Here is a 72,089-nt window from a genome sequence, read left to right on the forward strand (position 1 = left end):
CAGTAATTTTTTCTCCTTCTTAGTAGCTGGTGTGCGCTGTGGTTTTGACTTTCAGACTGGGAACAGCGCTGATAACACTGATGTTTTCAGTTACTGCTCAAATGTCTGACCAAGGACTTTCTGAGTTTCATGCTCTGCCAGGGAGGAGGAGAAGGCGGGAGGAAGCAGAGACAGGACACCTGACCCAAAGTAGCCAAAGAGGTATTTCATACCACAGCACATCATGCCCAGGATGTAACTGGGAGTTACCCGGAAGGGCACTCAATGCTCAGTCGGGCTCGGTCGACGGGTGGTATCGTATTCTCTTCCCTTGTTATTTACCTTAGCATTATTATTATTGGTGGTAGCATTAGTGATTTGTGTTATACCTTAGTTACTGGACTGTTCTTATCTCAACCCGTGGGAGTTACATTTTTTCGATTCTCCTTCCCATCCCTCTGGGAGAGGGGGGGGAGGGAAGAACGGGGGGAGTGAGAGAACGAGACTGCGTGGCTGACAGAATTTAAACCACAACAGTTCTTTTTGGCACCCAACGTAGAGCATAAAGGGTTGAGATAACAACAGATCTGTCCAGAGTGTGTCTAACCATATTTGTGATAAGCATTCATTGTTTTGGATTAATAGTCACTTGTCACAATGCCGATTTATTGGCTCTCAAGGTTGTTTCTCTTGATCTCAAAGTTTCAGCATATCGTACCTTACTTACAGCTGGTATTTGCTGTGTTAGTGTTTATCAGCTCGGGGTCTTGGGCTAAGGTTCTTGTTTCATTGTACTTTATGGTAATGACTTGTAATTCAATAGACTAATTGATCATGAAACTGATCTGGCTTGGGTTCCCAGTGTGGTCACCACCTCTATAATTTGGGAACTATATAATAGAAGTGTTTAACAATTACACATCTTTTTTCTCCTTCTCAGGTGCTCAACCTGTGAAGGAGACGTTCCCTTATGCTCCCAGCCCCCCCACCAGACTATTTACAGCATCATTTGAGAGTTCTGAAGGTTTTGAATGGCCTTTAGGTACCCTTGAGACCTGCCTGCTGATTGTGATGGGGATCACCATGTTGTCACACATACGGAGTGTGTTTTGCCTGCGACCATTTCGCCTGATTGCAAGCGTTAAGCAGAGTCAGGTTTGGGTCTTGTCTGGGGTTAAACGACGATGTAGGAGGACCAAGATATTTTCCCCGAGGCTGGACAGTCATGAGTGGCAGGGTGTGTGGGATAGTATGGGCAAGTATCTAGGTCAGTGGGCCCCACCAGTACTTTGGAATTTCACCACCAAACAAGTGCAAAATACAGAAAAATTAGTAAAACAAATGAGGTGTGTTGTCATTCTGGCCATACAGGAGACGGAAAAATCATGTCAACATGCTGGGGCTTGGCCTATGCTCACAGGGCCTTGTTCAACACTATCCAGCACCTTCAAAAGGAAGAAAATGTCCCTGGATCTGATGGCAAAGCAACAGTCAGCGCAGCTACTCCAGCGGCAAGTACAGCAGCTGCTCAAACTTCAACTGCAACAGACAGCGTGGCTACCCCAGCTCCAAGCACAGCAGCTACACCACCCCCAGCAACAAGTACAGTTGCTACGCAAACCACAGTGATAATCACTGCAGCTAAACCAGAGGACCAATTCGTGCCAATATGGGTTGCCCCTGTACGCAAGAGGAAAAGCAAAAAAGAGGCAAGAAGGGTGAAGCAAGATGAAGGAACAATGTACTCACTACCCTGGCCAGCATGTGATCAGGAGTCATCATCACATGACGAAGAAGAAGAAGAAGAGGTGACTACTTGACCTCGGACCTCAACCGAGCTACGGAATACGCAAAAAGATTTTACCCGTCAACCAGGGGAGCACATCATCACCTGGTTGCTCTGATGCTGGGACCATGGGGCCAATGGTCACGAACTTGAAGGTCCAGAAGCCAAGCAGCTGGGATCACTTGCTAGAGAAGGGGGAATTGACAAAGCAATTGCAAGAGAGATAAAGTCCCTCAGTCTTTGGAGGCGGCTCTTGGCAGCTGTGAAAGAAAGGTTTCCATACAAGGATGATGTTATGAGTCATTCGGCCAAGTGGACTACTATAGACAAAGGCATCCAGTCTCTGAGGGAATCAGCCATCGTAGAGATGATCTATCACATCAAGCTGAATAATGGGGATATACCCATATGAAACAAGGGGGCACAAAATCATAAAATGGAATATAGAAACCTTTAGAATTAGATTTAAGTAATGTTAAGTTTGACGGCTTTGTAACAGTAGCAATGGAAAATTACTGAGGTGCATGATACATAGAGAAAAAAAAATACAGTACAGCTAGAGAACATACTGAGAATTCTCACAAGATAAATTGTTAATAGTTGTGACATAGTCTAAGAAAAACAGTCTAGAAGAACAGGACACGGGGATAAGGAGTATCTGGGAACCACAGGAGTCCAGGATGAGCTACAGTTAAACTAACTGATAAGTAGGAGGATAGGAGGATTATTATGTCTCTGGTGCTAACGAACCAATTAAACTGGTATGAGCATCTACTGCGCATGCTTCAAAGGCTGCCAGAAGTGATGAAGGTAGTTGGAAGAAGTAAACAACCCTCAGAGACCACCACCACAATTCTGTACGCATGCGGGGAACTTTCTGGAAAGTTATGTAATCCATATGTAGCCTCATGAATATGAATGTATGCCCAGTGGCTATAAAAGGACGGTTTGTGTGGCAATGGGGAGACGCACGTTAGGAAGAGCTATGCCCCGTGTCTCCCGGTGCCGCAATGAAGAATACCTGCTTGTCAGCTTGAAAACTTTGTTGGCAAGTTTGTTCCTGGAGTTTTCTCTGTATCACATAGACCCAGATTAAGTCGAATGTACACGACCCATGTGGCGAAAACTTACGTGGAATGCACCATCATCACATACCCCTTCATTGCCAACAGTAACCTGGAATGACATAGTACCACCAAGAGTGGATGAAATGATTCAGAAACTCTGAGACATCGAACATAGTCTCACCCCTTCTATCATCTCATCTGTGGAAAAACTGTCCCAGGATCTCAAACAATTGAGAGATGATCTATCAGATCTATCCAGCTCCTCACGTGTACAAACACACGTCTCAGCTGTTAACAAAAGGCATCCTATTGTCCAAGAGGAAAGATATAGAAGGTATATGACACGGACCACCCTATAGTTTTACCTATGGGATCACAGAAAAGACATGACAAAGTGGGATGGAACACCTTCTTCAGCATTGGAGGAATGGGTGTGTGAATTGAAGGGTCAAGGCTGATCATCTCATAAAAGCTGCGGCTTCAGTCTCTTTTAAACAGGTTCCCAGATGGAGTGGAAGAGCTGATTTTACTCCAGCTCCTGTAATAAAGAAGAATAATCCCTTTCTACAAGACTTCAGTGTCCAGCGTTGTGATGATTATTAGAGGGGCCCTGCCTCCAGCCAGGTGGAGGTAGGGGACAACTGGATTTAGTGGACTGTGTGGATCAGATGGCCTGGCACATCAATCCCACAGAAGTATAAGGCTCTAGTAGATACAAGTGCACAGTGTACCCTGATGCCATCAAGCGGTCAAGGGGTGAAAGCCATCTATATTTCTGGAGTGAGAGGAGGATCCCAAGAGTAGACTGTACTGGAGGCTGAAATCAGCCTGACTGGGAGGAAATGGCAAAAGCACCCCATTGTGACTGGTCCAGAGGCTCCATGTATCCTCGGCATAGACTACCTTCAGGAGAGGGTACTTCAAAGACCCAAAAGGGTACCGGTGGGCTTTTAGTATCGCTGCTTTGGAGACTGAGGAAATTGAGCAGCTATCCACCTTGCCTGGTCTCTCAGAGGATCCTTCTGTTCTGGGGTTGCTGAAATTCTAAGAAAAAGAAGCGCCAATCACAACCACAGATATATCGCACCAACCGAGACTCCCTGATTCCCATCCATCAGCTGATCCGTAGACTGTACAGTCAGAGAGCGATCAGGAGGACCCGCTAGACCCTTTAATAGCCCCATATGGCCAGTGTTAAAGTCTAACATGCTAAAACTTCAGTATGAATTAGAGTCAAAGGCAGCCAAGTGGTATGCCACGATTGATATTGCCAGTGCATGTTTCTCATTTCCTTTGGCAGCAGAGCGCAGGCCACTGTTTGCTTTTACTTGGAGGGGTGTCCAGTTCACTTGGAACCGACTGCCCCAGGGGTGGAAACACAGCCCTACCATTTGCCATGGACTGATCCAGACTGCACTGGAACAGAGGCAAGCTCCAGAACACCTGCAATATATTGATGACATTATTTTGTGGGGCGATAGAGTGGAAGAAGTCTTTGAGAAAGGGAGGAAAATAATCCAAATCCTGCTGAAAGTCAGTTGTGCCATAAAATGGAGTAAGGTCAAGGAACCTGCACAGGAAATTAAATTTTTGGGAATAAAATGGCAAGACAGATGTGGCCAAATCCCCACAGATGTGATCAACAAGATAACAGCAATGTCTCCACCAACTAATAAGGAAGAAATACAAGCTTTCTTGGGTGCTGTGGGGTTCTGGAGAACGCGCACCCCAAATTACAGTTCGATTGTAAGCCCTCTCTATCATGTGACCCGGAAGAAAAATTATTGTAAATGGGGCCCTGAGCAACAACAAGCCTTTGAGCAAATTAAACGCGAGACAGTTCATGCAGTAGCCCTTGGACCAGTCCGGACCGGGCCAGATGTAAAAAATGTACTGTACACTGCAGCTGGGGAGAACGGTCCTACCTGGAGCCTCTGGCAGAAAGTTCCAGGAGAGATTTGAGGTCGACCCCTCGGCTTTCGGAGTCGGGGATATAAAGGAACTGAGGCCAGCTATACCCCAACTGAGAAAGAGATACTGGCAGCCTATGAAGGGGTTCGAGTCTTCGGACGTGATTGGCATTGAAGCACAGCTCCTCCTGGCACCCCGGTTGCCCGTGCTGGGCTGGATGTTCAAAGGCAGGGTCTCCTCTACACATCATGCAACTGATACTACATGGAGTAAGTGGTCTACACTAATTATACAAGCTCAAATAGGAAATCTCAGTCGTCCAGGCATTCTAGAAGTCATCATGGACTGGCCAGAGGGCAATGATTTCGGAATGTCACCAGAGGAGGAGGTGGTGCGCGCTGAAGAGGCCCCACCATATAATAAACTGTCAGAAAGTGAAAAGCAGTATGCCTTGTTTACTGATGGGTCCTGCCCTATTGTGGGAAAGCATCAGAGATGGAAGGATGCTGTATAGTGTCCCCTATGACAAGTTGCAGAAACTGCTGAAGGAGAGGGTGAATCGAGTCAGTTTGCCGCGGTGAAAGCCATCCAGCTGGCCCTGGACGTTGGTGAAAGTGAAAAGTGGCCCGTACTTTACCTCTATACTGACTCACGGATGGTGGCAAATGCCCTGTGGGGGTGGTTGCAGCAATGGAAGCAGAGCAACTGGCAACGCAAAGGTAAGCCCATCTGGGCTGCTGCACTGTGGAAAGATATCGCTACCCAGGCGCAGACCCTGGTGGTGAAGGTACATCATGTAGATGCTCATGTACCCAAGAGTTGGGCCACTGAGGAATACCAGAGCAACCAACAAGTGGATCAAGGTGCTAAGATTGAAGTGGCTCAGATGGACTTAGGTTGGCAACATAAGGGTGAATTATTTTTGGCTCCGTGGGCCCATGACACTTCAGGCCATCAGGACAGAGATGCAACATATAGATGGGCCTGTGATCGAGTGGTGGACTTAACAATGGACACTATTGCCCAGGTTATTAACGACTGTGAAACATGTACTGCAATTAATTAAGCTAAATGGTTAAAGCCTCTTTTGTATGGAGGACGATGGCTGAAGTACAAATAGGGGGAGGCGTGGCAGACTGATTATATCACACTCCCACCAACATGCCAAGGCAAGCATCATGTGCTGTCCATGGTGGAAGCAACCACCGGATGGCTGAAAATATACGCTGTGCCGCACGCCACAGCCCAGAACACTATCCTGGGCCTTGAGAAACAGATTTTGTGGCGACACGGCACGCCAGAGAGAACCGAGTCAGAGAATGGAACTCATTTCCAGAATAACCTCATAGACATTTGTCGTGGTTTAAACCCTAGCCAGACAGCTCGTTCACTCACTCCCAGTGAGTGGTGCCAGGCTGACAGCAATTGAGGCCCCCTCCCAGGGCTCTCCCCTTCCCCGCTCCCGGAAGAATGGGGAGGAGGATCGACAGAGTGCAACTCCTATGGGTTGAGACAAGAACAGTCCAGCAACCAATGCACAACACAAATCACCACTGCTACTACCAATGACAACAATGATAAGAGAAAATAACAAGGGAAGAGAATACAATACCACTGGCCAAGAAACAAGTCCCACCCGGAAGCCCGTGTCCTTCCCGGTAACTCCCAGTCACCCCCCACCCCGGCCATGACGTGCTGTGGTATGGAATACCTCTTTGGATAGCCTGGGTCAGGCGCCCTGTCTCTGCTTCCTCACGGCTTCCCCTGCTCCCGGGCACAGCATGAGCCTCACAAAGTCCTTGGTCAGGGTAAACATCACTTAGCAACAACCGAAAACATCAATATCACCAGCACTGTTGCCAGGCTGGAAGTCAAAACACAGCACTGCACCAGCTACCACGAAGGAGAAACATGACTGCTACTGCTGAACCCAGGACATTATCCACCCCTTATTCCATACCATTCACGTCATGCTCAGATCCCACATTTTCAATACACCATTGCTCTCCACATACATACAGTATCACAGTATGCTAGAGATTGGAAGGGACCTCAAAAGATCATCCAGTCCAATCCCCCTGCCGGAGCAGGAACACCTAGAGAATGTTACACAGGAATGCGTCCAGGCAAGTTTTGAATGTCTCCAGGGAAGGAGACTCCACAACCTCCCTGGGCAGCCTGTTCCAGTGTTCTGTCAACCTCACTGAGAAGAAGTTTCTTCTCAAGTTTAAGTGGAACCTCTTGTGTTCCAGTTTGTACCCATTACCCCTTGTCCTATCATTGTTTGCCACTGAGTAGAGACTGGCTCCGTCCTCATGACACTCCCCCTTTATATATTTATATACACTAATAAGGTCACCCCTCAGTCTCCTCTTCTCCAAACTATAGAGACCCAGCTCCCTCAGTCTTCCCTCATAAGGGATGATGCTCCACTCCCTTAATCATCTTAGTTGCCCTGTGCTGGACTCTCTCCGGCAGGTCCCTGTCCTTCTTGAACTGAGGGGCCCAGAACTGGACACAATATTCCAGATGCGATCTCACCAGGGCAGAGTAGAGGGGAAGGAGGACCTCTCTCGACCTACTAACCACCCCCCTTCTAATACACCCCAGGATGCCATTGGCTTCTTGGCCACAAGGGCACAGTGGTGGCTCATGGTCATCCTGTCGTCCACTAGGACCCCCAGGTCCCTCTCCCCTACACTGCTCTCTAACAGGTTGTTTCCCAACTTATACTGGAACCTGGGGTTGTTCCTGCCCAGATGCAGGACTCTACACTTTCCCTTGTTATATTTCATCAAGTTATTCCCTGCCCAACTCTCCAGCCTGTCCAGGTCTCGCTGGATGGCAGCACAGCCTTCTGGCGTGTCAGCTACTCCTCCCAGCTTAGTGTCATCAGCAAACTTGCTGATAGTACACTCAATTCCCTCATCTAAATCGTTGATGAATATATTAAATAATACTGGTCCCAGTACTGACCCTTGAGGCACTCCACTAGTTACAGGCCTCCAACTAGACTCAGCCCCATAGACTACAACACTCTGGCTTCTCGCCTTCAGCCAGTTCACAGTCCACCTCACTATCTGATCATCCAGACCACACTTCCTCAATTTAGCTGTGAGGATGCTGTGGGAGACTGTGTCAAATGCTTTGCTGAAGTCAAGGTAGACCACATCCACCGCTCTGCCATCATCCATCCACTGTGTTATTTCCTCATAAAAGGCTAAGAGATTGGTCAAACATGATTTCCCCCTGGTGAAGCCATGTTGACTGCCCCTCATAACCCTCTTATCCTTGATATGCCTTAAGATGGCACCAAGGATAAGGTGTTCCATCACTTTCCCAGGGATGGAGGTGAGGCTGACCAGTCTATAGTTACCCGGGTCCTCCTTCTTGCCCTTTTTGAAGACTGGAGTGACATTTGCTTTCCTCCAGTCCTCAGGCACCTCTCCCGTTTCCCAAGACTTGGTAAAGATGATGGAGAGCGGTCTAGCAATGACTTCCGCCAGTTCCCTCAGCACCCGCTGGTGCATCCCATCTGGACCCATGGATTTATGGATGTCCAGATTGCTCAACTGGTCTCTAACCCATTCCTCATCCACTAAGGCAAACCGCTCCGTTGACCTGACTTCATCTAAGGTCTCAGGGGTACAGGGCTCTTCAGGACTGCCTGCAGCAGAGTAGACAGAGACAAAGAAGGCATTCAGTAACTCTGCCATCTCTGTATCTTCTGTCACCAGGGCACCCATCCCGCTCATCAGTGGGCCTACATTGCCTCTGGTGTTAGTTTTATCTGCCATGTATTTGAAAAAGCTCTTTTTGCTGTCCTTGACCCTTCTCGCCAGGTTTAATTCTAAGGAGGCCTTAGTCATCCTAGCTGCCTTCCTACATCCTCTAGCAGCAGCCTTATATTCTTCCCAAGTGGCCAGCCCCTCCTTCCATGACCCGTAAACTCTCCTCTTCCACTTGAGCATACCCAGCAATTCCCTATTTAGCCACGCAGGTCTCCTGGCCCTCTTCCTTGACTTCCTACGTGTCGGGATGCTCTGATCCTGAGCTCTGAAAAAGCAATCCTTGAATGCCAACCAACTATCTTGGGCCCCTTTACCTTCAAACAGCCTTGCCCATGGGATTTCCCCTAGCAATTGCTTGAAAAGGCCAAAGTTTGCCCTGCTAAAGTCCAGGGTTGCAATTCTACTTGCTATTCTACTGGTCCTACCACACAAGATCCTGAATTCCACCATCTCGTGGTCGCTGCAACCAAGGCAGCCCTCAACCCTTACTGCTTCGACCAGACCCTCCTTGTTAGTGAGGATGAGATTCAGCAGCACTCCTCTCCTGGTTGGCTCATCCACCATTTGCAGGAGGAAGTTATCATCCATACACTGGAGGAACCTCCTGGACTGCGGCTGGGTTGCTGAGTGGTCCTTCCAGCAAACATCAGGGAAGTTAAAATCCCCCACAACAACCACAGCCTGTGACTGTGAGGCCCCTCTCAGCTGCCTGTAGAAGGCCTCGTCAACTTCCTCACCCTGATCAGGTGGTCTGTAACAGACACCTACAACAGTATCCCCTCTGCCAGCCTGCCCCTTAATTCTCACCTACACTCTCAACTCACTTGTCATCTGTCCCTGGACAGAACTCAGTGCATTGTAGTTCCTCCCGCACATAAAGAGCAACCCCACCACCCCTCCTGGCTGGCCTGTCTTTTCTGAAAAGGACATAGCCCTCCATGACTATATTCCAGTCATGTGAGCTTTCCCACCACATCTCTGTAATTGCCACCAGATCATAGTCTCCTGACTTAACACAGGCTTCCAACTCCTCCTGCTTATTTCCCATGCTGCGCACATTGGTGTACAGACATTTCAGGGAGAGAGCTGAGCGCACCGATTTCACCCTAGGATTATAGGGGGCCTCCCAGTCTTCATTAATTCTGGAGTGCCGCCCCACTGGGGCAAGCCCAGCTACAACCCCATCCCCCTTCGAATCTAGTTTAAAGCTCTCCAAATGAGCCCTGCTAATTCATGCCCCAGCATCCTTTTGCCTCTGTGACATAAACCTTTCCCACTTGTCATTGTCCAGACTGGTGCCCTATAAAATCAGCTGTTATCAAGGAATCCAAAGCCCTGCCTGTAGCACCAGTCTCGAAGCCAATCGTTTATGGACTGAATCTTCCCATTCCGTCCCACATCATCAGTGGAAGATGGAAGGAGTGAGGAGAAGATCACCTGAGCCCCAGACTCTTTCACCATCCGCCCCAAGGCCCTGTAGTCTTTCTTCATCCCCCTCAGACTGCAGGAAGCAGCTTCCCCCTCACCTGTCTGGAAGACCAGCAGCGGGTAGTAGTCTGTCGGGTGCACCAGGTCGGGGAGCGCTCTAGTGATATCCCTGATCCGGGCTCCAGGCAGACTACACACTTCCCTATGATGAGGGTCAACTCTGCATATCAGGCCCTGTGCTCCTCTCAGAAGGGAATATACATCCATATACACACAGACCAAGAGAAAGAGATCATTTTCTTAGTGCATGGACCAATCCCTATAATGCTGCCGAGTCCGTTCGGTCCATGATGTCAGGTTCCATCTCTGGTAACAATCTTTCAGGGCAGGAAAGGCTGTGTGCAGTATTGGATCATTGCCTGCTGATTCTGGTTGTTCCTTTACTGTGGAACTCATCTAGTTCTATCAAAGTTCATTCTCTGTTGGGATGATGGTTGGAGCAAAGTCAGGGCTAATCACTGGTGACATGGAGACATCTAGTTAATGAGCTATGAAAGTACTACACAGCAGGTAACAGCATACAATTAAGTTCATTGGTTGTTTTCCCCTAAAATGAAATGCCCTTGAGGTATACATCGGACTTCCCCATCTTTCCGCATTACCCACCAAGTATATCCAGGTCCCTCATGCCACCATCCATGAGTCAGTATACAGGTAAAGTACTGGCCACTTTTCTTGTTCAGCAATGTCCAGGGCCAGCTGGATGGCTTTCACCTCGGCAAACTGACTCAATTCATCCTCTCCTTCAGCAGTTTCTACAACTTGTCGTCCAGGACTCTATACAGCATCCTTCCATCTCCGATGCTTTCCCACAATACGGCAAGAGCCATCAGTAAACAAGGCATACTGCTTTTCACTTTCTGACAGTTTATTATATGGTGGGGCCTCTTCAGCACGCATCACCTCCTCCTCTGGTGACATTCCAAAATCTTTGCCCTTTGGCCAGTCCATGATGACTTCTAGAATGCCTGGACGACTGAGATTTCCTATTCGAGTTCATTGTGTAATTAGTGCAGCCCATTTACTCCATGTAGCATCAGTTGCATAATGTGTAGAGGAGACCCTGCCTTTGAACATCCAGCTCAGCACAGGCAACCGGGGTGCCAGGAAGACCTGTGCTTCAGTGCCTATCACTTCCAAAGAAGATCAAACGCCTTCATAGGCTGCCAGTATCTCTTTCTCAGGTGGGGCATAGCTGGACTCACATCCTTTGTATCCCCGACTCCAAAAGCCGAGGGGTCGACCTCGAGTCCCCCCTGGAGCTTTCTGTCAGAGGCTCCAGGTAGGATCCATCTCCCCAGCTGCAGTGTACAGTACATTTTTTACATCTGGCCCAGTCCAGACAGGTCCAAGGGCTACTGCATGAACTATCTCACGTTTAATTTGCTCAAAGGCTTGTTGCTGCTCAGGGCCCCATTTAAAATCATTCTTCTTCTGGGTCACATGATAGAGAGGGCTTACAATCGAACTGTAATTTGGGATGTGCATTCTCCAGAACCCCACTGCACCCAAGAAAGCTTGCGTTTCTTTCTTATTAGTTGGTGAAGACATTGCTGTTATCTTGTTGATCACATCTGTGGGGATCTGTCTACGTCCATCTTGCCATTTTATTCCCAAAAATTGAATCTCCTGTGCAGGTCCCTTGACCTTACTCCGTTTTATGGCAAAACTGGCTTTCAGCAGGATTTGGATTATTTTCCTCCCTTTCTCAAAGACTTCTTCCGCTGTATCGCCCCACACAATAATGTCATCAGTGTATTGCAGGTGTTCTGGAGCTTGCCCCTGTTCCAGTGCAGTCTGGATCAGTCCATGGCAAATGGTAGGGATGTGTTTCCACCCCTGGGGCAGTCGGTTCCAAGTGAACTAGACACCCCTCCAAGTAAAAGCATACAGTGGCCTGCACTCTGCTGCCAAAGGAATTGAGAAAAATGCATTGGCAATATCAATCGTGGCATACCACTTGGCTGCCTTTGACTCTAATTCATACTGATGTTCTAGCATGTCTGGTAGGGCAGCACTCAATGGTGGTGTGACTTCATTCAGGCCACGATAGTCTACTGTTAGTCTCCACTCTCCATTAGAGTTTCACACTGGCCATATGGGGCTATTAAAGGGTGAGCGGGTCCTGCTGATCACACCCTGACCCTCCAGTCAACGGATCAGCTGATGGATGGGAATCAGGGAGTCTCGGTTGGTGCGATATTGCCGCCGGTGCACTGTTGTGGTCGCAATTGGCACTTGTTGTTCTTCAACTTTCAGCAACCCCACAGCAGAGGGATCTTCTGAGAGACCAGGCAAGGTGGACAGCTGCTCAATTTCCTCAGTCTCCAAAGCAGCAATACCAAAAGCCCACCGGTACCCTTTTGGATCTTTGAAGTACCCTCTCTTGAGGTAGTCTATGCCGAGAATGCATGGAGCCTCTGGACCAGTCACAATAGGGTGCTTTTGCCATTCCCTCCCAGTCAGGCTGATTTCAGCCTCCAGCACAGTCAACTCTTGGGATCCTCCTGTTACTCCAGAAATATAGATGGGTTCCACCCCTTGACAGCTTGATGGCATCAGGGTACACTGTGCACCGGTATCTACTAGAGCCTTATACTTCTGTGGGACTGATGTGCCAGGCCATCTGATCCACACAGTCCAGTAAATCCGATTGTCCCCTACCTCCACCTGGCTGGAGGCAGGGCCCCTCTAATGGTCATCACAGTGTTGGACACTTAAGTCGTGTTGAAAGGGATGATTCTTCATTATCACAGGAGCTGGAGTAAAATCAGCTCCTCCTTTGCATCGGGGAAACTGCTCACCAAAGACTGAAGCCATAGCTATCATGGGACAATCAGTCTTGGCCTTTGCTCCCCTCTTCAGTTCACTCACCCGTTCCTCCAAAGCTGAAGTAGGTTTTCCATCCCACTTTGTCATGTCTTCTCCGTGATCCCACAGGTAAAACCATAGGGTAGCCCGTGGGGTATACCTCTATGAACAGCCTTTCATATATCAGCCTTAATTTTGGAAGATGTAAGCAGACATGTTAAATTCTAGTGCACCCAACTGTTCATAGCAAAAACTGTAAAAGTTTCCCATTGTAGCACTGAAAATCCTTTCTGTAATGTCTCTAATTTATATCTTTACCTCTTAGTCTTCACTCATGCTAGCCAAGAATGCACTAACTCAAAAGGATTTAATTTCGCAGTGAAGTATTATGCCTCCAAACAAGCCCTTGCATGACTTACCTAGAAGAAGAGATAAAACATTAACTGAATTAATTAATTGCATTAACAGAATCATAGTTTTGCACTGGCTTGACATTTTAACACCAATGATGATCTGGCCAATAACTGCTTGTCCACGAGAAAAACCATTCACAAAAGTTTTATAAAATAAAAAAAAATCTAAAAAAAAAAAAATCCCCTTTCACCTCAAATAAGTGAAGCTTAAGCTCTGTACTACTAGGCTATGTTTAGAAAAATGCAAATAAGACAGTAATTTTTGAGGCTACACATTGTAAAATCCTATAAGTCAGCATAACATTGGACTGTGCAAACAAATATAGCAAATATTTCAGATGTCATTTATTTGGTCCATCAGATGTACAGTATAGTAGCAGTATCTGTGTCTACAAAACATCAAATATAAATAACTTGAAACTGTAACAATACACAAAAATTTGATTCTTAAAATTGATATACCAGGCAGTACAAGCTGAAAAACTTGAGTAAATTAACAGTTTTACAGTAATGTACAGTGCCAGCTGAAGTTTAAGAACACCGTTAAAACATGGCACTAATTTCCTTTATTGAGTTTTCTTCTTGTTCAGGGTGTGGAAAAGTTTTTAGGACTAGGCTAAAACTCTTTTTCTTCAAGATATAGAAAAAAAAGTAGTTACATGAAAAGTAGATTCTATGAAATAGTAATCTGTAAGTATTTACTAACTATGTTTCTACTACATTTAATATATGGAATTCACATGGAAAAACTGCTGAGTCTATTGAGATGAGAGCTTTATCATCAAGAGAAACAGACACAAATTATTTAAGCCAGTGGTCTGGTATTTACTTGGGACGACGGCCTTAAAATTAGTCTAGTTCTGGATATTTTTCACATCCCAACATAATACGCTATTACTGTATTACATCATCTAAATCATTTTGTCAAGGGGCATTTGCATGTTCAGTCTAACTGTATAATTTCATCTTGCTCTTCTGTCTGCTCAGTACACACTCTCTTTGTACTGACACACTCTTTATCTTCTAGTTTTCTCTTGCGGGTTTTGTTTTCTATATCATCCTCAACATTGCTCGAAGTACTTTCATCTTCAGAATCAAGAATCAGTAGATCATCTGGAGCTGCAAAATATGTTTTTAATTCAAATGGATACTGTAAAATTTCATACATAAAAATGTCTCTAATACAACAAATCCACCTTAGAGCTTTCTTTATCCATATTCTTTGTCACTTAACTGCAAGAATATTTTGAAAAGTGTAAATCAGAACTAAAAGATATTTAACTTACATCTGTCAACCAGTATTCAGATTCATACACTACCCCTATAAAACAGTAGGTTTCCGGAACATTAGATTTCCGTTCTTAAGCATCCCACATTAAGTTAAACTACTTTGAATATGTCCATATCTTCTACATTAAGAACGTGATGGTACTTCTTCCTGAATAGGAAATACTATTTTCTTACCATGCTTTGCTTGACAGGTAAAAAAGAATTTTTTTGAAGCAGATAAAGATTTCATGTTGTTAATTTAAAAAGATGTGATCAAAGACATCCAAAGTAATTTTTAATCTGCAAGGAGAAAGTCATAAATTTGATTGATTCTTTTTTGTCAAGCAATAGCATGACCATCAGATAGAATGGGTCCAACTATTTAAAACACTGTACAAATTGATGCATTTAAGATAACACCCCACCAAACCCTTGCAAGTTAAATATAATTTCAAGGTGTATTTACTGTAAGTCTTTCAATAATCTTAAATGTGCATTCTTTAACAATTAAAAATGCATTTTTTCTATTTAACATTATATTTATGCACAAAGACAATTTAAATGCCTTTTATTTCATGTTGGCAAAAAGTCATAAAACTGAAGACAGCTATTCTAATTGGACTGCACTACCAAAACTCTCTTTAATTTCATATTTATTATTGTTATTTACCTGTTGATGTTGAGGGCTGTGCTCCATCATCACTACCATTGGTAATGTTCCTGGATGTTGGTTCTGATGGTTTAGGGCCAACTTTTTCAGGGTTATCACCAACAACTTCAAATTCTATCTCTTTTTCTAGGTCTTCACTGCAGAAGAATACATATGCTTTTAAACAACCAGGTAAAAATAAAAAAATCCTGTCTTTTAAAGAAAGAAAATATGTCACTCCAGTGTTAGAGCACCCTGCAACTGTGACAAAATGAGAAAAAACAAAAAAAAAAAAAAGGGAAAATCTGTTCAGTCCTCCTTTAGAATTTATGCTTTGGTTATTTATAAACACTGTTCCACTCAGTGCCATGACTTAAAACCATTACCTGAGCTTACCTTTCTTCCTCAATGTCACATTCCTATTCTCACTCAAAGTGGAGTGTGTCAAATTACTGTATAAAAATGTATATTACTTATCCAGGGTTAAATACACACATCAGTTATTCCAAAGTAACTTCTATTTGCATTGCTGTATCTGAACAAGTAGTCAAACAGAGAAATTACTACCCCAGCAGGCTGGGTGTTTTTTTTTGACTTAAAAAAAAATAAATAAATAAAAAATGTTGTCCTGGGTTCAGCAGTAGCAGTCATGTTTCTCCTCCTTGGTAGCTGCTGCAGTGCAGTGTTTTGACTTTCGGCTCGGGAACAGAGCTGATAGAGATGTTGTGGTTTGGCCAAGGACTTTGTGAGCCTCATGCTCTGCCAGGGAATAGGGGAAGCTGAGAGGAAGCAGAGACAGGACACCTGACCCAAACTGACCAAAGAGGTATTCCATACCACAGCACGTCATGCCCAGGATGTAACTGGGAGTGAGCCGGAAGGGCTGGGAGACTGCAGGGTTGGAGGAGGTATCGGTCGGAGCTTGGTCGGGCTTGGGGGGCGAGTTATCGGTCAGCGGGTGGTGAGGTGTTGTATTCTGTTCCCTTGTTATTTCCTTTATCATTATTATCATTGGTGGTAGCAGTAGTGATTTGTGTTATACCTTAGTTACTAAACTGTTCTTATCTCAACCCGTGGGAATTGCATTCTTTTGATTCTCCTCTCCGTCCCTCCGAGAGCAGGGGGAGGGCAAGAAAGGGGGGGGAAGTGAGCGAACGAATTACCTGACTGGGTTTAAACCACGACAGTTCTTTTTGGCACCCAACGTGGGGCACGAAGGGTTGAGATAACGACAGATTTGACTGGATTAATAGTCATTCGTCACAATGCTGATTTATTGGGTATCAGAGTTGTTCTTCTTGATCTCACAGCTTCAGACCGTTGTAACTTACGTAGAGCCGGTATTTGCTCTGATAGTGTTTATCAAGTGTGGGGCTTGGGCTAAGGTTCTTGCCTCACTGTGCTTTATGGCAATGGCTTGTAATACGGGTGGGCTCCAGCAGCAGGGCGGGACGGACGTGGCCGGGGACTTGTACCTGGCCGTCCGGCTGCTCTTCACCGTCCTGGCCCTCGCCCTACTCTCCATCTTCGTGAGGCTGCAGGGAACTGAGGGGGAGCGGTCCCGGGAGGCGGCGGCTGCTGAAGCGGCCCGGGAGAGCAGCCCCGGGGACCAAGCGGCGGCGGGAGCGGGGCCGGAGGCCGCGAAGGGACGGCTGCCGGTGGAGGAGGCCGGGGCGGTCGAGGAGCAGAAGGAAGCGGCTGCCGAGCAGCGGGATAAGGCGGCGGAGGAGCCGAGCCCCGCGGAAGAGCCGAGCTCGGCGGAGGAGCCGAGTCCGGCGGCCGAGCCGAGCCCCGCGGCCGAGCCCCGCCCTGAGACGGCCGAGAGCATCCCCCGGAAGCCGCCCGCCGAGCCCCAGGAGGATGCCGGAGACCACGCAGCATTTCCCAGCAAGGCAGAGGAGGAAGAGCTGGACTCAGGAAAAGAGAAGCTGGCGGTGGGAGAGCCGGCAAGCACAGCAGCTACACCAGCCCCAGTGACAAGCACAGCAGCATCGTTTGACAGTTCTGAAGGCTCTGAATGGCCTTTGGGTACCCTTGGGACCTGCCTGCTGATTGTGATGGGGATCAGCATGTTGGCACACACACAGACTGTGTTCTACCCACAACCATTTTGTCTGATCTCAAAAGTTAAGCAGAGTCAGGTTTGGGTCTTGTCTGGGGTTAGACAACAATATAGGGGGACCAAGAGATTTTCCCCAAGGCTGGAGAGTCATGAGTGGCAGGGTGTGTGGGACAGTATGGGCAAGTATCTAGTCCACTGGGCCCCTCCAGTGCTTTGGAAGCGTCGGAGATGGAAGGCAGCTGTATGGAGTCCCCAGCAACAAGCTGCAGAAACTGCTGAAGGGGACAGTGAATTATTTTGAGCCTGGTGGGCCCATGGCACTTCAGGCCATCAGAGCAGAGATGCAACACAGAGATGGACTCATGATCGAGGGGTGGACATAACAATGGACACTATTGCCCAGGTTATTCACGCGTGTGAACACTGCACACAGTCTCTCCTGCTCTGGAAGACTGTTACAAGAGATGGAGCCTGACATGGACCAGATGGACGCAGCAGCTTTATAGGGACTGGTCCATGCACTAAGATAAGAGTGCACCGAGATAAGAGTGATGGTATATTGAAAATGTGGGATCTGAGCATGACGTGAATGGTATGGAATAAGGGGTGGATAATGTCCTGGGTTCAGCAGTAGCAGTCATGTTTCTCCTCCTTGGTAGCTGCTGCAGTGCAGTGTTTTGACTTTCGGCTCGGGAACAGAGCTGATAGAGATGTTTTGGTTTGGCCAAGGACTTTGTGAGCCTCATGCTCTGCCAGGGAATAGGGGAAGCTGAGAGGAAGCAGAGACAGGACACCTGACCCAAACTGACCAAAGAGGTATTCCATACCACAGCACGTCATGCCCAGGATGTAACTGGGAGTGAGCCGGAAGGGCTGGGAGACTGCAGGGTTGGAGGAGGTATCGGTCGGAGCTTGGTCGGGCTTGGGGGGCGAGTTATCGGTCAGCGGGTGGTGAGGTGTTGTATTCTGTTCCCTTGTTATTTCCTTTATCATTATTATCATTGGTGGTAGCAGTAGTGATTTGTGTTATACCTTAGTTACTAAACTGTTCTTATCTCAACCCGTGGGAATTGCATTCTTTTGATTCTCCTCTCCGTCCCTCCGAGAGCAGGGGGAGGGCAAGAAAGGGGGGGGAAGTGAGCGAACGAATTACCTGACTGGGTTTAAACCACGACAAATGTTAACAACAATTTCTCACTTGTTGGCTGCCTCAAAAGTAAATTTGTTTTCTGCACTGTATTTTTATGTTGTACAATGATAACTCATTCAAATAAACATTTCCCAGTTACTCTTGGGAAAAAGCCCTCAACAACCTAAACACACTAAACTCCATAAATTCATAAAAAAAAAAAAACCAAACAATTCCTCTTCTACCTCTTTATTTTCTGTCCACAACTTAATCTTTGAGCTTTATTCATCAATTTAAAATTTTGATTTGGAAATTCCCTGTGGAACTGTTCTACATCTATGTACAAAAATAATTATTTCAGAATCCTTACCTATGAAGCACATTGATTAACAGTGTATAGTCCTGAAGGAAATCATCTGCTTGTAGTCGAGTGCCGTTTCGAATTCCGAATTCCGATAACTTCCTGTGGTTATTCGCTACAAAAAAAAGTGAAAGCCTGTAGTGTATACAGCTATTTATGTAAAAATCCATTACACCTGAATAAGTAGGATGAAATGAGTACTTCAGAACTTTTATGTAGAAACCTAAGATTAACATTTATTAGCTATATTTGAAGTAAAAGCTAGCCATCAGGAGTTAAAACTACATTTAAGCCTATCAGGAGTTAAAACTACATGTTTGACTTATTTACCCCTCATGCATCATGTTCAAGCACTTCACTACTATTACATTTAGAAACATTTTGGAGATATTTATATTACAATAGTGCTTACAAGCATCATAAAAAGACCACAGTCTAAGAACAAGAAAAAAAGGGGGCTTGCAAAGTGAGGAAAATGACTGGTGCACTTTCATAGCTGAATACCTACTCTTGAAAGGAATCCTGATGGTCCAGGTGAAAAGTACTTTAAATAGGAAAAACTGAGCTGGACATGCAAGCTTGTAGACAATACCACTAAGCTATTCTCAAGCCACTTAAATACTTGCAAATCCACTTATCTTCCAATACTAGTCTATGGGATGAACATGAACATTTGCTGTACTTCCATTCTTGGTTTCTTCCTAGTTTCTATCTACTCTTATCTAAAAAGCTTCAGTATGCATACCTTCTGTTTCTCCTTCTTCTGAAGAGATAAGGATAGTTCCTTTTCCATCATCTATTTGTACATCTGGTGCTACCATAGCAAATTTTTCTTTCACTATCTGAAAGGATGTAGATGATTAATCAGACTTAAAATAATTCAAGGTTCTTTTTTATAAGTGTTTTTGATTTTCTTATCCTGGCTCATTTTCAGACATCTGCTGAAAGCCTATAAAGCCTATACTTTTTAATTTTATTTTTTTTAATTTCCATGAACAAAAGAATTATATTTTTCACTATCTGAAATCTACAGGTTTAGATATGCTGAAAAAAAATTTGAATACTTCATAAAATGGCAGAAATACAAATCTACTGTGACCATACAGCTGTAATGTGGCTACTGAACAACTGAAATACAAATTTAGTTTTTTGCTGTTAGATATCAACAGGCTTTAAAACCATCAAAAGGTCACAAAATACAAACATTCTTTCACAAGATATAAAAGCGCATATGTGCAAGAAGCATACTGGCTAATCTAGGTCCTCCTGTTGCTCAGAGAAATGCAAAACGTAAAGCAAATATAAACAGTTGGTGTTCAGTCAAAATACATTGAACAAAACCCTAACTTTAATAATTTACAGTATTAGAACAATAATGAAGGCCGTAGCCAATACTTAAGATTTACCTTATCCTGGAGCGTTAACACAGTAACTTTGTGTACATTAAGTTTCACAGTCACTTCTGGCTTACTTGCACATACGTAACAGTTCGGATTTGGTGGATCCAAAGCACAAGGAACCAATAGTTTCTTTCTGGGATTTGGCTGCTTGTTCAGAAAAATCTTGAGGACAAACAAGAACAAAACAAGTTATTCTGTAAATAACAGCACTCATAAAACCTGTTTTCCTACAGATTTATTTTTAATCTCGCAGGTTTTCTTGTTCCCTAATCTTCTTTGACATGCCTGCTTAACAGGAGAAAGTACATATTACAGCCAGTCCTCAATAACACCTGTGCTGACTGACCAGCTGCTGCCAAATTAAGAAGAAACAACCATGTTTCAAGTGATGTCAGTTTGGTTCTCTCCTATCCAGCAACTAATTTTCATTAAATCAGAGGAATTTAATGTTGCTTAAGACTTCCACTTCTCTTTTCATTGTGACTGAAAGTTCCCAGCACATTCAGGATCTACCAAAAATCTACTAAAGCAACAAGTGAGAGACAGTAAAACTACACAATAGCTAAAGGAAGCTAAAATGACTTCTAAACAAATAATAACTAACAAGTAAAAGTATCTCATTCCCACTTACCGTTTTACACTGATCTATTTTTCCTGATAAAATCTTCAAACCCTGCAGCACTATCAGACCAGCTATTACCGCATTAGTAGTAGCTATAGCTGGGATAATATTTCCTGCCATTGCTGCAAAATAAGCAAGAGTATGCAGAGTTTTATCAGTAAATTAAAATGAGATGTTTAAATAATTATTTAAATTAAAAAAATGTTTTAGTTTATCCTTACACTTGATGTCAAATCTGCTCTTCATATTCATACCGAAAACATGCATCCTGAGGTTCGCAGCAGAAGTGACAAAATCCAGTGCAGAAGGATCATCCTTGACAATAAGTTAATATACAAAGTATTTAAAAATCAGATTAGTCACTGGAAAAAGTCTGCAACACACACATAAACCTTAAAGACTAAAAAAAAAAAACAAAAACAACCAAACAAAAACCAAACACCTCTGCAATATTCCATTTCAAAGTCAATATACTTCCTCTTTCAGATGGCATGTTTATAGTCAGAGCAGTAATACTTTAAATATACATGTTTAGAAATTGTATTTAGTACTTTAGTAGTGTATTAGTGTCAATAAAATGCCTTGCATGTTAAAAAAAAAAATACCCAAACCCTAAATCTTAAAACATTTTATTCTCAGTTTCAAAAGTCGGTGTTTCAGAAAGAATTATTTTTACTAATTGTTGTAATATTATTTTATTATTTTGTCCCTCCTATATTTATAGACTCCTTTTTTTTTATTTATTCTAAAAGGACAATGACTGCAGGAGGATTACACTGTGGTGCCTAGAGAAAATTCTTCTTTTTCTTCAGTGAAACTAGTAATATATCACATATCTATCATTTGAGCTAATTTACAAGGTACAACTCGGTAGAACTCTAGCTACAAACCACTGTTTATGAGCATGTTTTAGAGAAAGCTAAAAAGGAAAAAATTAAGTTGCATTAGTAAAATATTTTCAAAAATCAAAATATGACAAGTACTTCTGAATTTATGCTTTTTGAAGTTGGTGAATTATTTTACATCACAATAGTTTACCCTTACACACAGCAAGTTACAAAATATAGCGTTAAAGTATGTATTTGTTTACATATGCAAGGTGCTTTCAGTGAGGTGCCAGACATTATTAGTAGTACTATTTTAGAATGAAACCAAATGAGTCCAATATTTATACTACATATGTAGAGTATAACTGGTTCTTATGTATTTGGTAGACTAACTTTATCCCATATAAGCTCTGCTCCATGACCCTTCTCGGCCAGCTGAAGTCTCAGGGTTTCAACAGTCTTTGAAAATAAGTGTGCATAGCTCTCGACATTGAGAACCTGCTGATCCTTCAAGACTGCAGAGGACTCATTTTGTTTGTCCGATGTGTTTTTCTCTTTGGGAAAAGAAAAAAATAATTAAGATTAGGAAGACCCAAAAAATATCACAAAAGGTCTCTCAAAGAGATATGAATTTTCCAATTCAGCAAAAGTCTTTTCTAAATTGAATAATATCTTTAAACTATAGTAGCCCCAACATTTTACAACAAATCACAAACCTGAATTTAAAACTGCAACTACATTTACACCAATCACCTACATGTGCACAAATTACAGCAAATGTACTTTTACAGCAAAACTCAGCTTTCAGAGATAAAAATGTATCAGTGCTCCTGGAATAAGCCGATATGTAATTTTGTGAAATGTGAATTTTCTGCAGCAAATACCGAGTACCTAAAATAACAATTGCAGAACATTTTTAGATAAAAATGGTTTCTATATAGAGAAAAATTTTAAATCTTCAGGAATCACAAAGAATTAAGACATTCATTATCAGCACTCAACTGTGGCAGTAAGAAAATGTATGTATCACAGAGCTGCCTTAAGAAACAGCAGGTATGGCTTACAAATAAACAGTGAGAGGAGGGACAATTACCTTGATTTTGTACCTCAGTCCAGTCCAGTGGCACTGGAGGCTTTCTTTTCTGCCATAGCTTATCCATTGTCAGCAGATATCTAATGTCATCTTTGAAAAGCTAGGAAACAGTAAAACAAAGAACAAAAAAAACCCCACCAAAACAACAAACAAAGCACATTAAAATGAAAGGTAAAAAAAAAAAGGTATATTTTTAAAGTTGCTGTGAAATTGAAAAATCGGTATTAGGTTTATGAGGTCTTGCTCTTATCCTTGAAAATATTTTCAACCACACAGAATCATAGAATGGTTAGGGTTGGAAAGGACCTTAAGATCACCTAGTTCCAAAGCCCCTGCCATAGGCAGGGACATCTCACACTAGACCATGTCACCCAAGGCTCTGTCCAACCTGGCCTTGAACACTGCCACAGATGAAGCATTTACTACTTCAGGCAACCCGTTCCAGTGCTTCGCCACCCTCACAGTAAAGAAATTTTTCCTTATATCTAACCTGAACTTGCCCTGTTTTAGTTTAAACCCATTACCCTTTGCCCTATTGCTACAGTCCTGATGAAGAGTCCCTCTCCAGCATCCTTGCAGGTCTCCCTCAGATATTGGAAGGCTGTTATAAGGTCTCCATGCAGCCTTCTCTTCTCCAGGCTGAAGAGCCCCAACTTTCTCAGCTTATCTTCATATGGGAGATGCTCCAGCCCCCTTACAATCCTGGTGGCCCTCCTCTGGACTTGTTCCAACAGCTCCATGTCCTTCTTATGTTGAAGACACCAGAATTGCACACAGTACTTTAAGTGGGGTCTCATGAGAGCAGACTAGAGGGGCAGGATTACCTCTTTCCACCTGCTGGTCATGCTCCTTTTGATGCAGCCCAGGATACGGCTGGCTGGCTGGACTGTGAGCACACACTGCCGGCTCATGTTCAGTTTCTCATCTACCAACACCCTGAAGTCCTTCTCCACTGGGCTGATCTGAATCACTTCACCCAACCCATAGCTGTGCCTGGGATTGACCCGACCCAAGTATAGGACCTTGCACTTTGGCTTCGTTGAACTTTATGTTGTTGGCATTGGCCCACCTCTCAAGAATGTTAAGGTCCCTCTGGATGACAGATTTGAAAAACTTCTTATTCCTCATTCTCTAAAACTTACTACATAAAGTACGCTCAGCTCTGCTTAATCTGAGGAGTAAAGTAAAAATCAAGAAACAATAATCCAAACATGTAGTGGGTTCATGTGCCTACTAAAGCCATCACTGTAGCTCTTCACAGCTCCCTGAGATAATTCTTACCTACATGCCAATGTTTCCAAAGCAATTACTCCTATCAACATTACATTCTATACAAATTTCCTCTATTTACCCACTTTCAGCAACTATTTATAGTTTGTATTTTCTCATGCCAGAGCCTGATTATACACAGATAACTGGTAGCTTTTTAGGTCCTTAGATTGATTCTGATTATGCCCAGTGAAACTCCTATAGAATTCAGGTTTACCTTTTCATATTAAAAGAAATGTGAATGAAGTTTTTTCTGTACAGTACAGACAAGCTACTGAAGCCATCTGTACAGATGTAGATGGAATGCTGTAAAACAAACAAGTGTTGTAAAAGACCAAGACTACAGCAATATTAGTGGAAGCTGTAACATAACTACATAATAAATAGCTAGCATTAAGTGTCTAACTAAGGTTTGACAACTTTACAGCACCTCATACACTTCAAATAAAGACATTTATTGCAGATAAAGAAGATACCTTAGTAAAAAGTTTAACTGGATCATATCCAGTTGATTTAGCCCACTCCTTAGTTGAAACACGTTTAATCTCACCATCTTCATTGGATGCTTGTTCTCTGGCTTCTGCTGGCTCCCCTATTAATAAAGTGTTAACCAATATTTTAAGAAAATAAATAAAAAAAAAGCAGCAAGCAAAGTCCCATCCAAACATTTCCCCTGGAGTCAATAACAAAAATTAGGCAGGGACCATAAAATGGCTTTACTGTGCCCAACAACACTGAATTAGACACAGTGTGACTCCTCCTCTTTGCTTCTGTAACTGCAACTCACTAATTGATGTCACCTCCTTCTTTTATTGGCAGAAACAGCAAACAATTGTTCCCTAATACTCTCCACATAATGTTGTGATTTCGTAAATGTTCAGTGATTCCCTTTTAGTATTCTCCTGTCTTAGTCTGGTTTGAACTTCAACACAAAAAAACACAAACCAAACCAAAAAAACACCTTACCTCTGGTTATTTCTATAGAAAAAAGATTCCATGCATACAGATGCTATCCATTTTGTGTTTCTTTCCCAGTCACATCCAGCAATTGCTATCACAATTCCCAATAAGCAGCAGGTTGATGTTTTCATAAAACTATCTATTAACATCTTGACTGAATGAGAAAAATCAGAGACCATCCTTTATATGTAAACCTATGAACATTTCTCCCCCCCACCAACACGATTTGCATCACTTCATATTTATCTGCACCAAATCTACCTAATGTTACATTGCCAAGTCATTCTGCATTGTGCAGCTTTCTACTACTTTTTGCAGTTGGTCCTCATCTTATTATCCTGAATGACTGCCTAATTTTGCATGCTGAACAGCACTGGTCCCATCCCCAAGCTGAGACACTCCTCTAATCACCACTTATCTCTATCATTTAAGTAGTTTATCCACTTCAGGATCTCCATCCTTTTTTCTCCCCATGACTGCTGAGCTCCTTCAGGTTCCTCACAAAAAGTTTGATATTCAGAAGTGTAAACCAAATATGCTTGTCCACAGATTTCCCAACTCCTTTAATGGACCTGTAGAGCCCTGCAAGGCATGAATTCCCTTTGCAAAGGTTGCACTGACTCTCCCCGATACACCATGTATGTCCACTGATTCTCAACAGCATTATCACTATGAACAGTTTGCTCATTAAGATAAGAGGCTACAGCTCAGGCCCTCCTATAATTGCCCTGATATCTTTGTTTAAACTAAGTGGCATTGTGTCTGCTACCTTCCAAGTATTCCAGCAGCCACTGTTTTGAGCAATTTTATACACCACTGTTTTTAAGGCTCAGCTATTTCATTCTGCACATCTTGTAGGAACAACCTGTTGGGTGATCACTACCTGATGTTCAGAGAATCTGAAGAGTTGGAGGATCCTCTAAGCTCCCTCTCCCAAGTCCATTCATCCATCAAAGGATCCAAAAGAAGAAACAATGATGCTTATTCACCTGTACAGTAACTACAGTTACTGTCCTTACAGAAAAATACTGAATAGCTACCAAAAAAAAAAAAAAAAAAATCACTCAATATTTCCTATGCAGATTAACACTGAAGTGTTTCAGGCTAGAAGAGTTCAAATACAATCCTGGTATTTCTTTGCAACCCCTCAGCTAAGAGTGGAAAATGTAAAGTGACTACAAATATCACTCAGTTCTCAGTTCAAAAGACAAGTCTCCCAGCTACAAGGAAGGAAGCGCTCCATCAAATCCAAACATATAAGGGGGGAAAATAGGCACTTCAAACTCACTTTTCACCTCAAGTTTCTGTGCACATGGGGAAGACAGCTTGCTACAGAGGGAACAGGAGTCTCCCAACAGATACAAACCTATTCATCTAAATTACAGAACTTACACCTGGATGTGTTAACTGGAACTTTATGATTAGCATACCGATTGTGTTCCTCACAGCTGTTCTACTCACACTACCGGAGAACAACTAGTAAATACCAGTGACCCATCTTACACTGTATTAAAAAGCCTTCACACCAACTGAAGAACTAAAATAATCAGCCCCACAAGGGCTACAGTTCTGACAGGTGAAACCATTAAACTGTTGTCACTTCGCAGGTTTGTTGTGGTTTTTTTTTTGCACATTCTCCATGCAAAAGCCTCTGGTATGCACTATGCATCAAGTTAACTAAAAACATGGAAACTGGTTCAAATATCTTATAAGTAGCAGTATGAGGGAACTAAATTATACACGGTGTACATGAAGATCTGTTAGGCAAACTACTGTCAACACACCCTGAACTCTTACTGCCCAAGGGCACAGCAAATGGAATCCTCTTAAAAGGAAACTTAGCTGAACTCCCTAACCTTAAGAGTTGTACAGAAACAAGAACAGTTCAGTAACAGGGTAAGCTACCAGCTTATTTCACACTCACAAGCAGCTTCAGGATCAGCTCTGTCAGGAGAAACTTCTTGATCAGCATCTTCTTCTCCAAACAACTGGCTGTATAATAATTAAGAACAACACCACCACACTAGAATTTCATCATATCTTGTTAAAGACTGAAATATTTGCTAATGGATATATATTCACTTTAGAATTCTTGATATCAGAGAACCATTTCATACACTGCTTTTTAAATTATTTGGATTAATCACACACAGTCTTAACACTGACAACATAAAATGTCCAATACAAAAATGAATTCAGCAAACCACTTCCGTATAACTCAATAGTTCACCTAGCATTGTATTTATACGGCAGTACTGAATGCATTGGTTATAACCCTCCAAGATCCCAGCAAACTTTAGATCTGTTAATACATGCATTAAACTGAAGAATGTGTTAACTTCACACACAGGTGAAGAATAAAGTAAACTTAACCTACACTACAGTGTCAAACTGGCAGATTTTCTGCAATATTAAAGCAAGGCCTAAGTACTAACCCACCTTCCACCTTCACATTAAAAAACAACCACCAGCAAAAAAAAAAAGAAAACAAAACCCAAAAAAACCCCACACCACACAAACAAACAAAAACACACACACAAAAAAAAAAACACAAAAAAACCAAAAAAACCCCACCAAACAAAACCCCACAAACCTGCACCCCAAAACCCAGATCAAAGAACTGGATATTTTCCCTATAATCCATATTCATTTGAAAAAGTAACCAAACCAAAAAGTATATGTCCACTTCATTTCTCTGCCTGTAGAATTTAGCAACCAGAAGAGTAAACCACAGTATCCATTTTCTTTTTAAATAAATTACTTACTTGAACAAATACTTAGCCCACACAATGCAGTGGATAGGTTCTGATGGCGTATTTCGGATTGTGCAGCCTGGAAAAGTCTTCTGAGTTGGTTTGGGATGACATTCATAACATTCTGTCACTCCCTGGTAAAAAGTGAAATATTTACTTGTCACACTGTGAAGGCTATTGGTAACATATGCTACTACCAGTTGAACTGTAACTGTATCTCAAAACACCCAATGCCCTGTTGTCTAAAACAGCCAACAGTTTAAACTTAAAGTGACAAGAGTAATAATACACAAACTAACCTTTTTGATAACTGTTACTTGTCCAAGGTAGCCTGCGGTCCCACTCTCTATAAGAGGAACATCAGCAGCCAGACACATCCTGTTCACATGGTTACGGGCAACTACAAAACCAAGAGTTTTTAAAGAAAAACTCGAATAATTAGAAAAAAAATTTTACTACTCCAAATTCAAACTAGCTTCCTATGAAAACATGTATCCTTAATCTGCCTTATTTCATTAGGGAGCACTACACATTTTTCACAATTTTCCAATTAACACAAAAGATATCAACACATATATAGCAAACTCAACTGAATAAAGTTACATACCTACACACAATAATCATCAGTTCACATAAAGCAGCAGCACAGCAGTTAATATTTACTTTCTAAACCCCTGTCAAAGCACTAACTACCCTTTAAGTTTCTCATAAAGCACACAAGCATTAGGAGAAATTAAGAGGATACTTGTTTTTTAACTGACATTGCAGAAGTACTAAAAGGAGAACACATTAAAGGTCTGTTTGTATGAACAAGCAACAGTATTTTTATCTCCAATATAAAATCATGGTGAAAACTTCACCTCTGTTATCCAGAGCATTCATAACCAACGTAAACTGGCGGAAGAACTCCACATTATAGTCAGGGCTACAGGAGAAAAAAAAAACAAAACCAAACAAAAAACCAATACTCAAAATGGTATATCAAAGTTATTATTATTGCCATAACAGAAACAATACACATGGCAAAGTGTGGACTGATGTTTCTGTGATAAATTACACATATTATGAATTTACTGCTAGCCTTTAAATGCCCCATTTGCCTTCTGCCCATTTTAAAGCTGGATGAAAGCCTCTGGAATGAAGCTATTGCAATTAGTACTAATTTGACCAATGAAACAGGCAGACAACTAAGAAGTGATTATACTGTTCTGACCTAATGAGTAAATTGGCTGAGCTGTGGTAACAGACCTTAAAAACCACCAGCTGAGGCTAAAACGTGCACACTGTAATTACCATAGCTCCTCAGACTGTTGATAATTCATTATACTGTGATAGCTCAATTAGTTTTGATTGTGCCTCCATACTTTTAGAAGCCAAGACACAGGATTTTATAATCTCAATGCTTTAGTATGTTTACACTGCATTTTTCTGATTTAAAGAAGGTGACAAGAGAGTACAGAGGAAACAGGATTAACGGCTTTACAGTTTCAGAGGGAAGCAATGAGTCAGTGTTTCAGTGGCTAATAGGAAATTCAGAGTTCAAACCTTAACATGACAGAATATCAGTTTTTAAGAAACCAAAGAAAAGTAAAACATGGGAAACAGCTAATGAAAATCTACATAATCCTGTACTTATTGGTTACGGATCATAAAGACTAAATTTTAACAGTTTTGTACACGTATAAATGACTGTTACCTAAAAGGACTTACTTCATTACAGACTCAACATTGACATTTATTTTAATCTAATTATTGCTCAAAACATCAGGGCAGCCTTACAGTGTAGAAACTTATATAGTAAGTATTGCTAATAAAATAGACGCAAACAAATGACTACAACTTAATACCAGAGCCTAAGAAAACTCATTCAAAATCCACACTCCCACTCTGGTTTGTGGTAGTCTCATATTTACAGCTTTTTCTTCTTACTGTGGTAGCTGTGTAAAACACCTTAAATCACCCCGTCATAGCACTTAAGTAACACAGTCCTTGCAAACGAAAACATGCAATTAGAGCATAAAACCAAACATACTTCATGACGCTATCATGGTAAGCTATAATATTAGCCTCTGGATAAAACTGTAACACGCTTTCCTTGGCAACCTAGAAACAAACAAAAAACAAACAAACAAAACTTATTATTTCTTCCTTCCTTCTAAAGATAGACTTAATACCAGTTGAGTATCAAGTTGACTACCTTAAGAGATTTAAATACTTTTGTAATGAAATTCTGTGGATAGTCATGATCAACCAACCAACATTTCCCTCTTCACAGTAGAAACAAGATTGTGACATATTTCTAACACTCAGTATTATTTTGTGGACAGTAAGACATAACCCTTGACTTTTAACTCACCTGTGATTTTGATCTTCCAACATGTTTCTTTTGAAACAAAAATTGCCTGTTGAGATTGCTGACATCGATAGTATCCAAATCAATCTATAAACACACAAGAGACAGCCATTTCAGTTTTACAGAAACAAAAGGAACAAAACCATTAACAGAGTTTGAAGCAAATGTGACTGACCAAAATGCATAAACTTTAAAGACACTTTTTCAGACCTGCATACAACGGTTACATCTGTACTATAACAACTATGGAAGCACAAGTGATAACCTAATCATGTTCAGGAATCCAGGCATTTTAAATAATTACTAACGATGGAGCCACATGTAAGAAGTTAAGGGTTACACAACAAACTTTCTGAATAAAGAGTCCCTACTAAAACCACAAGTGAATTTTGAGATACATATGCACAGTAGTTAGGACAATCAGTTACTGACCTTCTACTACATACCACAGAATAAAGATTTTGGTGAGAATTTATCAAGAGCACAGTGTACAGACTCAGAAGGGACACTGCAGAAATTGGTCTAGATAAGTCCAGTCAGACTCTACATGTGACTAACCACCCTGAACACTGTCTCTGTTCCACAGTTCCCCAAGGCTGAAAAAAGGCTTCTCAGCAAACTAATTAGTACTTTACATTTGAACATGGCTTTGAGCAACTGAATCAGTACACTGAGAACTGCGCTGTGTTCTAATCCACACACTGCAGAGGAAAAGGTTTTACTGGTTGTCACTAGAACTAACTGCTTAAGTGTATATTAAAAAATTAGGAAGTCTACTCACAGAAAAAAATAATCCAATCACGCAATTAAAACGTCTAAAAACCTATACCACAGAACACCTCTGATGAGCAACCTCAAAGGGTGTCATAACTGTAATCCTCGTAACAGCCAAGACTTTATTTATTAATACGTGCACATGAGCATGAGAATTTCAAATGTGTTTATCTCCTACCACAATAACTAAGACTTAATTAGAACTTTAAGAAGATTTATTCCTACCTCTGGTACCACTATTTTTCCTTTAAACAATTTCTCTGATCAACAACACTTTTAGAAGTCCACTCCTGTCCCTAACATTTTTAACTAGAAATAGAGACAATTTTTCTGAGCCCAAGATATTTCTCCCCAGTTTCCAAAGACAATAGTCCAGGGTTCAGCAGTGCCAATTACTTTTCTCCTTCCTAGTAGCTGGTGCAGTGCTGTGTTTTGACTTTAGTCTGAGAAGAATACTGATAACACACTGATGGTTTAGCTGTTGCTAAGTAATGCCTACTCTGATCAAGGACTTTCTCAGTTTGATGCTCTGCCACGGAGGAGGGGCACAAGAAGCCAGGAGGAAGGAGACAGGACACCTGAACCAAACAAGCCAAAGGAGTATTCCATACCACAGCACATCATGCCCAGTATATAAACCAGGAGGAAAGCACCCAGAAGGGCAGATCGCTGCCCGGTCAGGCTGGGTATAGGTCAGCAGGTGGTAAGCAATTGTATTGTGCATCATGGGTGTTTATTAGTGGGCTTAAACCATAACAGTTCTTTGTGGCACCCAACATGGGCACAAAGTGTTAAGATAATAACATATCTGACCGGAGTGTGTCTAATCATATTTGTGATAAGCATTTATTGTTTTGGATTAATAGTCAATCATCAAATTGTTGATTTCTTCACTCTCAAAGTTGTTGCTCTTGATCTCGGAATTTCAGCATGTCAAACCTTAAAGCCTGTATTTGCTGTATTAGTGTTTATTGGCTGGGGGCTTTGGGCTAAGGTTCTTATTACCATAAAGGACAGTGAAACAACTTGTAATACAATGGACACATGGACCATGAAACTGATCTAGCTTGCAGTACCAGTGTGGTCACCATCTCTATACTTTGGGAGGTATATAATAGAAGTGTTTAGCAAATACATATCTTTTTTCCCCTCCTTGGGTGATAAACCTGTGAAGGAGACATTCCCTTCGCTTCCCAGCCTCCCCCCTCCCCCCAGACTACTTACAGCATCATTTGAAAGCTCTGAAAGTTTTGAATGGCCTTTGGATATCCTTGAAACCTGCCTGCTGATTGTGATGGGGATCACCATGTTGGCACACATACAGAGCATGTTCTACCCACAACCATTTTGTCTGATCTCAAAAGATAAGCAAAGTCGGGTTTCGGTCTTGTCTAGAGTTAGACGACGATATATAAGAAACAAGAAATTTTCCCAAAGGCTGGACAGACAGGAGCAGCAGGGTGTGTGGGATAGTATGGGCAAGTATCTAGGCCAGCGGGCCCCTCCAGTGCATTAGAACTTCACCACTGAAGAAGTACAAAATCCAGAAAAATCTGTAAAACACTTAAATGAGGTGTGTTGTTATCCCAGTCATACCAGAAAGAAACAAATCAAGGCAAGGTTCTGTGGCTTAGCCTATAATTAGAGAACCCTGTACAACACTAACCAGCACCTTCAAATGGAAAAAAAAAGGTCTCTGGATCTGATGGCAAAGCAACTGACAATGCAGCTACTCTATTCCAAACACAGCATCTACACCAACCCTAGTGACAAGTACAGCAGCTACTCAAACTCCAACTGCAACAGATAACGCAGCTACTCCAAGTACAGCAGATAAACCAGCCCCAGCGACAAGTACAGCAGTTACCCAAACCATGACAACAGATATTGCAGCCACTCCAACCATAACCACTGCAGCTAAACCTTAGGACCAATTGATGCCAATATCAGTTGCCCCTGTACACAAGTGGAAAGGCAAAAAAAACCAACCAAACAAAAAAAAACCAACACCACACTCACTATCCGGGACAGCATCTGATCAACAGTCCTTATCACATGAATCAGAGAAAGAAGAAGAAGAAGAGGTGACTTAATCCCAGACCTCAACCGAGCCACAGAATATATGAAAAGATTTTACCTGTCAACCAGGGGAGCACATCATCACCTGGCTGTTCCGATGTTGGGACAATGGAGCCAATGGTCAAAAAGTAGAAGGTACAGAAGCTAAGCAGCTGGGATCACTTGCTAGAGAAGGGGGAATTGACAAAGCAATTGCAAGAGAGAAAAAGTCCCTCAGCATGGATGTGGCTCTTGGCAGCTGTGAAAAAAAGGTTTCCATACAAGGATGATGTTATGAGTCACTTGCCCAAGTGGACCACACTACAGAAAGGCATCCAGTCTCTGAAAGAATCAACCATTGCAGAGATGATCTAACGCAAGCCAGACGCCAGGGAGGAACCCGTAAATCCAAATGAAGTCAAATGTACACAACCCATGTGGCAGAAATTTACACAGAATGCACCGTCATCATACGCCCATTCATTTACAACAGTAACCTGGAATGACATAGTACCACCAAGAATGGAAGAAATTATTTATCTGTTAGCCCAGGAAGCTAGGAATTCGTAACAAAAAAAAAAACAAAAAACAAACCCAACAAAAAAAAAAGGCAGAAGAGGACAATTAAAAACAAGGGGCTTCCTCCTAAATCTGTTGTCCCCAAGCAGAACCGCTTTGCTAATGAGGAAACGCACTCACACCAAAAACAGCCAGCTGGTACACTGCTAAAGAAGATCTCTACTGGTGCTGCCAGGAAAAAGTGGCAAGTCATAGTAGTAGGGGACTCTACTTTCAAAGGGACAGAAGCACTCATCTGTCAGCCTGACCTGGTGTCATGGTTTAAACCCAGCCAGACAGTTAATTCACTCACTCCCCCCCTTCCCCCCCCCAAGGGATGGGGATGAGAATCGAAAGAACGCAGCTCCCACAGGTTGAAACAAGAACAATCCAGTAACTAATGTATAAAACAAATCACTACTGCTACCACCAATGATAAAAATGATAAAGAGAAAATAACAAGGGAAGAGAATACGATAACACTTGCCGAAACAAGTCCAATCCAGAAGCCCGTTTCTTTCCGGGTAACTCCCAGTTACCTCCCCGTGCATGACGTACTGTGGTATGGAATACCTCTTTGGCTAGCTTGGGTCAGGCGCCCTGTCTCTGCTTCCTCCCGGCTTCCCCTCCTCCCTGGCAGACCACGAGACTCACAAAGTCCTTGGTCAGGGTAAACATGACTTATCAACAACTAAAAACATCGGTGCTATCAGCACTGTTCCCAAGCTGAAAGACAAAACACTATGCTGCACCAGCTACCAAGAAGGAAAAGAACTGACTGCTACTACTAAGCCCAGGACACCTGGTCTCAAGGGACATGTGTTGCCTACCTGGGGCACAGATAAGGGATGTGGCAGAGAGGCTGCCTGCTCTAATAAGTCCCACAGACTATTACCCACTTCTAGTGATACATGTGGGTGCTAAGGATTTAGATAGTAGTTGCCTGGGGAACATAAAGAAGGACTACAGAGCCCTGGGAGAGGTGGTTAGGGGCTCTGGAGCTCAGACAGACTTTTCATCAATTCTCCAGGATACAGGGGAAGACGTTAAAAAAAGCTAGGAGGATTGGCCAGGTTAATAAATGGCTAAAAGGGTGGTGTCATAGTCAGGGGTTTGGGTGTCTTGAACATCGGACCCAAGTTTAGAGTCCAGGTCTACTGGGGACTGGAGGAACTGGTCTGATGATAAAGAAGGGGAAGTGTAGTTTTGGTACGAGGCATGCCAGGCTGGTCAAGGAGGCTTTAAACTACATGCATTGGGGGAGGGGGGTATCATTCCATCCCAACACACCCAGTCAGTTGCCAGCACCTATAATAACTACTCGGAGCAATGTAGAGACATTCCAGCTGCTCCAGCCAATAAGCCAGCTTAATTTGGAGCTCAGCTCAGATGCCTCGATACAAACACCCATAGCATGGGGAACAAACAAGAGGAATTAACAGATATGTGCACATGTCGTGGTTTAAACCTTAGCCAAACAGCTTGTTCACTCACGCCCACTGAGTGGTGCTGGGCTGAGAGCAATCAAGGCCTCCCCCCCGCCAGGGCTCTCCCCTTCCCCACTCCCAGAGGAACAGGGAAGAGGATCGAAAGAGTGCAACTCCTATGGGTTGAGACAAGAACAGTCCAGCAACCAATGTACAACACAAATCACCACCGCTACCACCACTGACAACAATGATAAGAGAAAATAACAAGGGAAAAGAATACAATACCACCGGCCAAGAAACAAGTCCCACCCGGAAGCCCGTGTCCATCTGGGTAAATCCCAGTTACCCCCCACCCCGGGCATGACGTGCTGTGGTATGGAATACCTCTTTAGATAGCCTGGGTCAGGCACCCCATCTCTTCTTCCTCACGGCTTCCCCTCCTCCCTGGCAGAGCATGAGCCTCACAAAGTCCTTGGGCAGGGTAAACATCACTTAGCAACAACCGAAAACATCAGTATCACCAACACTGTTCCCAGGCTGGAAGTCAAAACACAGCACTGCACCAGCTACCACGAAGGAGAAACATGACTGCTACTGCTGAACCCAGGACAGCATGTCTACAGGGTTATGATATAATAGGCATCACAGAAACATGGTGGCATGGCTCATAAGACTGGAATGTTGGAATGGAAGGTTATAGGCTCTTTAGAAAAGAAAGGCCCAGCAGATGGGAGTGGGACTTGCCCTTTATGTTAGGGATAGGCTAGAGAGTATGGAACTCTGTCTGGGGACAGGTGATCAGGTAACAGATTTTGTGGGTCAAGGTTAAAGGGAAAACAGCTATGGGAGACATTACTGTGGGGATCTGTTACAGACCAGCTGATCAAGATGAACCTGTGATGAAGCACTCTATAGATAGGAAAAGTCTCATGCTTGTAGGCCCTTGTTCTCATGGGGGCTTTCAACCACCCTGATATCTGTTGGAACAACAGTACAGCCCGACACAAGCAATCCAGGAGGTTCCTCGATTGTGTGGAAGACAACTTCCTTCTGCAAGTAATAAAGGACCCAACAAGGAGAGGTGCCATGCTTGACCTCATGCTCACCAACAGGGAAGGGCTCGTTGGAAATGTGACTCTCCAGGGCAGCCTTGGATACAGCGATCAGGAGATGGTTGAATTTGAGATCCTCAGGACAGTGGGAAGAGTGGGCAGCAATCTCACTGCCCTGGCCTTCAAAAGAGCAGACTTTGGCCTCTTCAGGAACCTGTTTAGTAAGGTTTCATGAGATATAGCCCTAGAGGCTGGGGGGGGGGGGGGGCAAGACTCTTGGTTGATATTCAAGGATCATCTGCTACAAGCTCAGGAGTGTTGCATCCCAACTAGAAGGAAGTGCAGCAGGAGGGCCAGGAGACCTCCTTGGATGGATAAGGAGCTGCTGAAGAAACTTTGAAGGAAAAAAAGAGGTGGAACCAAGGACAGGCAGCCTGGGAAGAGTACAGGGATGTTGACCAGGAAGCTATGGACCAGGTTAGGAAAGCTACGGCTCAGTTAGAATTAAACTTGGCTGAGGTTCTGAATTACTTCTTTGCCTCAGTCTTCACTGGCAAAGGCTCTGACCACATCACCCAAGTCTTGGCAGGCAGACGCAGGGACTGTAAGAATGAAGACCTTGGGCCCACTGTAGGAGAGGATCTGGTTTGAAACCATCTTAAAAACCTGAACGTACACAAGTTCATGGGACCTGATGAAATCTATCCGCGGGTCCTGAAGGAGCTGGCGAATGAAACTACTAAGCCACTGTCAGACATATTTGAAAAATCATGGCAGTCAGGTGAAGTTCCCGATGAGTGGAAAAAGGGAAATATAACCCCCATTTTCAAGAAGGGGAACTGGATGACCTGAGTAATTACAGATAACAAGCCCATCTGTATGTTGCACCTCTGCCCTGATGGCCTGAAGTGTCATGGGCCCACTGGGCCAAAAATAATTCGCCTTTATGTTGCCAAACTAAGTCCATCTGAGCCACTTAGCAGCTTTAGCCACTTCTTGGTTGGGCTGGTGTTCCTCAGTGGCCCAACACCTGGGTACATGAGCATCTACATGGCATACCTTCACCACCAGGTGCTGCACCCAGACAACAATAACTTGCCACAGTTCAGTAGCCCAGATGGATTTACCTCTGCATTGCCAGTTGCTCTGCTTCCATTGCTGCAACCAGTAAAATCAGCTCTTCCGCTCCATCTGGGAAGCTGCTCACCAGAGACAGAAGCCACGGCTTTCATGGGATGATAATCCTTGACCTTTGTTTGCCTTTTCAATTCAAACACCTGTTCCTCCAGAGCTGAGAAACCTTTTCTATCCCACTTCCTCATGTCTTCTCTGTGATCTCACAGGTAAAACAATCAGGAGGCCCGTGGCCTATCCCTCCTATATCTTCTCTCTCGAGCAGTAGGACACCTCTTGGTAATAGCTGAGACATGGGTTGGTACACGTGAGGAACTGAACAGATCAGATAGAGTGTCTCTCAATTGTTTAAACTCCTGGGTCAGCTTTTCCACAGCTGAAATGATGGAAGAGGTGAGACTGTCTTCAAACTGTCAGAGTTTATGAATCATTTCATCCACTCTTGGTGGTACTATGTCATTCCAGGTTACTGTTGCCAATGAATGTGCATATGGTGACAGTGCATTCCGTGTGAATTTCTGCCACATGGGTTATGTACATCCGATTTCCTGTGGATCTACAGGTGCATTCCCAGAATCTGGCCTGCAACAGATCATCTCTACAATAGCTGTTTCCCTCAGAGACTGGATGAATTTCTATAGCATGGTCTACTTGACCTAACAATTCAAAACATGCTCCTTGTACAGAAACATTTCTTTCATAGTGTCATGGTTTAAGCTCAGCCACACAGCTCGTTCACTCACTCCACCTCCCCCAAGCTTCCGGAGGGATGGGGAGGAGAATTGAAAGAACGTAACCCCCACAGGTTGAGATAAGAACAGTCCAGTAACTAAAGCATAACACAGGCCACTGCTGCTACCACCAATAGTAATAATGATAAGTGAAATAACAAGGGAAGAGAATACAAATACTCACAAGCTGCCGAACAATACCCAGCCCAACCAAGCAGTTATCTAGCCCTTCCGGGTAACTGCCCTCAGTTTTAGATCCTGGGCCTTGGTCCTTAGTCAGAGTAAACATGACTTAGCAACAACTAAAAACATTGGTGTTATCAGCTTTGTTCCCAGGCTGAAAGTCAAAACCACAGTACTGCACCAGCTACTAAAAAGGAAAAAAATGACTGCCAATGCTGAACCCTGGACAGTATCCACCCCTTATTCCATACCATTCACGTCATGCTCAGATCCAACATTTTTCAATATACCATCACTCTCATCTCATACATATACATACACATCCACACAGAGAGAGAGATCATTCCTTAGTGCATGGACCAATCTCTATAAAGCTGCTGAGTCCATCTGGTCCATGTCAGGCTCCATCTCTTGTAACAGTCTTTCAGAGCAGGAGAGGCTATATGCAGTGTTCACACTTGTGAATAACCTGCTCAACAGTGTCCATTGCTAAGTCCACCCCTTGATCACGAGTCCATCTATATGCTGCATCTCTGCTCTGATGGCCTGAGGTGGCCTGGGCCCATCAGGCTCAAAATAATTCACCCTCCCCTGCAGCAGTTTCTGCAACTTGTCATTGGGGACTCCATCCAGCTGCCTTCATTCTCCAACACTTCCAAAGCACTGGAGGGGCCCAGTGGACTAGATACTTGCCCATACTGTCCCACACACCCTGCCACTGATGACTGTGCAGCCTTGGAGAAAACCTCTTAGTCCTCCTATATCAGCGTTTAATGCAAGACAAGACCCAAACGCGACTCCGCTTATCTTTCATGATGAGACAAAATGGTCGTGGGTAGAACACACTCTGTATGCATGCCAACATGGTGATCCCCATCACAATCAGCAGGCAGGTCTCAAGGCTATCCAAAGGCCATTCAAAACCTTCAGAACTCTCAAATGATGCTGCTATACTTGTCACTGGGGCTGGTGCAGCTGCTGTGCTTGGAGCTGGTGCAGCTGCGCTACCTGTTACAGTCAGTTTGAGTAGCTGCTGCACTTGTCACTAGGGTGTGTGGCAATGTCTCCCTCACAGGCTGACCACCTGAGGAGGGGAAAAAAGATGTACAATTGCTAAGCACTTCTATTACATACCCCCTAAAGTATAGAGGTGGTGACCACACTAGGAACACAAGCCAGATCAGTTTCCTGATCAATGATTCTATTGCATTTCAAGTCATTACTATAAAGTACAATGAGACAAGAACCTTAGCCCAAGGCCCTCAGCCAATAAACACTAACACTGCAAACACCAGCTGTAAGTAAGGTACAACATGCTGAAAGGGTGAGATCAAGAGCAACAAATTTGAGAGGCAATAAATCAGCATTGTGACAAGTGACTGTTAACCTGAAACAATGAATGCTTATCATAAATACAATTTGACACACTCCAGTCAGATCTGTCATTATCTCAAACCTTTGTGCCCCACACTGGGAGCCAAAAAGAACTGTTGTGGTTGAAGGCCAACCACCCAGATCGCTCTCTCACTCCCCCCCCTCCTCCCCCGGAGGGATGGGGAACAGAATCAAAAGAATGTAACTCCCACAGGTTGAGATAAGAACAGTCCAGTAACTAAGGTATAACACAAACGGCTACTGCTACCACCAATAGTAATAAGGGAAATAACAGGGGAGGAGAACACAACCGCTCACCACCTGCCAACCAATACCCAGCCTGACTGAGCAGTGATCTAGCCCTTCTGGGTAACTGCCCCCAGTTCTACATCCTGGGCATGATGTGCTGTGGTATGGAATACATCTGTGGCTAGTTTGGGTCAGGTGTCCTGTCTCTGCTTCCTCCCAGCTTCCCCTCCTCCCTGGCAGAGTATGAGACTCACAAAGTCCTTGGTCAGAGTAAACATGACTTAGCAACAACTAAAAACATCGGTTTTATCAGTGCTGTTCCCAGGCCAAAAGTCAAAACCACAGTGCTGCACCAGCTACTAAAAAGGAGAAAAATGACTGCTACTGCTGAACCCAGGACACTAAATAACACTAAATAAAAGCACTTGTGGATATAGAGCAAACAGAAGATGTACAATGCTTTAGGCAAGTATTATAAAGCACTCTTTTTTTACCCATAGGATCCTAGTAACTACTGAGTCTTGTATCTTTTAATGAAAATGGCATTTGTGTGAAAACACATTTCTACCCACTTTCCTTTCTCTTAAGACACACTAAAGCTTGCTTAGTCCAAAGCCAGAAAGCCCAAGAACCTCAAGTGATAATTATAAAGTGCATCGTTAAAACTTCCATTACCCAGAAAGCTTTCAGAATTTTAACTTGAGATGATAACAAATGACATAATCCACAACTGAAAACAGTACTACCGAGACCAAAAGAAGCAAAGGAATTTTTACTCTAAAGAGAATACTTGAGAGCTGCCCTGAACCCAGGACAAGACCTCAAGAGAAGCTTCCATCTAGCTCAGAATGATCAGAATATAACAGTTATTATATATATCTTATCTTGTCCAGCTGGAGACCAGTAACGAATGGTGTCCCTCAGGGATCTGTGTTGGGACCGGTCTTGTTTAACATCTTCATCGCTGACATGGACAGTGGGACTGAGTGCGCCCTCAGCAAGTTTGCCAATGACACCAAGCTGTGTGGTTCGGTTGATACCCTGGAGGGAAGGGATGCTTCCCCAGAGGGACCTCGACACACTTGAGAGGTGGGCTGATGCCAACCTCATGAGGTTTAACCATGACAAGTGCAAGGTCCTATACCTGGGTTGGAGCAATCCCAGGCAGAGCTACAGGTTGGGCAGAGAAGAGATTCAGAGCAGCCCTGCGGAAAAGGACTTGGGGGTGCTGGTCGATGAGAAAATGAACATGAGCAGGCAGTGTGTGCTTGCAGCCCAGAAAGCCAACCATATCCTGGGCTACATTAAAAGGAGCATGATCAGCAGGTCGAAGGAGGTGATCCTGCCCCTCTACTCTGCTCTTGTGAGACCTCACCTGGAGTATTGTGTGCAGTTCTGGTGTCCTCAACATAAAAAGGACATGGAACTGTTGGAACAAGTCCAGAGAAGGGCCACGAGGATGATCAGGGGACTGGAGCACCTCCAGTATGAAGACAGGCTGAGGAAGTTGGAGCTGTTCAGCCTGGAGAAGAGAAGGCTGCGTGGAGACCTCATAGCAGCCTTCCAGTATCTGAAGGGGGCCTATAGGGATGCTGGGGAGGGACTCTTCATTAGAGACTGTAGTGACAGGACAAGGGGTAACGGGTTATAACTTGAACAGGGGAAGTTTAGGTTGGATATAAGAAGGAAATTCTTTCCTGTTAGGGTGGTGAGGCACTGGAATAGGTTGCCCAGGGAGGTTGTGAATGCTCCATCCCTGGCAGTGTTCAAGGCCAGGTTGGACGAGGCCTTGGGTGATATGATTTAGCGTAAGGTGTCCCTGCCCACAGCAGGGGGTTGGAACTAGATGATCTTAAGTTCCTTTCCAACCCTAATGATTCTATGATTCTATTAATATAACTTTTATATTGTTCTAATTTTTGTACTTTAGAAGGAAAGTCCTCAGAGCTTCCTAAGATATATATATATTTTCACTTTCAGACTTGGATTTTGAATATTTAGTTTTGCTCTTCATAAGCGCAAAGGCACTGCCTTTCCACAAACTATACTTAATGAAATCACTTATTTGCAATTTGTCTGGCATTCAAAAATACTAGGTTTTAAAAACAGTATTAACATTGTTTCCAAAACTAATTCACAACTTATAAAAATATAAAGCATTTTCAGGTGTCCAAGTTTGTTAGTATTTAATAATCATGAAAACCCTCAATACCGCTAATGATGAGAGCAATTTTTTGTCCCAATAGCCAATTCCCTCTCTGCATAACAATTCTCTTTCTGCTCTCACCTTGTCTTATGCCCACCCGTTCTGTATGTTATCAAAACATTACTGTCTTGCATAAAACATTGCCAATAATCTTTTTTTAATTAATAAGGCTCTGATCCAACATGTACTTGAGTCCAACTTGCCTTGAAAGATAATTAAAAAAAATCAAGTAAAAAAAATAAAATCAAACTATAGTAAGTGAAACAATAAGCAAACTGCAATGAAATTTATACCCAATGACTAACTGGAAAATCAGGAGATATTAAATGGACTGCAGGAGTACACGAATGATATATTAAGGTAGGAAAAAGAAGGGAAAAAAAAGTGCAGAAAATGCAGGCTTCCACTTTTTTGCACACGTTTACTTCACCAATACAATATTAAAATTGGATAGGCTCTTGGCAGCAGGCTGAAATCAAAGGGACAACCTGCAATTACACTTAAGCATATCCTACAAGTTTTAAAATAGTATTTCAGTAGAAAGGCCTTAGCTGTCTGAATAACAAAGCAAATCAGTAGCTGTACTCTTCTACAAGCTGATATAGTTTTAGCTAAAAACTGTTTCTAACATGCTTTGCTGAAACAAGTCTGACTATAAAAAACTTCTCACAACTTGTCATGCAAAAACCTCAGATGTGACTCCTGGCCAGGCACGCACAAGGGAAAACATATTCAAGGAAACAGACCTGTGCTCCAGCTGGATTTGTACTCCTATAAATTCTTTAAACCATATACTTTTCATAACTACAACAAGAAATTCTTAATAAAGGTCTGGAAACTGGGTAATTAGAATTTTGCCAACAGTATTTCTCTCCTACCTGTTTTCACTAACACCCTCACAATTCTGCCCTTCCTATACATGCTCAGAGAATAGTAGCAGGAAGCAAAACTGAAAGCACAGCCCGCGGAAGCTGTCGTGACCGGAGTCCTAGGACTAACAGCTTTACAGATCGGTATCTGAAAACACAGTTCACCTCCCATGAATTTTGTTTTTTGCTGCAATCCATCACTAGGCTATTACCCACAGTATTAGCAAAGGCGGTATTAAACAAAACTAAGACTTTAAAGATCACTCGTGGGGCAGCTAACATGGCACGCCGCTGTTTCCCAGGAGATTTAATCTACGGGCACCCAGAGAAGCGAAGCCGCTCCCCCGCCGAGTTACGGCGGAATCCGCCGCTGGCCTGGGATCGCGGCCCGGCCGCTGGGGGAAAGCCCTCTCTCTGTTAGGGAGCCCGAGCACACCTCGGGGTGTCCCGCTCTGAGACGAGGGCGCGGATGGCGCCCACAGATCGCAACCCCTTTGTGGCGGGGCCCATCCCCGACGCACCCGGCCGCTTTGGCGGGCCGGGAGCAGTTTAAAAACACGCAGACAATGCGGCTGGCGGGAGCGGCCGCGCCGCCACAGTGCCCCAGCCCCCGCCCCGCTCACCACATCCCCGGCCGCGCCACCAGCCCCCTACCCGCCCCAACCCCGGCCCGCACCACGTCGATGTTGCTGAAGCCGGTGAGCACCAGGTCCTTGAGAAGCTCGCAGCCGATGCCGCCGGCTCCCACCACCAGGAGCCGCGCCTGGACCACAGCCTCTGCCAGGTCGCTGCGTAAGGAGCCCGACACTGGGCCCAGCACCGACATGACGATAGGCGGGCAACAGAAAGACACACACAACTCTCTTCAGCCGGGCCGCAGTCCGAACACCGAGCCTAACAAAACCGAAGCAACAACCACCCACAATGCCCTCTGTCGAACATAAGAGCCTCAAGCCTCTCCCACGCACCGCCCCGGAAGATTGCAGCGCGGGCGGGGCGGGGCGCGGCGCGGCGCGGCGGAGCGCGGGTTCGAGTCCCACTCTCGTCGCCACTGTCTGGGTCTGCCTTGGCTGGGGGTTGCCTGTGGTCCAGGGAAGCTGGCTTTTCCCTGCCTACTGCAGACAGGGCTTGAACCACGAACTTCCCACCCGGGCTACCGGCTGTAGTCGAGGAACAGAGCAGGCGGACGCCCGCGGAAAGCAGGGGCAGCGCTCTGGGCTGAGCACGAGATTTGTGTATCTGCCAGTCTAGTCTGAGTTGCCCCCTGCAGCCGTCATGGTGAGCATTCTTCCTTTAAAAAGTAGTTTTGCAAACACATTCCATAACTTTAGCTCCCACCCGTCCCCTTTTTAAATCCACACTTTTAGTGCATTGTTTTATGCAACAGCATTAAACCTGTACAAAACGCTTCAAAGACACTTAAATTACTCCTCCATTAAGTCAATTAAAATACTGCAGTTCAGCCTAAACTAACAGGGAACTCCACAGAAGACTTGAGACTGCTTTAAACTAAAGCAGCTTGATGAGTCTGTGAGGACCAGACTGTGGTAACAAAGCAGGTGCTGTGCCTACCCCATCACTGTACCTGAGAGGGGAACAAAAGCTCCAACAAAAACCTCCACCCTTTCCCCTTCCAAAGAAATGTGACTGTCAGAGCACATTTCAAGCACATTTCACTATGCAAATGTAGCTTATTCCTCATCAGAAAAACACAGAGAAAAGCTTCATGATATGAAGACTGCAGTGACAGCAAGGCTTCTTCAGCCATTACCCACTGAGTTTTCAATCTGTGGTCAAAACAAAGCAGATTTGTTTTTTTAAAGTCAAACTTACATTAAGTTCTTCACTGCTAATAGTTTCTAAAAATTGCATCCTGTTTGGCTGATGAATGTTAACAGACTGTCTCATTTCAGTTAGCTATACTTTCTCCTTTATTCTCCTCCCCAAACGTTAAGTGTAACTACAATCAGGAAACAAGCTCTACAATTCAATATCCATGTGTAACCAAAGCATGCGAGTTTTCTGCCACCACATTTTAGAGGCATGTTCATACTTCAATCAGTTATTCATGAAAATAAGCACAATGTCATCAAATTAATTTAATTTTTCACCACATCTGAGGAAAATTCTGTTGCATAGTTACACTCTTTCACCTGTATGTAGTAAAAAACCCCAAACCATCAGATTTTCCATCTATGCAGAGAAATACAATTTATTTAAATAATCTCTTATCTGGGTCCTCTTGTACAAAAATAAATTCTTCAAGAGGGGTTTGGTGATTAGTTGGCCAGCATCTTCTCTCACACGTGTAAACCGGAGCAGTTCCAAATTCCACTGACAGATCTAATAAACAAAGCAATAAAGGCATGTAATGTAAAGGTATGAAAACTGACATCACACAGCTGTGCGTGTATCGAATTAGAATGATCAGAAAGATTCATACAACACATTCCAGCAAACTCTTCACATCCATGTCCCTGTGCCAACAACAAAAAGTCTATAGCGGCTCTGTTCTGCAGTGTTGCATGTCTCACAGAGTCAACATTAAACAACAAATCAGAAATTGCCTTTGATGTAGCATTTGTCTGCTTAGCAAGCCAGCAACCTAGCTTGTTTAACTGAGCCAAGGCCCTGGCTGAAGCACTTACAGTGATTTGGCATATTATGATTGGATACATGCCTTGAAGACCCTTAGTGACTAGTATACAATTGGTTAAACACAGGTGTGAGAACTCAACCTTGAAAGCTTGCCAACAGTCCACAGTTCTCATTAACTTGGTGAATTCCAGTTTCTTATCTATCTTGCTTGCTTAAGCTTCTTCAGGCCTCTCATGGCCTTGCTGTATCTTTCAGGATTATTCAAAGTTTATGTACCAATTATGCATTCTCCTGTGAGAACACTGTCTCCACATCTCCCCCCTTTTGTTTTATCCAGTAACAAGTCACTACTACAGCAAGGCACACACATTTACATTAGCAGAGTAACTATTACAGGGTGCAGCAGCATGTTGAAGATGCTGATGGTAGCGAGGGACTAGCCAAAGAAACTTCTTACCAGTGGAATTCTCCCACCCACTTAATTTGTTCCATTACCTGCTTTATAACACTACCATTGTATTAAAATCTTCCTAGCTTTTGCCCTAGCATTTTTCTAGCAGCTACTGCAAATTTCCATACTCTAACATCTCTTTTACAAGTGACAAATCTATACAATACAAGGTGCAGTTTCTTATTAGCAACTAGCTAGTAAATACAGGTGGTTTTATACACAAAATCACAGCCTCTAATAATAGCTACTTTACAAGCACACATATTCAGGATGTTACTTTTCAGGTGCCCTCAAGCGATGTTTTGCAGTTATTTGTTCTTTCTCTTCCTCTATCTCATTCTGCTTGGGGTATTCACGGTCAGCTCCTGTAGCTGAGGCATTAGGTTTTTCCATTCGTCTGTCCAGCTCATGGCAAGGCTCGACAAACTTTGCAGGCAGTCGCCATGGACCTGTAGGCAGGAGAACACAAATATACCCCCTCCCCCAGGTTATCAGTTCTTGAGAAGTAGACAGGTTAGACAGGTTAAATGCAGCATCATTACTCTCTCTCCCCCCCCCTCTTTTTTTTTTGGTTTTTGTTTTTTGTTTGTTTTTTTTTTTTTAATCCCTGCAAAAGCCGGCCTGCTTCAGCAGCAACCATAAATACCCACCGGCAACCACACCTTTACGTTAACCCTTTCATGCCCAAAATGTTAAACAGCTACCCGTTGAAAGCTTTTACATGAACCCAACAACAAGAAAAATACACAGAACACCGTCTGCCCTCAGCACACACACACGCACACGCATATGGGATCCCACAAGCACACGCCACACAACTACATTTGAAGCACAAATCATTACTCCCATTACCCAGTTCCATGTACAGAACGTGGCACAAGGACCCTGTGGAGACTAATAGCAAACCAGCTCCGAGAAGCATCATTGCAGTGAGAGGTGGACCAGTGAGTCTGAGCAGACCGACCCGGAAGACGAAGAGTCAGAGTCTGGAAGCAGAGGATACAAATCTGGCTCGGATTCAGGGGATTCGGGGGCTGATCCTGGGCCGAACTCAGGGTCTCCGTTGCTTGCAGCTATGTCTTTCTTGTCAGATGTCTCTCGTTCGGTATGTGGCTATCTGCAGACCTGGCTCCTCCGTAGCTGAGTTAAAAATTTCCACTCTAGGGCATAGTGGGTTGGAAAGGCTCACCGTTCCTTTAAATCTCCCGCTAGCGCATAATCTCTATTTTCTACTGCGTGCTTCAAAACGGCGCCCCAATAGATCCGACGCCGAGGCGCCACCCTCTTCCTTTCAGCTTCTTCGACATTCATCATGCGTATCCCTTCTAATATACTTTCTCTGTCCTTTTCAAAGTCCCTACTTTCGGAACTGGGGTGGTGGGGGAGCAGGGGGTTACACCTCCTCCGCGGCACCTTCTGATGAAGAAGGAGGGGGAGAAAAGGAAGGGGGGGGGGGAACCCTGTGCTCCCGCGAGTTGGGGGAAACGAGTTGTAATCTTTCCCCAGCTTCAACTGACCGGGGACGTCTGTTCCTAGTTTCTCCGTTGCTACCACAGCAGTTTTCTTTACTGCCTTGTATCTTTTTATACAGTTTATTACTTCTCTCCGTGGTTTACTGAGTTTCTTTGCCGTTTTATCATTATTAAGCATTGAGTCAAATAGTTCATCACCAAACTTTCGCCACTCACATGAAAGAGATGAAATTGGAAAGGGCGGCGGTACCTTCTGTATTTGCTGCCACAGCTCCAGAAGGGGCTGTCTCCCCTAACCGCCATCATAGTGCTGCGGCTATGACTTTTGCACCTCTGTAAGCGGCGAGGAGAAGCAGACAGGCCAACCCAATATGGGTCATAAGCAAACTTCCACTTTATTTGTGGCGCACTTCGCTTATATCCATGTGGTGTTTAGCCACGCCTACTAGTCAGAACAGTATTGGTTAGTTCTACACAGCTTCCTTCACATTCTCCTCCCACATCCGGTATCCGGTTACCTGTGAGGCCTACACCTTGCTTTGCTCGCGCAAGGCCTCTAAGGATCCATGGTCTTGTTCTTGGAGCCATTCTGCAACACACCTCCTGTGGTACCTGGAACGGTGCCGAAAAAATCAATGCCCCGAGCTGATGAAAGCAAGAGCCAGGTCCGCAGATGGCCACATACCGAACGAGAGACATCTGACAAGAAATACATAGCTGCAAACGACGGAGCCCCTGAGTTTGACCCAGGATCAGATTCCGAGTCCCCTGAATCCGAGCCAGATTTATATCCTCTGCTTCCAGACTCTGACTCTTTGTCTCCCGGGTCGGTCTGCTCAGCTCATCAGCAACTACTCACTAGCCTTGGAGACGCTCAGCTGCAACAATTGATGAAAAAGCTTGAAGCCCTCGAGACTCAGATTGAGACATCTCCATCGGTGCCTCCACCTTATCCTCTGCAAAACCCCTTCCTTAAAGAAGGCAAACAGGGGGAGGGGGTGGGAGAGGTATAGGGGGGCACAAATCCTGCGCACTGTTGGCACGGGTTAATCAAAGATGCAATTATTACTGGTGAGTTTTCTGCAATGGGCCTCTCTGCATATCCTGTGTTTACTACACAGCAGGGGGTAAAGAGTGGGAAGCTTTTGATCTCAAAATAGTTAGGGAGGGCTGACAAGTGGTGACCACGTATGGGTTAAAATCCTCTTATACTCAAGCTGTATATGTCATGATTTTTTTGTGCTATTGACAGGAGACTTTAATAACTCCTCTGCTATAATACATGGTCAGACATTAGGTTCAGGTTATATGACTAAAACTCCGGGTATTCTTGTCCGGTACAAGGATTTGGAAACCGGCATTTGGAAAGGTCCTGTGGAAGTAAAACTAACTGGTTGAGGTTGTATGTGTGTAAATTACAGATTCCGGTTTGTAGTGAGTGCCAGCTCGATGGGTGAAACCCTGGAAAGAGTCAGCACCGCTCCAGGACACCCCCCTTGAATGCCAAGCAGAGGCTTCTGTGCTGTGCTGAAAGCTCAACAGAGATCTGGCAGCCCAGGAGCAATGAAGGTATAACAGCCATACTCCTAGTACCCAGGAAGGGGAAAGGGAGGGCTACGTAAATACTGTAACTAATGTCAGTCATAGGGATCACCAGAGGTGATGTTTTAGAAGATTGGGAAAGTCAAAAAGCATAATATTGCAAAAAGGTAAATCCTGTGGGAAAAAAACCCACAAAACTTGTCTGTAAACATTACTTGCATTCTGCATTAGTACATTTTCTGTACAGTCTTTGGTACACAATTAATCAAAATTTCTAGTGTTCCTTATATGCATAAATAGCCCCTCAGATTTACTTCCTCCTCAAGAAGATACAAGTTAGTTGCACCTGGTTCTGGAAACTTGCAGTCACTACACTGGGACAGCTTGACCAGATAGGCTGCACTGGACTCTCTGGAACAAAGAAGTTAATAAACTAACACTTGGTATGACCCGTTAATTTCATGTGTGTTATCTTGTACTATTAATAATTTATGATTTGAACTCTTTGTTATATATATTCAGAATTAACTCCTCTTTCAGCAGAGTAACTGCCCTGAGGGTAAATCTGCTTTTATTTTGGAAAAGCAACAGATTTACAAGAACTGAAGACTGCAGGGTCCTAAGGGGTAATCACAGTCAGCTGTAGAAGAACTCAGGCTTTAAAACAGGTCATTTCTTACGTCAGTAACATCTCTGGGACTGAAGCCTCACGGCTTCCTGTGCCCCTCATGGCAGAGCATGAAACTGAGAAGTCCTTGATAAGAGTAAGCATTAATTAGCAAAAACTGAAAACATTGGTGTGTTATCAGCACTATTCTCAGACTAAAGTCGAAAACACAACACTTCACCAGATACTAAGAAGGAGAAAAATAATTGTACAGCTGAACCCAGGACAGTATTCACCCCTTATTCCATGCCATTCATGTCATGCTCAGATCTCATATTTTTCAATATACCATCACTTTTAGTCTCATATATCTACACACACACACATAAAGAGAGAAATATCATCCCTTAGTCCATGGACCATCACTATGAAGTTGCTAAATTCATCCAGTCCATGATGTCAAACTCCATCTCTTGCAACAGTCTTTCAGGGCAGGAGAGACAGTGTTGGGTTGTTGCTTGCTGACGACACCACTGAACTCATCTGGTCACTGCTGAGCTCGTCTGGTTTCATAGAAGTTCATACCTTGTGGGCATGATGGTTGGAGGGAAATCAGGGTCAGTGGATAGTGACCTGAGGACAGTTTTGCTGCTGCTGGCTTTTCCCATGACTTTATTCTCTGATGATGATCATGCCAGAACAGATCTACTTTACAAAGCCCAGAGAGGAAGACATGGGCATCTAGCTGATGGGCTATATAAGTGTTCTATAGCAGGCAACAATATATAATTGAGTTCATTGGCTGTTTTCCCCCAAAATTAAATCCCCTTGAGGTACACACCAGAAGTCCCATTCTTCCCTCATTACCCACCAAGTATATCCAGGTCCCTGAGCAAAAACAATCCCACGAGTGGGTTTGGCTTTACCTGAAGCAGGAATAACCCAAACTGTCCTCCCCAACAAATTCTTTATGTGCACTACTGGAACTTTGTCCCCCTCTACAGTATGTAAAAGTTCGGACTGGGCTGGACCAGCCCTGTTGGCAGATCCTCTGGTGTTGACCAACCAGGTGGCCTTTGGTAAGTGTGTATCCCAAGGCTTGAAAGTTCCCCCACCCATTGCTCTCAGTGTAGTTTTTAACAGCTCTTTGTACTGTTCAGTTTTCCCAGAGGCTGGTGTATGATAGGGGATGTGATATACCCACTTGATGCTCTTTGGCCCAAGTGTCTATAAGGTTATTCCGGAAATGAGTCCCATTGTCTGACTCAGTTCTTTCTGAGGTCCCGTGTAGACACAAGACTTGTTTCTCAAGGCCCAGTATAGTGTTCTGGGCAGTGGCGCAGGGCACAGCATATGTTTCCAGCCATCCGGTGGTTACTTCCACCATGGGAAGCACATGGCGCTTGCCTTGGTGTGTCGGTGGGAGTGTGATGTAGTGAATATGCCAGGCCTCCCTGTATCTGTATGAGCATCTATGTGGCATACCTACACCACCAGGTTCTGCACCTGGCAGTGAAATTTTGCCACAGTGCAGCATCCCAGATAGGTTTACCTCTGCATTGCCAGTTGCTCTGCTTCCATTGATGCAGCCACCCCCACAGGGCATTTGCCACCATCCATGAGTCAGTATGAAGTACTGGACATTTTTCTTGTTCAGCAATGTCCAGGGCCAGCTGGATGGATTTCACCTTGGCAAACTGACTTGATTTACCCTCTCATTCAGCAGTTTTCGCAGCTTGTTGTAGGGGACTCCATTCAGCATCCTTCCATCTCCGATGCTTTCTCACAATACAGCAGGACCTATCAGTAAACAAGGCATACTGCTTCTCCCTTTCTGACAGTTCATTATATGGTAAGGCCTCTTCAGCATACATCACCTCCTCCTCAGGTGACATTCCGAAATCTTTGCCCTCTGGCCAGTCAATGATGACTTCTAGAATGCCTGAATGACTAGGGTTTCCTATTCAAGCTCATTGTGTGAATTAGTGCGGCCCACTTATTCCATGTAGCATTGGTTGTATGATGTGTAGAGGAGACCCTTCCTTTGAACATCCAGCCCAGCACGGGCAACCGGGGTGCCAGGAGGAGCTGTGCTTCAATGCCAATCTCTTCTGAAGCAGATCGAACCCCTTCATAGGCTGCCAGTATCTCTTTTTCAGTTGGAGTACAGCCAGCCTCGTGTCTTCTGTATCTCCAACTTCAAAAGCCAAGGGGTCAACCTCTAGTCTCCCCTGGAGCTTTCTGCCAGAGGCTCCAGGTAGGACTATTCACCCCGGCTGCGGTGTAGAGTGCATTTTTACATCTGGCCTGGTCCAGACTGGTCCAAGGGCTACTGCATGAACTATCTCTCGTTTAATTTGTTCCAAGGCTTATTGTTTCTCAGGGCCCCATTCAAAATCATTCTTCTTCTGGGTTACTGTCATGGTTTAAGTGCAGTCAGTAACCCATGCAGCCTGCTCACTCAATCCCCCCCTTCCTCCCCCCCCCCCCCCATCAGTCCTGGAAGGACGGGGAGGAGAATCGAAAGAATGTAACTCTCACGGGTTGATAATAGAACAGCCCAGTAACTAAGGTGTAACACAAAACCACTACTGCTACCGCCAATAATAATGATGATAAAGGAAATAACAAGGGAAAAGAATACAACACCTCACCACCCGCCAACCAATAACTCGCCCCCACCCTGCCCGACCGAGCACCGACCAATACCCAGTCCAACCCCGCAGTGAACTAGCCCTTCTGGGTAACTCTCGATTACATCCTGGGCATGACGTGCTGTGGTTTGAAATACCTCTTTGGCTAGTTTGGGTCAGGTGTCCTGTCTGTGCTTCCTCCCGGCTTCCCCTCCTCCCTGGCAGAGCATGAGACTCACAAAATCCTTGGTCAGAATAAACATTTCAGAAGTAACTAAAAACTTCGGTGTTATCAGCATTGTTCCCAGGACGAAAGTCAAATCCGCAGTGCTGCACCAGCTATTAAGGAGAAAATTGACTGCTACTGCTGAACCCAGGACAGTATCCACCCCTTATTCCATACCATTCACGTCATGTTCAGATCCCACTTTATCAATATGCCATCACTCTTACATATATACATATATATAGATACATACACACACACACACAGACGGAGAGAAAGATATCCTTCCTTAGTGGATGGATCAATCCCTATAAAGCTGCTGAGTCCATTCGGTGCATGATTTCAGGTTCCATCTCTTGTAACAGTCTTTTGGGGCAGGAGAGGCTGTGTGCAGTGTTGGATTAGCTTTGTTTTGCTAACCGATCTTTACCCTTCATTGTTCTCTTTATAGTTCCCAAGGCTTAGGCCCGAGCAGGGTAGTAACACCTGGTGTTTTCTTTACTGTTCCCAGGGCTTTAACCCAGACCATGGCGATAATGCCTGGATCCATTTCATTAACTTTTTCTATCCATTACCCACATCTCCCCCCCTTTTTTTTTTTACTAAAAGACAGCTTTTATAGATTTATGATCTACTTTTGCCAAAGTTTCTCTATTCTCCATTAACTATTGTAGCAATCCAGGCACACAGATTAGAATACCTAAAAAGACTAACAAAATTATTAAGATAAAGTAAAGCCATTCTGTAATGCTCAAGCCAGAAAACACTTTGTTCAACCAATTCAGTCCCTCATCTTCCTAAAGTTGTGCTGTCCTTGTTATTAAGTCCGGAATGCTTTTATGGATGATCTGATAAATTCGTGCAGCCCATGCCATCAAAAACTTCACACCCATGGTCTTGAGCTAACAACAAAAATCAACAGCCATTCTGTTCTGTAGTGAGGTGTGCATCACAGAATCAATGTCTAAAAGCAATCCTGTTGTCCAGTGGTACCCTTTCCGGGCTTAACTGTTCCCAGTCTATTACTAGTGGCTGGAAAGTCCAGTTGCAATATGCTCCCGCATGGATGCGCTCTCTGTTGACTGGCTCTCCAAAAGGAGACTGGTTGACTTTGTACAGTTCCTATGGGTTAACTTCAGCGATGAATCGGCATCAATCTTCATTGGCAGCTGTCGCTTGTATAAACGGACAGGTACATCGTGCGGGGATCCATTGGGGTCCTCGTTCTGTAGAGACACAAGCATAGCCTCTTCCCCAAGTTATTAACCTAAATGGACCTTCCCAGTTATGATTTTCCAAAGACTTTATCATTACCATAAAGGGTTCTTTCCCTGGTATCAGATCTGAGCCTACATGGGTTAGTGCAGAAAAATGCCTAATCACTGGGGGGACATTCATGCCCGTGTTTAAATCAGAACTGGATAATATTAAAAAATTTAAGACAAACAATGCTTTATTGATTTGTGCATTTGGGGTCTCCCCTATGATTCCCCTTTTTTGTTTTGCTAGCATGTTTTTTAAAATTTGGTGTGTCCGCTCTATCACTGCTTGACCTATGTAATTAACATAACCACTCACTACTCCAGGCAGCATTATTTCAGTAAGATTAGTCTGATTTGAAGTCACTTGAACCTTTATAACATGTGGCATATCAGTGAATCCTACGCACTATGTAACAGGTCAGAATAATGGGGGATTTAACAAATGTGCCAAGTATACTTGTCCATTACCCATGGTCACACATAATAGAACAGATACTACAAAGATTTCTGTCATTGTTGTTTCTTTATGTTGTTGAGTTCCAATGCTTTATACGTCTCGCTGGCAGCCAATATGGTCTTGTTGATAGCTGTACACAGCCGTATCCTTGACCCCATGTCAGCAACAGCACTGGTCCTTTCCACTCATTATCATGTAGGTCTTTATATAGAACTGGTGGTTTGGGCAAGGAATCGTTCGTCATGTGGAGAAAATCCTTGCATTCCCCTTTTTTTGTTTTATATATCTACTATCAATACCTGCTTTAGATGACCCTACTGGAGCAGGGGATTTGGACTAGATCATATCTCCTACATATGCCAATCACAGGCTGATGGGCCTGCCCTTTTTCTCCTGGATGGCTCTCTGATAACAGGGGAGGCCATCCCTCACATCAAGGTCTGGTATGGCATGTGTCCCTGTCGTGGTTTAAACCCAGTCAGGTAACTTGTTCACTCACTCCCAGTGAGTGGTGCCGAGCTGACAACAATCGAGGTCCGTGTCCGTCTCCCTCCGCCCCGCACCGGGGCTCTCCCCTTCCCCGCTCCCGGAGGAACGGGTAGGAGGATCGAGAGAGTGCAACTCCTACGGGTTGAGACAAGAACAGTCCAGCAACAAATCACCACCGCTACTATCAGCTAAAACAATGATAAGGGAAAATAACAAGGGAAGAGAATACGATACCACCGGCCAAGAAAGCGAGTTCCACCCGGAAGCCCCTGTCCTTCCGGGTAACTCCCAGTTACCCCTCACCCCAGGCATGACGTGCTATGGTATGGAATACCTCCCCGGCTAGCCCGGGTCAGGCGCCCCGTCTCTGCTTCCTCACAGCTTCCCCTCCTCCCTGGCAGAGCATGAGCCTCACAGAGTCCTTGGTCAGGGTAAACATCACTTAGCAACAACCGACAACATCGGCTTCACCAACACTGTTCTCAAGCTAGAAGTCAAAACACAGCACTGCACCAGTTAACACAAAGGAAAAACATGACTGCTACTGCTGAACCCAGGACATTATCCACCCCTTATTCCATACCATTCACGTCGTGCTCTGATCCCACATTTTCAATACACCATTGCTCTCCCACATATATACATCCATATACATACAGACCAAGAGGAAAAAATAATTTTCTTAGTGCATGGACCAATCCCTATAATGCTGCCGAGTCCATTCGGTCCATGATGTTCTAAGTTCATTCTCTGTTGGGATGATGGCAGGAGGGAAGTCAGGGCCAGTCGCTGGTGACATGGAGACATCTAGTTGATGGGCTATAAAAGCATTACACAGCAGGCAACAGCATACAATTGAGTTCACTGGCTGTTTTCCCCTAAAATCAAATCCCCTTGAGGTATACATCGGACTTCCCCATCTTCCCGCATTACCCACCAAGTATATCCAGGTCCCTGAGCAAAAGCAATCCCACAAGTGGGTTTGCCTTTACCTGAAGCAGGAATAACCCAGACTGTCTTCCCCAGCAAATTCTTCATATGCACCACGGGAACTTTGTCCCCCTCTACAATATGTAAAAGTTCTGACTGGGCTGGGCCAGCCCTGTTGGCAGATCCTCTGGTGTTGACCAACCAGGTGGCCTTTGGTAAGTGTGTATCCCAATGCTTGAAAGTTCCCCCACCCATTGCTCTCAGTGTAGTTTTTAACAGCCCATTGTACTGTTCGATTTTCCCAGAAGCTGGTGCATGGTAGGGGATGTGATATACCCACTCAATGCCATGCTCTTTGGCCCAAATATCCATAAGGTTATTCTGGAAATGAGGCCCATTGTCTGACTCAATTCTCTCTGGGGTGCCGTGTCGCCACAAAATCTGTTTCTCAAGGCCCAGGATGGTGTTCCGGGCAGTGGCATGGGGCACAGCGTATGTTTCCAGCCACCCGGTGGTTGCTTCCACCATGGTAAGCACATGGCGCTTGCCTTGGCGGGTTGGTGGCAGTGTGATATAGTCAATCTGCCAGGCCTCCCCATATTTATACTTCAACCATCGTCCTCCATACCAAAGAGACTTTAACCGCTTGGCCTGTTTAATTGCAGCACATGTTTCACACTCATGAATAACCTGGGCAATAGTGTCGATTGTTAAGTCCACCCCTCGATCACGAGCCCATCTATATGTTGCATCTCTGCCCTGATGGCCTGAAGTGTCATGGGCCCACCGGGCCAAAAATAATTCATCTTTATGTTGCCAATCTAAGTCCATCTGAGCCACTTCAATCTTAGCCGCTTTATCCACTTGTTGGTTGTTCTGGTGTTCCTCAGTGGCCCGACTCTTGGGGACATGGGCATCTACATGACGTACCTTCACCACCAGGTTCTGCACCCTGGCAGCAATATCTTTCCACAGTGCAGCAGCCCAGATGGGTTTACCTCTGCGTTGCCAGTTGCTCTGCTTCCATTGCTTCAACCACCCCCACAGGGCATTTGCCACCATCCATGAGTCAGTACAGAGATAAAGTACTGGCCACTTTTCTCGTTCAGCAATGTCCAGGGCCAGCTGGATGTCTTTCACCTTGGCAAATTGACTCGATTCACCCTCTCCTTCAGCAGTTTCTGCAACTTGTCGTCCAGGACTCCATACAGCTGCCTTCCATCTCCGATGCTTTCCCACAATACGGCAAGAGCCATCAGTAAACAAGGCATACTGCTTTTCACTTTCTGACAGTTTATTATATGGTGGGGCCTCTTCAGCGCGCATCACCTCCTCCTCTGGTGACATTCCAAAATCTTTGCCCTCTGGCCAGTCCATGATGACTTCTAGAATGCCTGGACGACTGGGATTTCCTATTCGAGTTCGTTGTGTAATTAGTGCAGCCCATTTACTCCATGTAGCATCAGTTGCATGATGTGTAGAGGACACGCTGCCTTTGAACATCCAGCTCAGCACGGGCAGCCGGGGTGCCAGGAGGAGCTGTGCTTCAGTGCCAATCACTTCCGAAGCAGCTTGAACCCCTTCATAGGCGGCCAGTATCTCTTTCTCAGTTGGGGTATAGCAGGCCTCAGATCCTTTATATCCCCGACTCCAAAAGCCGAGGGGTCGACCTCGAGTCTCCCCTGGAGCTTTCTGCCAGAGGCTCCAGGTCGGACCGTTCTCCCCAGCTGCAGGGTTCAGCACATTTTTTACATCTGGTCCGGTCCGGACTGGTCCAAGGGCTACTGCATGAACTATCTCGCGTTTAATTTGCTCAAAGGCTTGTTGCTGCTCAGGGCCCCATTTAAAATCATTCTTCTTCCGGGTCACATGATAGAGAGGGCTTACAATTGAACTGTAATTTGGGATGTGCATTCTCCAGAACCCCACTGCACCCAAGAAAGCTTGCGTTTCTTTCTTATTTGTTGGTGGAGACATTGCTGTTATCTTGTTGATCACATCTGTGGGGATCTGTCTATGTCCATCTTGCCATTTTATTCCCAAAAATTGAATCTCCTGTGCAGGTCCCTTGACCATACTCCGTTTTATGGCAAAACCGGCTTTCAGCAGGATTTGGATTATTTTCCTCCCTTTCTCAAAGACTTCTTCCGCTGTATCGCCCCACACAATAATGTCATCAAGGTATTGCAGGTGTTCTGGAGCTTGCCCCTGTTCCAGTGCAGTCTGGATCAGTCCATGGCAAATGGTAGGGATGTGTTTCCACCCCTGGGGCAGTCGGTTCCAAATGAACTGGACACCCCTCCAAGTAAAAGCAAACTGTGGACTGCACTCTGCTGCCAAAGGAATTGAGAAAAATGCATTGGCAATATCAATCGTGGCATACCACTTGGCTGTCTTTGACTCTAGTTCATACTGAAGTTCTAGCATGTCCGGTACGGCAGTACTCAATGGTGGTGTGACTTCATTCAGGCCACGATAGTCTACTGTTAGTCTCCATTCTCCATTAGACTTTCGCACTGGCCATATGGGGCTATTGAAGGGTGAGCGGGTCCTGCTGATCACCCCCTGACTCTCCAGTCTATGGATCAACGGATGGATGGGAATCAGGGAGTCTCGCTTGGTGCGATATTGCCGCCGGTGCACTGTTGTGGTCGCAATTGGCACTTGTTGTTCTTCAACTTTCAGCAACCCCACAGCAGAGGGATCTTCTGAGAGACCAGGCAAGGTGGACAGCTGCTCAATTTCCTCAGTCTCCAAAGCAGCAATACCAAAAGCCCACCGGTACCCTTTTGGGTCTTTGAAGGACCCTCTCTTGAGGTAGTCTATGCCGATGTCCTGGGTTCAGCAGTAGCAGTCATGTTTTTTTTTTTCCTTTGTGTTAACTGGTGCAGTGCTGTGTTTTGACTTCTAGTTTTAGAACAGTGTTGGTGAAGCCGATGTTTTCGGTTGTTGCTAAGTGATGTTTACCCTGACCAAGGACTCTGTGAGGCTCATGCTCTGCCAGGGAGGAGGGGAGGCTGTGAGGAAGCAGAGACGGGGCGCCTGACCCGGGCTAGCCGGGGAGGTATTCCATACCACAGCACGTCATGCCCGGGGGGGGGGGGGTAACTGGGAGTTACTCGGAAGGACAGGGGCTTCCGGGTGGAACTCGCTTTCTTGGCCGGTGGTATCGTATTCTCTTCTCTTGTTATTTTCCCTTATAATTGTTTTAGCTGATAGTAGCGGTGGTGATTTGTTGCTGGACTGTTCTTGTCTCAACCCGTAGGAGTTGCACTCTCTCGATCCTCCTCCCCGTTCCTCCGGGAGCGGGGAAGGGGAGACCCCCGGTGCAGGGGGGGGGGAGACGGACACGGACCTTGATTGTTGTCAGCTTGGCACCACTCACTGGGAGTGAGTGAACAAGTTACCTGACTGGGTTTAAACCACGACAGCCGAGAATGCATGGAGCCTCTGGACCAGTCACAATCGGGTGCTTTTGCCATTCCCTCCCAGTCAGGCTGATTTCAGCCTCCAGCACAGTCAACTCTTGGGATCCTCCTGTTACTCCAGAAATATAGATGGGTTCCACCCCTTGACAGCTTGATGGCATCAGGGTACACTGTGCACCGGTATCTACTAGAGCCTTATACTTCTGTGGGACTGATGTGCCAGGCCATCTGATCCACACAGTCCAGTAAATCCGATTGTCCCCTACCTCCACCTGGCTGGAGGCAGGGCCCCTCTAATGGTCGTCACAGCATTGGACACTTAAGTCGTGTTGAAAGGGATAATTCTTCATTATCACAGGAGCTGGAGTAAAATCAGCTCTTCCACTCCATCTGGGAAACTGATCACCAGAGACTGAAGCCGTAGCTCTCATGGGACGATCAGTCTTGGCCCTTGCTCCCCTCTTCAGTTCACTCACCCGTTCCTCCAAAGCTGAAGTAGGTTTTCCATCCCACTTTGTCATATCTTCTCCGTGATCCAGCAGGTAAAACCATAGGGTACCCCGTGGCGTATACCTTCTGTATCTCCTCTCTTGAACAATAGGACGCCTTTTGTTAATAGCTGAGACATGTGTTGGTACACGTGAGGAGCTGGATAAATCAGATAGATTGTCCCTCAATTGTTCGAGGTCCTGGGACAGGTTTTTCAAAGCTGAGATGATGGAAGGGGTGAGATTGTCTTCAAACTCTCGGAGTTTATGAACCATTTTATCCACTGTTAGTGGTACTATGTCATTCCAGGTCACTGTTGCCAATGAATGGGCATATGATGACGGTGCATTCCGTGTAAGTTTTCGCCACATGGGTCGTGTACATTCAACTTCATCTGGATCTATAGGTGTATCCCCGTTATTCGGCTTGATGTGATAGATTATCTCTACGATGGCTGATTCCCTCAGAGACTGTATGCCTTTGTCTATAGTAGTCCACTTGGCCGAAGGACTTGTAACATCGTCCTTGTACGGAAACCTTTCTTTCACAGCTGCCAAGAGCCGCCTCCAAAGGCTGAGGGACTTTTTCTCTCTTGCAATTGCTTTGTCAATTCCCCCTTCTCTAGCAAGTGATCCCAGCTGCTTGGCTTCTGTACCTTCTAGTTCGTGACCATCGGCCCCATTGTCCCAGCATCGGAGTAACCAGGTGATGATGTGCTCCCCTGGTTGACGGTTAAAATCTTTTCGCATATTCCGCAGCTCGGTTGAGGTCCGAGGTCGAGAAGTTACCTCTTCTTCTTCTTCTTCGTCATGTGATGATGACTCCTGATCAGATTCTGGACCGGGTGGTGAATTCATTGGTTCTTCATCTCGCTTCACCCTTTTTGCCTCCTTTTTCTTCTTCTCTTGCGTACAGGGGCAACCGATATTGGTACGAATTGGTCCTCTGGTTTGGCTGCAGTGATTATCACTGTGGTTTGAGTAGCGACTGTACTTGTTGCTGGGGGTGGTGTAGCTACTGTGCTTGGAGCTGGGGTAACCGCGCTGTCTGTTGCAGTTGAAGTTTGAGCAGCTGCTGTACTTGCCACTGGGGTAGCTGCTCTGTTCATTGCAGCCAAAGTTTGAGTAGCGACTGTGCTTGTCGCTGGGGTTGGTGCAGCTGCTGTGCTTGGAGCTGGGGTAACCGCGCTGTCTGTTGCAGTTGAAGTTTGAGCAGCTGCTGTACTTGCCACTGGGGTAGCTGCGCAGTTCATTGCAGCCAATGTTTGAGTAGCGACTGTCGCTTTGCCCTCAGATCCGCCGACATTCTTTTCCTTTTGAAGGTGCTGGATAGTGTTGAACAAGGCCCTGTAAGCATAGGCCAAGCCCCAGCACGTTGCCGTGATTTGTCCATCTCTGCTATGGCCAGAATGACCACACACCTCATTTAAGTGTTTTACTAATTCTTCTGGATTTTGCAGTTGTTCAGTAGTGAAATTCCAAAGTACTGGAGGGGCCCACTGACCTAGATACTTGACCATACTATCCCACACACCCTGCCACTCATGGCTGTCCAGCCTCAGGGAAAATCTCTCGGTCCTCCTACATCGTCGTTTGACCCCAGACAAGACCCAAACCTGAATCTGCTTAACTCTTGAAATCAGTAGTGGGCAAAACACACTCTGTATGCGTGTTAGCATGGTGATTCCCATCACCATCAGCAAACAAGTCTCAACAGCATTAAAAGGCCATTCAAAAAATTCAAAACTCTCAAATGTAAATGGTCTGGGGGGACGACTGGGAGGGTAAAAGGATGTCTCCTTCACAGGTTGAGCACCTGAGGAGGAGAAAAAAGATGTGTAATTGCTAAGCACCTCCATCATATACCTCCCAAAGTATAAAGGTGGTGACCACACTGGGAACATAAGCCAGATCAGTTTCATGATCAATGATTCTATTGTATTACAAGTCATTACCATAAAGTACAATGGGATAAAAACCTTAGCCCAAGCCCCAGACTTGAAAAACACTAATACAGCAAATACCGGATGGACGTAAGATATGATATACTGAAACTGTGAGATCAAGAGGAACAACCTTGAGAGCCAATAAATCAGCATTGTGACAAGTGACTATCAATCCAGTCAGATCTGTTCTTATCTCAACCCCTCGTGCCCCACGTTGGGCGCCAAAAAGAACTGTCGTGTTTTAAACCCAGTCAGGTAACTTGTTCACTCACTCCCAGTGAGTGGTGCCGAGCTGACAACAATCGAGGTCCGTGTCTGTCTCCCCCCCCCCCCCTTCCCCCACACCGGGGCTCTCCCCTTCCCCGCTCCCGGAGGAACGGGGAGGAGGATCGAAAGAGTGCAACTCCTACGGGTTGAGACAAGAACAGTCCAGCAACAAATCACCACCGCTACTATCAGCTAAAACAATGATAAGGGAAAATAACAAGGGAAGAGAATACAATACCACCGGCCAAGAAAGCGAGTTCCACCTGGAAGCCCCTGTCCTTCCGGATAACTCCCTGTTATCCCTCACCCCAGGCATGACGTGCTGTGGTATGGAATACCTCCCCGGCTAGCCCGGGTCAGGCGCCCCGTCTCTGCTTCCTCACAGCTTCCCCTCCTCCCTGGCAGAGCATGAGCCTCACAGAGTCCTTGGTCAGGGTAAACATCACTTAGCAACAACCGAAAACATCGGCTTCACCAACACTGTTCTCAAGCTAGAAGTCAAAACACAGCACTGCACCAGTTAACACAAAGGAAAAACATGACTGCTACTGCTGAACCCAGGACAGTCCCTACCACTCGATGCCTGCTGGGTTGCAGCCAACAGCAGAGCTAAAGGTTCTTCTTGGTGGCAAACACAGAGGCCAACCCAGTCTTGCCCTTGATTGTGGTAGCAGGCATTTGGCCAACCTCAGTCCTTACACCTTGTTGTCAATGCAGAGTTTCACCTGCTTCATCCAGTAACAAGTCACTACTGTGGCAAAGCACATACAGATTTACATTAGCAAAGTAACTATTATAGGGTGCATCAGCATGTTGAAGATGCTGATGGCAGTGGGGGACCAGCCAAAGAAATTTCTTACCAGTGGAGTTCTCCTACCCTCTTAATTTGTTTCATTACCTGCTTTATAACACTACCATTGTATTTGAATCTTTCTAGCTTTTGCCTTAGCATTTTCTAGCAGCTGCTGCAAATTTGCATGCTCTCACATCTCTTCTACAAGTGACAAAGCCATACAATACATGGTATAGTTTCTTATTAGCAACCGGCTAGTAAATACAGGTGGTTTTATACACAAAATCACAGCCCCTAATAATATCTACGTTACAAGCACACATATTCAAGTTGTTACTTTTCAGTTGCCCCCAAGTGATGTTTTGCAATCATTTGTTTTTTTCTTCCTCTATCTCATTCTGCTTGGGGTATTCACAGTCAGCTCCTGTAGCTGAGGCATCAGGTTCCTCCACTTGTCTGTCCAGCTCATGGCAAGGCTTGACAAACTTTGCAGGCAGCCACCATGGACCTGTAGGTAGGAGGACACAAATACACCCCCTCCCCCTGGTTATCAATTCTTGAGAAATAGACCAGTTAAAGTGATTCCTTAAAGCAGAGACATTCTGATACAAAAGGAATGTGAAGCAGCTGCAGAAGTAACTGCACAATGTTAACAGTCAAGGAGTTTGCTGTGTCATTCCCTTTTTTTTTTTCTTCTTTCTCTGCTACTCTGATGCTTCTTGGGTTATGGCTGATAAAGCTTGTGGTTGCACTACCCCTCTTGCTTTTTCAGTTAGCAGTTCTTGTTTCAACCGGTCTGTTCCTCCAAGTCTTGGATTCACTCCCAGGTTACTTTAAACACACTAAGCAGTGCTCCTACCATGCTCCCAGCATGTTGCAGACACTCTTTAGGCTTTGTTTATGGTGTCTCTACAAACTGCCCCAATACTTCAACAGTTTGAGAGTCTTTGGGAGGTGGGGGGGTTATTGTTTTGTTTTCTTCTTCACTCCACGGCTCCGATGTCCATCCTGGCCATTCCACCGGTGGAGCACTGGGAGCCGAATTGGAGGGCAGCTTCTTTTGAACAGGGTTACTGAGCTCCTATCAAATAACTTTTTTTTTATCTAAGTCGCTCACCCTGCTCTGTGCGGCTACAAATGCTGGCCTGCTTGGCAGCAGCTATAAATGCCTGTCTGCTCAGCAGCAGCTACAGCTGCCTGCCTGTTCCACAGCAGCCATAAATATCTGCCACAACTGCACTTTTGCATTAACCCTTTCTTTCCCGAAAAGTTAATCTGCTACCCATTAAAAACTTTTAATGAACCCGACAACAAAAAATACACAGAATACCATCTGCCCTCAACACACACACAACATTAAATTTAATTCTGGCTCTTTAAAGGTTGCTCCCTTCACCTTAAGGACTGAAAACATCCATAAAATGGAGGCTTCTTCCTTAGTAATATTCCCCCCTCATAGTCCCGTTCCCAGCTGCTCACCTTTTCCAGGTGATCATATGTCCGGACCTCTTTGGTGTTCCCCCACCAGCCTCCTCACCTCTCCCAGGTGATAGGTTCGTGTCCGGATGACTTTGGTGCTCCCCCACCAGACTCCTCTGAGTTCAGCCGAGCTATGCCACCGGCCGCCGACTCTGATGGATTAGCCTGAGTTCCTCCTATTCGGGCGCTATTCCCAGGGCTTAAGCCGGACCAGGGTGATAATGCCTGGATCCATTTTGTTAACTATTTCTATCCATCACCCACAGACTCCATGGGTTGCACTGGAAGACAGAATGCCCTTAGAATCGAAAGAAACACTGGAGATTTAGAGGAATGTCAGGACAGGCAGAGAAAAATATTACTTTCGATGAAGACTGAGGAGGCCTGGGGAAGATTCGAAACCCTCCCCAACAGGGCCCCTGGTTACAATTAGGTTGGGGAATAATAAAGTAAAATTACTTGTAGAAAGAGAAGCTACTTGCTATATTATAAATACTTGTAAAGGGCAATTAAGCAAGCAAACAGCTTCAGTCATTGGAGCCACAGGGTGAGCAGGAACCCAGCCTTTCTTTCAACCTTTAAATTTTAAAATTTTTGACAGATCAATTTCTTTACATGCCTGAGTGCCTGTCATGGTTTAAACCCAGTCAGGCAACTAGTTCACTCACTCCCAGTGAGTGGTGCCGAGCTGACAACAATCGAGGGCCGCCCCACCCGCCTCCCTCCCCCCCCCCCCCCCCGCCCGGGGCTCTCCCCTTCCCCGCTCCCGGAGGAACGGGGAGGAGGATCGAGAGAGTGCAACTCCTACAGGTTGAGACAAGAACAGTCCAGCAACCAATGTACAACACAAATCACCACCGCTACTATCAACTACAACAATGATAAGGGAAAATAACAAGGGAAGAGAATACGATACCACCGGCCAAGAAACAAGTCCCACCCGGAAGCCCGTGTCCTTCCGGGTAACTCCCAGTTACCCCCCACCCCGGGCATGACATGCTGTGGTATGGAATACCTCCCTGGCTAGCCCGGGTCAGGGGCCCCATCTCTGCTTCCTCACAGCTTCCCTCCTCCCTGGCAGAGCATGAGCCTCACAAAGTCCTTGGTCAGGGTAAACATCACTTAGCAACAACTGAAAACATCGGCTTCACCAACACTGTTCTCAAGCTGGAAGTCAAAACACAGCACTGCACCAGCTACCACAAAGGAAAAACATGACTGCTACTGCTGAACCCAGGAGAGTGCCCCGTGCTGTTATTTGGTAGAGATAAATACTGAGTAAATTACATGCATATGCTATGTTCTGTGATGGGTTCAGCAGTAGCAGTCATTTTTTCTCCTTCTTGGTAGCATCAGATTAGGAATCATCATCATGTGACGAAAAAGAAGAAGAGGTGACTTCTCGACCTTGGACCTCAACCAAGCTGCGGAATATGTGAAAAGATTTTATCCATCAACCAGAGGAGCACATCATCGGCTGCTCCGATGTTGGGACAATGGGGCCGATGGTCACGAACTAGAAGGTCCAGAAGCCAAGCAGCTGGGATCGCTTGTTAGAGAAGGGGGAATTGACAAAGCAATTGCAAGAGAGAAAAAGTCCCTCAGCCTGTGGAGGCAGCTCTTGGCAGCTGTGAAAGAAAGGTTTCCGTACAAGGACGATGTTACGAGTCGTTCGGCCAAGTGGACTACTATAGACAAAGGCATACAGTCTCTGAGGGAATCAGCCATCGTAGAGATAATCTATCACATCAAGCCGAATAACGGGGATATACACATAGATCCAGCTGAAGTTGAATGTTTAAGACCCATGTGGCGAAATCTTACACGGAATGCACCGTCATCATATGCCCATTCATTGGCGACAGTGACCTGGAATGACATAGTACCACAAAGAGTGGATGAAATGGTTCATAAACTCCGAGAGTTCGAAGACAATCTCACCCCTTCCATCATCTCAGCTGTGGAAAAACTGTCCCAGGACCTCAAACAATTGAGGGACGATCTATCTGATTTATCCAGCTCCTCACGTGTACCAACACACGTCTCAGCTATTAACAAAAGGCGTCCTATTGTTCAAGAGAGGAGATACAGGAGGTATACGCCACGGGGTACCCTATGGTTTTACCTGCTGGATCACGGAGAAGACATGACAAAGTGGGATGGAAAACCTACTTCAGCTTTGGAGGAACAGGTGAGTGAACTGAAGAGGGGAGCAAGGGCCAAGACTGATCGTCCCATGAGAGCTACGGCTTCAGTCTCTGGTGATCATTTTCCCAGATGGAATGGAAGAGCTGATTTTACTCCAGCTCCTGTGATAATAAAGAATAATCCCTTTTACCCCAACTTAAGTGTCCAACACTGTGATGACTATAAGAGAGGGGCCCTGCCTCCAGCCAGGTGGAGGTAGGGGACAATTGGATTTAGTGGACTGTGTGGATCAGATGGCCTGGCACATCAGTCCCACAGAAGTATAAGGCTCTAGTAGATACCGGTGCACAGTGTACCCTGATGCCACCAAGCTGTCAAGGGGCGTGTCCTGGGTTCAGCAGTAGCAGTCATGTTTTTTCCTTTGTGTTAGCTGGTGCAGTGCTGTGTTTTGACTTCTAGTTTTGAGAACAGCGTTGGTGAAGCCGATGTTTTCGGTTGTTGCTAAGTGATGTTTACCCTGACCAAGGACTCTGTGAGGCTCATGTTCTGCCAGGGAGGAGGGGAAGCTGTGAGGAAGCAGAGACGGGGCGCCTGACCCGGGCTAGCCGGGGAGGTATTCCATACCACAGCACGTCATGCCCGGGGTGGGGGGTAACTGGGAGTTACCCGGAAGGACAGGAGCTTCCGGGTGGAACTCGTTTTCTTGGCCGGTGGTATCGTATTCTCTTCCCTTGTTATTTTCCCTTATCATTGTTTTAGCTGATAGTAGCGGTGATGATTTGTTGCTGGACTGTTCTTGTCTCAACCCGTAGGAGTTGCACTCTCTCGATCCTCCTCCCCGTTCCTCCGGGAGCGGGGAAGGGGAGAGCCCCGGTGCAGGGAGGGGGGGGAGACGAACACGGACCTTGATTGTTGTCAGCTTGGCACCACTCACTGGGAGTGAGTGAACAAGTTACCTGACTGGGTTTAAACCACGACAGTTCTTTTTGGCGCCCAACGTGGGGCACGAGGGGTTGAGATAAGAACAGATCTGACTGGATTGATAGTCACTCGTCACAATGCTGATTTATTGGCTCTCAAGGTTTTTCCTCTTGATCTCACAGTTTCAGTATACCATATCTTACGTCCATCCGGTATTGGCTGTATTAGTGTTTTTCAAGTGTGGGGCTTGGGCTAAGGTTTTTATCCCATTGTACTTTATGGTAATGACTTGTAATACAATAGAATCATTGATCATGAAACTGATCTGGCTTATGTTCCCAGTGTGGTCACCACCTTTATACTTTGGGAGGTATATGATGGAGGTGCTTAGCAATTACACATCTTTTTTCTCCTTCTCAGGTGCTCAACCTGTGAAGGAGACATCCTTTTACCCTCCTAGTCGTCCCCCCAGACCATTTACATTTGAGAGTTTCGAATTTTTTAAATGGCCTTTTAATGCTCTTGAGACTTGTTTGCTGATGGTGATGGGAATCACCATGCTAACACGCATACAGAGTGTGTTTTGCCCACTACTGATTTCAAGAGTTAAGCAGATTCAGGTTTGGGTCTTGTCTGGGGTCAAACGACGATGTAGGAGGACCGAGAGATTTTCCCAGAGGCTGGACAGCCATGAGTGGCAGGGTGTGTGGGATAGTATGGGCAAGTATCTAGGTCAGTGGGCCCCCCCAGTATTTTGGAATTTCACTACCGAACAACTGCAAAATCCAGAAGAATTAGTAAAACACTTAAATGAGGTGTGTGGTCATTCTGGCCATACCAGAGATGGACAAATCACGGCAACGTGCTGGGGCTTGGCCTATGCTTACAGGGCCTTGTTCAACACTATCCAGCACCTTCAAAAGGAAAAGAATGTCGGCGGATTTGAGGGCAAAGCGACAGTCGCTACTCAAACTTTGGCTGCAATGAACTGCGCAGCTACCCCAGTGGCAAGTACAGCAGCTGCTCAAACTTCAACTGCAACAGACAGCGCGGTTACCCCAGCTCCAAGCACGGTAGCTACACCACCCCCAGCAACAAGTACAGTCGCTACTCAAACCACAGTGATAATCACTGCAGCCAAACCAGAGGACCAATTCGTACCAATATCGGTTGCCCCTGTACGCAAGAGAACAAGCAAAAAGGAGGCAAAAAGGGTGAAGCGAGATGAAGAACCAATGAATTCACCACCCGGTCCAGAATCTGATCAGGAGTCATCCTCACATGACGAAGAAGAAGAAGAAGAGGTAACTTCTCGACCTCGGACCTCAACCGAGCTGCGGAATATGCGAAAAGATTTTACCCGTCAACCAGGGGAGCACATCATCACCTGGTTACTCCGATGCTGGGACAATGGGGCCGATGGTCACGAACTAGAAGGTACAGAAGCCAAGCAGCTGGGATCACTTGCTAGAGAAGGGGGAATTGACAAAGCAATTGCAAGAGAGAAAAAGTCCCTCAGCCTTTGGAGGAGGCTCTTGGCAGCTGTGAAAGAAAGGTTTCCGTACAAGGACGATGTTACGAGTCGTTTGGCCAAGTGGACTACTATAGACAAAGGCATCCAGTCTCTGAGGGAATCGGCCATCGTAGAGATGATCTATCACATCAAGCCGAATAACGGGGATACACCTATAGATCCAGATGAAGTTGAATGTACACGACCCATGTGGCGAAAACTTACACGGAATGCACCGTCATCATATGCCCATTCATTGGCAACAGTGACCTGGAATGACATAGTACCACTAACAGTGGATGAAATGGTTCATAAACTCCGAGAGTTCGAAGACAATCTCACTCCTTCCATCATCTCAGCTGTGAAAAAACTGTCCCAGGACCTCGACAAATTGAGGGACGATGTATCTGATTTATCCAGCTCCTCACGTGTACCAACACGCGTCTCAGCTATTAACAAAAGACGTCCTATTGTTCAAGAGAGGAGATACAGAAGGTATACGCCACGGGGTACCCTATGGTTTTACCTGCTGGATCACGGAGAAGACATGACAAAGTGGGATGGAAAACCTACTTCAGCTTTGGAGGAACGGGTGAGTGAACTGAAGAGGGGAGCAAGGGCCAAGACTGATCGTCCCATGAGAGCTACGGCTTCAGTTTCTGGTGAGCAGTTTCCCAGATGGAGTGGAAGAGCTGATTTTACTCCAGCTCCTGTGATAACGAAGAATAATCCCTTTCAACACGACTTAAGTGTCCAATGCTGTGACGACCATTAGAGGGGCCCTGCCTCCAGCCAGGTGGAGGTAGGGGACAATCGGATTTACTGGACTGTGTGGATCAGATGGCCTGGCACATCAGTCCCACAGAAGTATAAGGCTCTAGTAGATACCGGTGCACAGTGTACCCTGATGCCATCAAGCTGTCAAGGGGTGGAACCCATCTATATTTCTGGAGTAACAGGAGGATCCCAAGAGTTGACTGTGCTGGAGGCTGAAATCAGCCTGACTGGGAGGGAGTGGCAAAAGCACCCTATTGTGACTGGTCCAGAGGCTCCATGCATCCTCGGCATAGACTACCTCAAGAGAGGGTACTTCAAAGACCCAAAAGGGTACCGGTGGGCTTTTGGTATTGCTGCTTTGGAGACTGAGGAAATTGAGCAGCTGTCCACCTTGCCTGGTCTCTCAGAAGATCCCTCTGCTGTGGGGTTGCTGAAAGTTGAAGAACAACAAGTGCCAATTGCGACCACAACAGTGCACCGGCGGCAATATCGCACCAACCGAGACTCCCTGATTCCCATCCATCAGCTGATCCGTAGACTGGAGAGTCAGGGGGTGATCAGCAGGACCCGCTCACCCTTCAATAGCCCCATATGGCCAGTGCGAAAGTCTAATGGAGAATGGAGACTAACAGTAGACTATCGTGGCCTGAATGAAGTCACACCACCATTGAGTGCTGCCGTACCGGACATGCTAGAACTTCAGTATGAGCTAGAGTCAAAAGCAGCCAAGTGGTATGCCACGATTGATATTGCCAATGCATTTTTCTCCATTCCTTTGGCAGCAGAGTGCAGGCCACAGTTTGCTTTTACTTGGAGGGGTGTCCAGTTCACTTGGAACCGACTGCCCCAGGGGTGGAAACACAGCCCTACCATTTGCCATGGACTGATCCAGACTGCACTGGAACAGGGGCAAGCTCCAGAACACCTGCAATACATTGATGACATTATTGTGTGGGGCGATACAGCGGAAGAAGTCTTTGAGAAAGGGAGGAAAATAATCCAAATCCTGCTGAAAGCCGGTTTTGCCATAAAACGGAGTAAGGTCAAGGGACCTGCACAGGAGATAGAATTTTTGGGAATAAAATGGCAAGATGGACGTAGACAGATCCCCACAGATGTGATCAACAAGATAACAGCAATGTCTCCACCAACTAATAAGAAAGAAACGCAAGCTTTCTTGGGTGCAGTGGGGTTCTGGAGAATGCACATCCCAAATTACAGTTCGATTGTAAGCCCTCTCTATCATGTGACCCGGAAGAAGAATGATTTTAAATGGGGCCCTGAGCAGCAACAAGCCTTTGAGCAAATTAAACGCGAGATAGTTCATGCAGTAGCCCTTGGACCAGTCCGAACCGGACCAGATGTAAAAAATGTGCTGTACACTGCAGCTGGGGAGAACGGTCCTACCTGGAGCCTCTGGCAGAAAGCTCCAGGGGAGACTCGAGGTCGACCCCTCGGCTTTTGGAGTCGGGGATACAAAGGATCTGAGGCCAGCTATACCCCAACTGAGAAAGAGATACTGGCAGCCTATGAAGGGGTTCGAGCTGCTTCGGAAGTGATTGGCACTGAAGCACAGCTCCTCCTGGCACCCCGGCTGCCCGTGCTGGGCTGGATGTTCAAAGGCAGGGTCTCCTCTACACATCATGGACTGGCCAGAGGGCAAAGATTTCGGAATGTCACCAGAGGAGGAGGTGGTGCGTGCTGAAGAGGCCCCACCATATAATAAACTGTCAGAAAGTGAAAAGCAGTATGCCTTGTTTACTGATGGCTCTTGCCGTATTGTGGGAAAGCATCGGAGATGGAAGGCAGCTGTATGGAGTCCTGGACGACAAGTTGCAGAAACTGCTGAAGGAGAGGGTGAATCGAGTCAATTTGCCGAGGTGAAAGCCATCCAGCTGGCCCTGGACATTGCTGAACGAGAAAAGTGGCCAGTACTTTATCTGTATACTGACTCATGGATGGTGGCAAATGCCCTGTGGGGGTGGTTGAAGCAATGGAAGCAGAGCAACTGGCAACGCAGAGGTAAACCCATCTGGGCTGCTGCACTGTGGAAAGATATTGCTGCCCGGGTGCAGAACCTGGTGGTGAAGGTACGTCATGTAGATGCCCATGTACCCAAGAGTCGGGCCACTGAGGAACACCAGAACAACCAACAAGTGGATAAAGCGGCTAAGATTGAAGTGGCTCAGATGGACTTAGATTGGCAACATAAAGGTGAATTATTTTTGGCCCGGTGGGCCCATGACACTTCAGGCCATCAAGGCAGAGATGCAACATATAGATGGGCCCGTGACCGAGGGGTGGACTTAACAATGGACACTATTGCCCAGGTTATTCATGAGTGTGAAACATGTGCTGCAATTAAACAAGCCAAGCGGTTAAAGCCTCTTTGGTATGGAGGACGATGGTTGAAGTATAAATATGGGGAGGCCTGGCAGATTGACTATATCACACTGCCACCAACCCGCCAAGGCAAGCGCCATGTGCTTACCATGGTGGAAGCAACCACCGGGTGGCTGGAAACATACGCTGTGCCCCATGCCACTGCCCGGAACACCATCCTGGGCCTTGAGAAACAGATTTTGTGGCGACACGGCACCCCAGAGAGAATTGAGTCAGACAATGGGACTCATTTCCGGAATAACCTTATAGATATTTGGGCCAAAGAGCATGGCATTGAGTGGGTATATCACATCCCCTACCATGCACCAGCCTCTGGGAAAATCGAACGGTACAATGGGCTGTTAAAAACTACACTGAGAGCGATGGGTGGGGGAACTTTCAAGCATTGGGATACACATTTACCAAAGGCCACCTGGTTGGTCAACACCAGAGGATCTGCCAACAGGGCCGGCCCAGCCCAGTCAGAACTTTTACATATTGTAGAGGGGGACAAAGTTCCCGTGGTGCATATGAAGAATTTGCTGGGGAAGACAGTCTGGGTTATTCCTGCTTCAGGTAAAGGCAAACCCACTCGTGGGATTGCTTTTGCTCAGGGACCTGGATATACTTGGTGGGTAATGCGGGAAGATGGGGAAGTCCGATGTATAC

General features: G+C 45.2%; 1 protein-coding gene across 1 annotated transcript; it reads right to left on the reverse strand.

Annotated features, from left to right (window-relative positions):
• Nucleotides 1-13,569: 13,569 nt before the first annotated feature.
• On the reverse strand, nucleotides 13,570-43,597 carry LOC133279428 (SUMO-activating enzyme subunit 2-like). The gene is made up of 17 exons (XM_061473137.1): nucleotides 43,288-43,597; nucleotides 29,997-30,080; nucleotides 29,673-29,743; nucleotides 28,501-28,565; nucleotides 27,940-28,040; nucleotides 27,653-27,774; nucleotides 26,812-26,879; nucleotides 24,404-24,519; nucleotides 22,659-22,758; nucleotides 21,959-22,119; nucleotides 20,960-21,053; nucleotides 20,748-20,860; nucleotides 20,123-20,278; nucleotides 19,462-19,558; nucleotides 18,726-18,831; nucleotides 15,186-15,322; nucleotides 13,570-14,365 (listed from the first exon to the last, which is right to left on the reverse strand). The coding sequence occupies exons 1-17, from the start codon at nucleotides 43,435-43,437 to the stop codon at nucleotides 14,190-14,192; spliced, it is 1,917 nt and encodes a 638-aa protein (XP_061329121.1). The 5' UTR covers nucleotides 43,438-43,597; the 3' UTR covers nucleotides 13,570-14,189.
• Between the last annotated feature and the right edge of the window lie 28,492 nt (nucleotides 43,598-72,089).

Source organism: Pezoporus flaviventris, unplaced genomic scaffold (assembly GCF_033815535.1).
Source record: "Pezoporus flaviventris isolate CSIRO_AGI_PZ_B2104156 unplaced genomic scaffold, CSIRO_AGI_Pfla_v1 ptg000077l, whole genome shotgun sequence".
In the NCBI taxonomy this organism is placed as follows: Eukaryota; Metazoa; Chordata; class Aves; order Psittaciformes; family Psittacidae; genus Pezoporus; species Pezoporus flaviventris.

Bases quoted from the DNA above. Each gene is read 5' to 3' on its own strand.
- LOC133279428 (XM_061473137.1), bottom strand. From the start codon at position 43,437: ATGTCGGTGCTGGGCCCAGTGTCGGGCTCCTTACGCAGCGACCTGGCA. The intron at 26,880-27,652 runs GTAAGTAATTTA...ATTATTATACAG, and splicing joins TGGGCTAAGTATTTGTTCAA to CCAGTTGTTTGGAGAAGAAG. The intron at 18,832-19,461 runs GTATGCATACTG...TTTTTTTTGTAG, and splicing joins AGAAGAAGGAGAAACAGAAG to CGAATAACCACAGGAAGTTA.